At 33.0% G+C, this 62500-nt stretch overlaps 1 pseudogene; it reads left to right on the top strand.

The window, feature by feature from the left end:
* Positions 1 to 33733: 33733 nt before the first annotated feature.
* LOC136840455 (KRAB-A domain-containing protein 2-like) lies at positions 33734 to 43281 on the top strand (annotated as a pseudogene).
* The last annotated feature ends 19219 nt before the right edge of the window (positions 43282 to 62500 follow it).

Here is a 62500-nt window from a genome sequence, read left to right as displayed (position 1 = left end):
GCGAAGGATTTGTTACCTATCTAGCAAGAACAGTTATTCAATGAAAAAATCTTTCCAGCTCTCTCTCTCTCACTCTCTCTCTCTCTCTCTCTCTCTCTCTCTCTCTCTCTCTCTCTCTGTATTTCATAAGTTCCATAATATGCATTCAAAAGTGGCCTCAGTGTTGCAGAAAATAAAAGTTTTGGTTTTTTTTCTTGAACTATCGCATGAGGGCAACTGTAAAGAAATATTCTTCGGTAAAAGAACAATAGGGAGTGGCAGGATATAAACAGCGTTGCTTCATACACGGAATATTTAAAAATGCGGATATAAAACTGTGGACTGGGATGATGTCAGTTTTGCGAGAAAATTGCAGTGTGTAAAGAAGCAAAATGAACGAAGGTAAACCAAGGGAGGGGAGAAATGGATGAAAAATAGTGAGCAAAAAAAAGGAAGAGGGACGTTGTTTACATCCCAGGACATACGGTGTTGAAATATGACTTTGCTGAGCCTCATTTCTGTTTGTTCCTTGTCCAGTGAATTATGACTCGAAAAGATCAGTTCTTGCGAATGACATTTTCAAAACAAATCTAAGAAATTCTTCCTATTCATTCCATTTATATCTATATGTTAACATTTTTTTACTCCCAAATAAAGTCCATAATCCATTCCATATTGAATATTCAATTACAGATTGTCTCTAGCAACAGTTTCGGAATTCTCTCCATACTTCCGTACCTCTGACTAATATCTCCAGAATTGTAAGACAAATCCATGGTTCCATATTCTCAGTGCAACGATTACCTTTCCCTTCGTTTTTTACCACATGGCTGCCGCCTATTCAAGTAACGGCCTGAATCGTTTGCCTAAGTTCACAGAACTAACAACGAACTATACGTATTTGATGTGGTAAATGGGTAATCGAAACTCAGTCACCTATTAATTACAGTAGAAATATTCTTTTCCAATATTCAGAGAGGGAAAACGTAGATATCTAAGTTTCTATGTTAATTCAACAACCACTGATAATCAATTACCTATATTTAAAATTACAGGCACCTTTATAACGTTCTAAAACGCCTATATTCACCCGAGTGTTGTTGACGTCTCTTTACCTGCAAGAGAGGCCATTTTTTCTCTCCAGAACGTTTATTTCCGAGTGGATATGAAATTTTAGAAGGTTTTCAAAGCTTTGCATCTGTGTAAATATCAAAATAAAAATTTTGCAATATATAGTTTACCATACCGAATTGTTGTTTCATTATTACTATTATTTTAACTAATAATATAAAGTTTTTTGCACAAACCATTATGTAAAACCGATACATTATTATCCTGTCTGTTACAATTTTATTCCCGGTGATATGGAAATTTGTTCCCTTGAGTATATTCAAAAGAAAGCTCTATGAATAACAAATCATAGATTCGTCAATGACCCTAAGAGTTGAATTCTACAAAAAAAAAAAAAAAAAAAAAAAAAACACAATAATATCTTACTAATGTCACAGGAGGAAACAATTCTTCATTACTGTGGGGAAGTAGAGTGAAAATATTTGGTCCTCTTTGACGTAAGCAGGTGACCCACTTTGCTCTCTCTCTCTCTCTCGGTATCAGAGAGCTGCCGCCAGACAGTTTTCTTTTGTAAAAGCGCACATTCTATACATAAAGGATCTGTACCATTTACTCAACGTATGTCAATGTTTGTAATTCTTCAACAAAATATTCTGACGAAAAATGTACACGAGTGCTGACTTTTATCTGCTTCGAAGAGGCCATTTTTATTTCTGCAGAATGTTTATTTCCGAGTGGATATGGAATCTTAGAGGATTTTAGAACTCTCCCGTCTGTGTAAATATCAAATAAATTATTTGCACTATACAGTTCACCTTAACGAATTATAATTCCATTATTTACCTTAACTAACAATATGAAAATTTTCACTAACGATATAAAAATGATGCAGTATTATCACGTCTGTTACAGTTTCATTCGCTGAGATAGAAAAAACCGTTTCCTTGAGAACATTCAAAAGAAAGCTCTACTTATATCAAATCAGCGATTCGCCAATGCCTCAAGACTCAACACTTCTTCGAAATGATACAGTATAATATTTCACTACTGTGAGTGAGTGGAAATATTTGATCCTCTATGACAAAAGCAGCTGACTCACTTTGATCTCTCTCTCTCTCTCTCTCTCTCTCTCTCTCTCTCTCTCTCTCTCTCTGTCTGTAAGAGAGAGCTGATGCTGTGCCTTTATACACGATGTAAGTGATTTGTACCATGTCTTTAGCGTTGCTTTATCATAGCTAGAGAAGTGTAAACCTATTTTGCAATTCTTTTCATGTTACCATGGATCAATGCAACGCCAGAACGTTTCGACAATGAATGAAATTCATGTCCAAGCTTCTATGTCCGCTCTCTCGTTTCTGTTGACGTCGCCCCCTTTTAAATCACTAGGTCTGATTTTTTCCTTATCATCATATTTATTCAAGTGGTTTTGTCTGAAATACTTTCGTGATAAGCAGATATTTTTCATTTCATTTCTTCTGCCAAGTATTACCGGAATAATGCGACGTCGTCAGAGTTTACAACATGGCACATATATATATATATATATATATATATATATATATATATATATATATATATATATATATATATATATATATATATATATATATATATATATATATATATATATATATATATATATATATATATATGACATATTATAAACTATAAGATGACATTTTGTAAACTCTCAAGATATATATTATTCCGATATATATATATATATATATATATATATATATATATATATATATATATATATATATATACATATATATATATATATATCTATATATATATATATATATATATATATATATATATATATATATATATATATATATATATATATATATATATATATATATATATATATATATATATATATATATATATATATATATATATATATATATAAAAGAGGGCGATGTCAACAGAAACACAAGAGCGGACATAGAGGCTTGGACATAAATTTCATTCATTGGCGAAATGTACTGGCGTTGCACTGATCCATGCTAACATGGAAAGAATTGCAAAATCGGTTTACGCTTCCTAGCTATGATAAAGCAACGCTGGAGCTGGGAATGTGTGTACGTGAGTATGATTTTGAAAGTTTGCGATATGCCTATATAGGAGAGCGACCGATAACCAACAGTTTCGAGAAACACATTCATTCGAATACGAGAGAAACACTAACCTAATTAGTACATATCATTTAGCCATGTTTATTCCAACTATCAGACCAGGATCGAAGAAAATTAATTCAAAAGGCTTCGCATATGAATTCCAGACTTATTGACACTGGCCTCAAGCAATAATCATCTATAAGGATCTTTACTGCTTGGGGTCAATAGCGACAAGGCAATTTTTAGACGTCGATAGAATATACTAGTAAGCAGATGTCATATTTCAAGAAATGTATTGGCACTATTCTTGGTTATTTTTTTTATTTTGCTTCATAAAGTTAATTCGATCAGTTGCGATAAGAACTAGTTGCTTCGAGTAATGCCTTCATTTTCTGATGGAAGGGGACCTTTTATTATCGTACATTTTCTTAGCCTCAATTATTCTGTAAAATTATTGTTACTATAATACCTCTCTCTCTCTCTCTCTCTCTCTCTCTCTCTCTCTCTCTCTCTCTCTCTCTCTCTCTCTCTCACACATACACACGGAAGCGCGCACACACGCAAGTTCTCACTCGGTTACTTTTGAGCGACGTTATGTTTCTCGTATTTATCAGCTTTATTCAATGACAGGGAGTTTGTTTTAGGCGTCTAACGATTTCTTGTTTTTACTTCGTCCATATTATTATTATTATTATTATTATTATTATTATTATTATTATTATTATTATTATTATTATTTTATAGTATCCGTGAAGTGTGAAAATGAATACATCCAGTTATGAACAATTTCAACCCCCACCCCATACCACACAAACACGCGCACAAACAAACACACACACGCGTGGACATACACACCCGTGAAGTGTGAAAGAATACCTCCAGTTATGACAATTTCCACCCTCCCCTCCCACATACCCACACACACACACACACACACACACACACACACACACACACACACACATATATATATATACATATATATATATATATATATATATATATATATATATATATATATATATATATATATATATATTCATACATACATATGTGTGTGAGATTTTGTCACATGCACCGTAACATTTTTACATTCACAAATATATACAGGTACAAAATCATTTAACATCCATTCCACTATACTTTTCGTGAATAACATACACCCAATGGGGAATTATATTTAATAAGTCGGATGCCTCTAGGGGATTCAATTGCCCACTGGTTTGGAAACGACGACATACCATTGAGTCATCAAGAGAGCTACACGTTGATACGTTATATATATATATATATATATATATATATATATATATATATATATATATATATATATATATATATATATATATATATATATAGATAGAGAGAGAGAGATATATATATATATATAGAGAGAGAGAGAGAGAGAGAGAGAGAGAGAGAGAGAGAGAGAGAACGAGATACATTTTGGGACCTCGTGCCGGAATATAGCATGAAGTTCAGCATCACAGATTCAGCACAAAATCCTCCAGTATCTGACATTTTCCTTTTGTACAAAAAAAAAAAAAAAAAAAAAAAAAAAGACATCTTCAATCATTCCATGCAAAGTTAAAGCATCGTCTCGAGGGAGAAGATTTACTGAGATTCGTTTTATCTTTTCTCCAGAAAGACAATGTTCTGGTCGACGAAATAATATTGTAAGTTCCCCCAAAATGTTATAACCAGAATTAAATTGTCTCATGTTTTAGAAATTATCAGGGTAATTGAATCTAAAAATAAAATTATAAAACTATGCATAAAACATCCATCATTCTTATAACTGTCCTGTTGTTGAAAAGTACTTCCTCCAACAACACTAGTACTTAAGTAACAACTCAGCTTAATGGACCTCAACTGAGCTATCGTATTATAATTGTTTTTCGCTATGCGGCCACTTTAGATGTGAATTAATTTAGATTATCTCTAAAACTGAAAAACAAGTGGAAAGTACAGGGTGTTTTAGGTCAGGAACTATGTGGAATTGCTTCTGGTTGTAAGATTTCTGGAAAATATTCAAGTGTAGGCTAGAACATACACAGGGTCTTTGTTGCTTAACGAACTTGGTTACTAATCTGAAAGGCCAGACCCCAAATGTCTGCTAATTATAGCTGAATAACCAACATCTGAGTCATAATATAAACCGAACTTTGTGTTCCAACGAATTTTTTCTCTAATATGCCCCCGCCCCATACCCCGCATTCTTAATGGAACGTGTTTCTCAGACACAACATCTTGACCTTTCGATTGAAAGATAGCTGTCATGACATATTACTTTCTATCAGTCTCCTTCGACTTGGAGTCGAAAACAACGTTCTCAGCGATACAGCAAAATTAACGGAAAATATCCTCACTTGTGTGGTTTTCTCTTTATTAACCACATTTTTGGCCTTTTGATAATTAGAACACTGAATTTTAAACATCCTAGGTCATGTCAGTTCTGCAATCTTTCAATGTATGTACGCTTTCATACATAAATATTCTGGTTAATTCATATTTACTAGTTAATTCACGTTTACATTTTTTATTCCATCTCTGGCGCAGGGATAATACAGGATTTGCTTAACATGGGAGGGGATGAATAGATTTAAAAAAGCGTAGAAACCTTTAAATATATTCATATAAAACCATCAAAATCATTCACTGGCTATCAGTACTACAAAACTGAATTTCTTTATCTTATTTTTTTTTTACTTTTCACATAGGCCCACTGGCGAAGATTTCTTGAAAGAATTAGACTAGGACTATAATCTTATACATTTACCCATAATTCTAACAGCTTACAGTCACAGATGCTTGTCAGTAAATATTTTTCGCCAAAAGTCATTAATCAACGTGTACAAACAGTTGGCCCTTGCTCACCGCGCCATTCTTCGCGGATATCAAATGGGAAATTGAAACCTAGTAATTAGTGGCAAAAGAGAAAGCAACTTATAATGTATTTAGTCTTGATCTTAATAAATAATTTTATTCGCTTTATATCCTGCACAGAGACTAGAACGGGAAAATGGAGAAAGTAACGATTAATGAAGTGAGAGAGGAGAGAGAGAGAGAGAGAGAGAGAGAGAGAGAGAGAGAGAGAGAGAGAGAGAGGGGTTGCGTAGACGAAACGTGGCTTGATGGCCTAGCCTTTTAGTCAATTAGGCATCTCATATTCAATTTCTTTCCGGAGAGCATAATTAACAATTTTAGGAGTTCTCGACTGCAGTACGAAATTAGCCCCTTCTGCTGTTACCTGTGGAGTCTGTCATTCCTCTCGAGGAACTGCTAAGTAAATTGCGCAGCTCAGAAAATCTTAGATTGCTTATTACCTCCTCTGAGGCTACGTGATGCCTAATGCGTTTCGAATTGCAGCGTTAGCTGGTGTGTTTTAATCTTTTTGTTTTCCTCTTCTTTTGGATTTGGTATGACTTGGAAACTTGCCTTTGCCTTACAATGAATTTATTTTATAAACACAGGTAAAAGACATGACAGGACTGGTAACTTGCAATATTTTTTGCGTTATTTATTATGCTGTTTAAACAAAAAGTTTCATATTGTAAGTAGCATTGATGTTTATTAGAGCAAACTCCTTTTCTGGCCGTGGTAACGTGGTTTTTTACCTAATGAACAGCTTTGCAGAAATATTTACAAACAAATAACCTGGCTGTATCTAAATGTATGGAGAATTATTTATAATTATGGAATATCATCTTATGAATATATTTGAAAATGACAAGGTAACACACTCAAGATTTTCCTAATATATCGACAAAAGAATGGAGAAAAGATTCAGGTGTTTATGCGGATTCTAGGGAAAAAAGCTCATGTTTCCTGTTCTTTTCAACAACAAATATTGAATATATAATATATATATATATATATATATATATATATATATATATATATATATATATATATATATATATATATATATATATATATATATATATATATATATATATATATATATATATATATATATATATATATATATATATATATATATATATATATATATATATATATATATATATATATATATATATATATATATATATATATATATATATATATATATATATATATATATATATATATATATCTATAGAATATATATTGATTATATATATACCGCGGTAAGAGTTGGATATATATATATATGATTATATCACGGTGATGTGATAAATAGTATAATATATATATATATATATATATAAAACACCTTTATTCGATGAGTTGATGGGATAAGAATTCACTTATATACCTCTCTTGAGCCAGGACCATTATCAAATAAAAGTCAGTAAATGAGATCAACTAAAATACCCCTTCAATAACATAAAATATATTACTGCAATGAACTGATTAAAGGAAGGACAACTGAGTAAAATTGATAGATAAAATTTAGATTCATCAAAAATCATTCTGAAATGGCAAATATATTTCATTTCACTCGGACCATTAAAATAATAAATATCCAATGGTGTTAATATCATTTATATATTTAGATTCATCAAAAATCATTCTGAAATGGCAAAGCATTTCACTCGCTGATAATCTGTTAAGATCATTTATATATTTGATTCATTATGACACATAACATTATATATATATATATATATATATATATATATATATATATATATATATATATATATATATATATATAAAGCTATTTTCTTCAGATGCCATAATGCATAAAATATATTAATTATCTTAACGCCACAAAGTTATCTTCAATGCTGCGAGTGAATCCTATTATGCCATTTTCAGAATGATTTTTAGTTAATTTAAACTTTGTCAGTTTATTGAGTAGCTAATATCAGTTCATTGGAGGCCTTTACGTACTTTATTTCAAAGGAAATACTTTTTGTCAAAAACATCTATTTGTTTTTTATAAACACACGTGAGCGCCTGTCACTTTGATAAACTATTTGTTATTCATGATAAATTTAGATGTGATTTTTCATTGCGAACACCATATTGTAATCTTACTCAATAAACAAGTGAAACTTTTTAATATATTTCCCCCATGCTTTCATAAAAATGTGCTTTACTTTCCATTTTCAAACCAGAATATTATGATTGTCATAGACCGAAATGATATGTTAATCCTAGTAATTGTATTTGGTCACTAGGCATAATGATTAGCTTTAAAACGCTGATATAAAGCTCTTAGTACTGACATTGTCCCCGGAAAAAACATAAAATACAAGGAGAACCACTTTCCAAACTGCTACTGTTCAGTGTTGTTCCGAATAACACTGTTTTATGGGCAATGCCAGGTTATTCAACTGTAATCCAACAGTTATGACACTGCTTCATACAGCTGAATAATGTTGACTTTCCCACCTTTAATTTTGCCAATACAAGTATTTTACAGGTATGTGATCTGAAAGGTAAAACCCATTAACCTGAAAATGTCCCCACTGGATGCAAACGTTACAATAAATTCGAAGGCATTTGGATGCCAAAAGAGCTTCCAGTGGAATAACGTGGCCAATGCCATTATCACGAAATGCTTGTGACCCACCATAAAAAAAGTGATATCGTTGGTCGAAGGCGACAAGTTTTATTGAAAATACAGTTGATAACCACTTTGGAAGGTATTTGCAGTATCGGATGTTTATTTAATGGAGGTTATTTTAGATTTTGCAAAAGTTTTCTTAAATACTAGTATCGGCAAACTGTCCGGTAAGGACGCTAACAAACAAATTCAGGAATCTATTAACACCAAATGACAATCTACTGCTCTTAATAATATATTGAGCCCTGGAAGTGAGGAGAAACCATTTATAAAGATGGGAATAGGTTCTTCAGCCTCTCGATATAATATGTGTAAAATTCGAAGGATAACTGTGATGTAACCACCCCCAAAAAAGGAGCACATAACCACCCCCGAAAAAGGAGCACATACATCTATACCTGTTTACACATACACACACACACACGTATCAATAAAGGGAAGAGGACACACACACATGTACAAGCGGTCTTTATTCCAGCGTTTCGTAATTGTCCATTTAATGAAGTTATTTTTGGGACAGTTAAAACATTTGGTTTTGTACTGGACCCTTTTCCATAATGAAGTTGCGTTTTTAATTGACTTTTTTAATAATAACTGTTTTCCCGCAAAGCTGGTGTGCAGGAAATTATATCAACTACGCAACAAATGTTTCAGTACAAAACCAAAAGTTTTAACTGTCCCAAAAATGAAGTTTTATGCATGCTTTCCATTTACTCATGACCTCAAATTTCATAAAAAGTTCACACAAATTATTCAGGAACATTTTTATGCCATTGACATTAATTTAATTCGTAAGAACCCTTTCACCATCGGTTCACTAATTAAAACTAAAGAGCGATCGTCACCTTATATTTCCTCTGGTGTTGTTTATAAGTATATATACTTGCCCTGAATGTCAAACAGGGACCTACGTGGGATCCACCAGCAGACTCCTTAAGGTGCGTATCGATTCTCTTCGTGGCGTAAGCTTCCGTACTGGTAGCAGAATTTCAAACCCTGAACATTCCAATACCAGAAATCACTCCAAAGTTTGTAAAACACACATCGATAATTAAGACTTCTCCATTTTGGGCCATACCACCAACCATCAAGACCTTGTTATTCTAAAATCACTTTTTTTAAACAACTTGTTCCATCGTTAAACACTCATACGTCCTCCCCCTCTCTGCATTTATCCCGACTTGTGTTGTTTCTATTTATGTTTACGTTTAGGTTAACGCTGTCACTCCTCTGTAGGTCGGCCGTTTAATCTTTTGTTCTATAACTCTGTTCACTGCTTTTTTAATTTTTAGTTTATTGTATATTCTGTTACCTTTCATTTTAATGTAAAGATTTTTTAAAATTGTGTTCATTCCCTTAATTTTAATGTATATATTTCTTAAATTTGGTAAGAATAATTTTAACCTTTTTAAATTCTTAATTTTTAGTTTTTACAATTTTACAAGGAATTTTGTTTCATTTTAACATCCCTGATGATGTAATTAAATGGATAATTAGGAAACGTTGGAATAAAGACAGCTTGTACATCTGTGTGTGTCCTCTACCCATTAATGATGATAATTAATATGGACTGACTCCTGACTCCTAACAATAAGCTATATATATATATATATATATATATATATATATATATATATATATATATATATATATATATATATATATATATATATATATATATATATATATATATATATATATATATATATATATATAAATATATATACATACACAGTATATATATATATATATATTATATATATATATATATATATATATATATAACAGTTGTATATTCTTGGCCTCAAAGTTTTGGTTCCTTGCAGAAATTGTTATTCTTGACCTTGCAGAAATTGTTACGACCGCGACCAATCAATGCTAATGACACGTCCGTAAAACATGGCATAATGCATTACACTAATTCTTGCTTGAAGTATTAGAAAAGATTATTATGTCCCGTGATTCGAATGAAATATTAAAACCGCTGCAATATTACTAGAGACTTGCTTTTGCTTTTGTTAAGTAAAAGTGAAACCATTTGATTTCAAGGGGTTTATTATTATTATTATTATTATTATTATTATTATTATTATTATTATTATTATTATTATTATTATTATTCCACTGACAAAAATGGCAGTATGTGTGACATTGACCTTACATTACATACAAACCGCTATTATTTTGAACAAAGGATGTCTCAAGAGGGTCTTACACAGATATCATTATTGGCCCTATGAGAGCTGATAGTCAGCTCAGTGGTCTGGTTAAACCGTTTTAATAATAATAATAATAATAATAATAATAATAATAATAATAATAATAATAATAATAATAATAATAATAATAATTATTATTATTATTATTATTATTATTATTATTATTATTATTATTATTATTATTATTATTATTATTATTATTATTATTATTAAAGTGAAGGTTCACGGAATGTAAATCTTATATATAAAAGGAAAGTAAATAGTGAATGAAGTGAGGATCGGCTGTTAAAAATAAATATTAAGTCTCCACGTTTTTATGCTAAAATTTACCTATGTTTACCTACTACTTATTTCATGGTGTTTACAAGTACGTGTTGGGCAATTCTCATTAATTTGAACATGGGCAGTTTCACGAAATATATCATTCTTTAGGATATAAACCGAATACCTCAAAAATTGCCACTAATTACAAAAAATGCAAAAGCTATTTTGCAGCAATATTAAGTATTTGCAAAAAGGAACTTCGGGCGGAACAGCAAAATAATTGATCACAGACAGAAGCCAGGAAGTGTTACGAAGCTGAGATGATTCTTACGACGACAAAACGTCAACATAAAGGCACCGCAGTGATGTATTTAATTTTCTTTTATTCTATTTTCCTTGCCTAGATAAAGGCAACACGATACGGAATGTAAGTGACGATACGTTTGTTGCAAGTTACGATGATAATAATAATGTATGAACAGTTTGCAAAAAATGTGATGTCCACAATAGGACATCCACAATACAGCGAATCGGGGAGCTTTTAATATAACAAAACATATTGCTAGAGAGAGAGAGAGAGAGAGAGAGAGAGAGAGAGAGAGAGAGAGAGATCAAAGCGACAATTCGTCTTCATTAAAGCTGATACTTCTTTAGCGTTATTTCACTGAACAAACTCTTAAACAAGTTTTCTTCGCCTTAATGCAGATCTTTATACCTGTCTGTACTGTGCGTGCGTTTATATATAAAAGTGAATATTACTGAGATTCGTACACGAGCGCATACTCAGGTACAAGCATTTTGAAGATTTAAACGCAGTTGAAAAAGCAAACCCAACATTTTTCAGTCATGAAGCAAATTTACAAGTACATATTTATGTGAAGCACTATAAAACACTGAAAGATGAGCAATGAATTTAATTATTTGTCTACCTGTAAGCTTGTTTACCTGTTTATTTACGAATGAGAGTCCAATATTCTCCCATAATTCTGCAACGACCATGTTTGTAGATTTTTATGTTACTGAGCACGCTGTATGCGTGTGTATGCTTTTATAAGCGTTCGTGTACCAACGTTTATTTAACTGAATTCTTCATCTATTTCCTTCCTATTTAAATTCAAATGATAAAAAAGGCTGGATATTAAATTCATACTAAGTGTATAACAGAAAACTTGTTATTTTGCAACGGCAAAAATTCTGCGTAAAATAAGATATACTAATGCTTTCGAATGGATATTTTTCATTATACTTTAATCTGAACTTCAGCACATTTCAGGAGTTTCTAGCTTACGTTTATTATAACTATCTGCAATCACTATTTATCAAAAAAAAAAACTTTTCATGATAGATATATGACATGAAGTTATTAGTATCTTGAAGTGTCGTGTACTGATTGTTATGAATATGCAGTGAATAATATATTTCAGTTACAATAATCATCAAAGTAAGTAATAAAGTGTGTGTTTATTATATATATATATATATATATATATATATATATATATATATATATATATATATATATATATATATATATATATATATATTGTGTGTGTGTGTGTGTGTGTGTGTGTTGTGTATTTCAAAATACTTTACAGATAAAGATTTCGAGTCAGCATTATATATTATACAGTTACAGATACTTGATGTCATGTGTTAATATTACTTTCTGCGTATGACAGATATAAACAAAATATAAAATACCTACTTTTATTTAATATTAAAGTACAGACGCTATTTTGGGATATTGGGAGATATCCTTGAAAGGACGAGACAATTTTCCAAAGAAACTTTACGATTACCAATCTAATGAATTTCCAAGAAATAAATTATTTTGAAGTTATGCTTATTAGGAATTCAGTTTTCCGACTGACACTATTTATCCTGGCCACTGTTTGTGTTCATATATGAACATGATTGCGGGATTCAGTGAAGGTTTATCATTCTCTCTCTCTCTCTCTCTCTCTCTCTCTCTCTCTCTCTCTCTCTCTCTCTCTCTCTCTCTGAGTGCTTTTGATTGAGCGAAATCTGTCCTTGAAACATGTGAAAATAATTCGTTTAATTATCACTGGCTATGATTAGTGTAGAGGCATGTTCATTCTTTACACAAAATGATCTTTTTTGCCTCCCAGGAAAGTCAATCGTAAGATAAGAGAAGATAGCGGGGTAGAGTTATATCAGTCTTTTCCCACAAAAGCATTTCCCTTTCAAGAGGAAAGAGCACTGCCTCTTCTTCATCCAAACGCTTTTCTTAGAGCGTGTCACTGATGAGAGGGAGATTTGACAGAGGATAGTCTTAAACAGTTGCAGTGAGAGGTCCTATAACGTTCAGAAACTGCAGAAAGGAAAATGCCAACCCTATGCATACAAACATATGTATAATCACACACACACACATACACACACACATATATATATAATATATATATATATATATATATATATATATATATATATATATATATATATATATATATATATATATATATATATATATATATATATATATATATATATATATATATATATATATATATATATATATATACATACTGTATATATATATATAGAGCCTCGATGGCTCGGTCGGTAGAGCAGCAGCCTTGGACTTCATAAGAAGTCTGTGTCACGGGTTCAAATCCGCAGCCAACCGGTCAGAGGGGCGGACACTTTGCTATCCGTGTAGACACCCCGGGATTATGTACATAATCAACGGATAGGTTTGCTGAAAGCAAATGGGTGTTACAGACTAATACACACACAAACAAAGCCACTCCAACATCTTCTAAAAAACATAACAGACGCCTCACACGTCTCGAACTGTCGGCCTAACCGCTCACATCTCCTTGCTGCTGGGAGAAAGGGAGCTGGGGATTTGGCACGATACATATAAACTTGTGCTACCGGGGTCTAAGTGATGTCAGGCAGGGCAGCCGATCGAGGCTACGGCCTACCCTAACGCCAAATCAAAGTCCTTCAAAGGAACACATCGTGCTTACCCCATGATATGAAAAATGGCAAAAAAGCACGTTAAACGAAGAAGAAGATACTGTATATATATATATATATATATATATATATATATATATATATATATATATATATATATATATATATATATATATAAATATATAAATATATATATATATATGTCTATCTTTAACCTTTAATAAAATCAAAACTACTGAGGCTAGAGGGCTGCAATTTTCTATGTTTGATGACTGGAGAGTGGATGACCAACATACCAATTTACAGCCCTAGCCTCAGTAGTTTTTAAGATCTGAGGGCGGATAGAAATAGTGCGGACAGAAAAAAAACTGCGGACCGTCAGGAAAACCCGGCACAGTAGCTTTCTTTTACAGAAAACTAAAAAGGTCTTTAAATAAAATGCTTTCATTTTATTTTTTTTTATAAAATCCTTCAAAGGACTAGAATATGAAAAGTAATCAGCGATCCACCAAAGATCAGCAGGACTGTTACGATTTCAAAAGAATGATCTGAAATGGAATAAATGATATCTTCAGGGGTAGGAAGTGTCAGGACAAAAATTTGAATCTCTGAAGAAGTTACTTTGGTCTCTCTCTCTCTCTCTCTCTCTCTCTCTCTCTCTCTCTCTCTCTCTCTCTCTCAATGTTTCTAAACGTATATATATATATATATATATATATATATATATATATATATATATATATATATATATATATATATATATATATATATATATATATATATATATATATATATATATATATATATATATATATATATATATACACTTTACGAACCATTAAGAGAGAGAGAGAGAGAGAGAGAGAGAGAGAGAGAGAGAGAGAGAGAGAGAGAGAGAGACCAAAGTAACTTCTTCAGAGATTCAGATTTTCGTCCTGACACTTCCTATCCCTGAAGATATCATTTATTCCTTTTCAGATCATTCTTTTGAAATTGTAACAATTCTGCTGATCTTTGGTGGATCGCTGATTACTCTTCATATTCTAGTCCCTTGAAGGATGTTATTGACACAGCAAAAAAAATAAAAAAAATAAAATGAAAGCATTTTATTTAAAGACCTTTTTAGTTTTCTGTAAAAGAAAGCTACTGTGCCGGCTGTTCCTGACGGTCCGCAGTTTTTTCTGTCCGCACTACTTCTATCCGCCCTCAGATCTTAAAAACTACTGAGGCTAGGGCTGCAAGTTGGTAAATTGATCATCCACCCCCAGTCATCAAACATACAAAATTGCATCCTCTAGCCTCAGTAGTTTTGATTTTATTTAAGGTTAAAGTTAGATGGATATCGTGCGTCTGGCAACGATATAGGACATGCCACCACCGGGCCGTGGTTAAAGTTTCGTGGGCCGCGGCTTATACAGCATTATACCGAGACCACCGAAAGATAGATCCATTTTCGGTGGCCTTGGCTATACGCTGTACAGAAAACTTGATTCCGCCGAAGAAACTTCGGCGCATCTCTCTTATTTATTATAGGAAATACTTTCGTTCCCTCTTCGATGCGAAGAAATTCTCTACTGTTTATCAATCCATTGACTCATATTTACCTTAAATGTGCTTTTACCTACTATTTATATTTGTTTGCCAGTATGGGGAAACTACATGTCAAAATAGCGTATTTTTTTTTTTTTTTTTGCACATGCATATTCAGATCAGTTCATTGTAAGAATAAAAAAATTGTAAAAGAAACAAAGAAATTTTGGTGCCTTTCCCACCTAAAGGCTTTTGCCCTCTACCCACCCTTTCTGTGACATACCACAACTGCAACTACCTAGTACGAAAATCACTGTCCATCTGGGAGGCATGATGAACTTTTATGTATCCTCTTGTGGAGTATAGGGCACACGTTTTTGTGAAGTGCATATACATACATACACAAACACACGTGTGTATATATATATATATATATATATATATATATATATATATATATATATATATATATATATATATATATATATATATATATATATATATATATATATATATATATATATATATATATATATATATATATATATATATATATATATATATAAATATATAAATATATATATATATATATATATATATATATATATATATATATATATATATATATATATATATATATATATATATATATATATATATATATATATATATATATTTCCCCATGAAGCTATAGATGTTACTGGTACGATGAAGTTAGTTTCTTTAGCAAATATGACAAAACACAAATAAAAACAAGTTCATCTTTCAACTAAAGCAATCTGGAAGAGGACTACAGTAGTGTTATCATTTTGAAAAATTCATTAGAAAGTCCCCACGCTGCGAAAAACACTTATTTGTTTTTTTCATAAAAAAAAATTATACAAATGAGAAATATAAACAATTTTTTTTATTTGATACAGCAAGATTTGTTTAGACATTTGTTAAACGAACAATCAGCCAATTAGCCTTAGGCACGCACTTTTATTTTAAGGGCCCGGAGAGAAATGTTTATTTTATTTTAGATAGACTCTGCAAACATAACGAAAAATAAAATATAACGAGAGCTTTGAATAAATATGTTATTCCGTATGTTCTAATATACCGTATATATATATATATATATATATATATATATATATATATATATATATATATATATATATATATATATATATATATATATATATATATATATTTATATTACGTGAAAAGAATGAATTAATTTTTACAAAGTATGAGTCGTTAGAATAAAGAAAGTTATTAAATATATTCCTACCTAGTAACTGATTTTCACCAACAACCTTACTGGTTAGTCCTAACATACGGCTGAATTCTCCCTTGAATACGTCAATTAAATGTATCTTCCCGTGACAGTATGTCATGCATCATTAAAAACAGTTGATTTTAAGGTAAAATACCTTAAAATCTTTATGTAATAAGTATATTTCATTTACTGTATCGTGGATAATTATAAGAACATGGTTAACAGAGAGAAAGAAAGCGTAACAACTTGAAATTAGCCAACCCCACCAAAAAAAAAAAAACAGAATTCACAAAGATGAGGTTATGAAATCTCAGAGCAGAGAAGGGAATTCCCACAAAAGATTCTGTAATGTGTTGGCTTCCACATACTGTCTGGAATTCGAAAATATATTTTAGATCTGGTAATTATAGCTTAAAATGAGACGATTTAAAAAGTCCTAAAAGTCTATCAGAAAACTAGCCTTAAAATTGTATTGGCAATAAGAGAAGTAAAATAATAATAATAATAATAATAATAATAATAATAATAATAATAATAATAATAATAATAATAATAATATTAATATTATTATTATTATTATTATTATTATTATTATTATTATTATTATTATTATTCAGAAGATAATCCCTATTTGTATGGAACAAGCTTATAGAGGCCACTGACTTGAAGTTGAGTGGTGTTCATTTGAAAGAAATTACAGACGATAATAGAAAATACATAAGTACAAAGTGAATTGTTTTAGAGTAGTAATGCATTGCTTTTTCTCTTGAACTTTTGGGTTCCAATTGCAAACATCCGCAACGAGAATAGTCTGCATGCATCACATTCAAAAAGAAACTCGGTTACATTTCAAGTAGGAAAATATATAATAAGGAAACCCTTTTATCTACAAATAAATTTGATGTAACCAGTATCATTATTGATCTGTAACAGGAATATTACAGAAACAAATTTTGCTGTGGATCATTTAGTGCTCTGAAAAAGGGCAAAATTCATTCTTGAATGAATTTTGTCTTATTTTTAAGACTGAAAATTATTTCCACCTCAATAACTATAATTACAATGAGAATTGTTAATGAATAAATAATATCTCTGTAATATAATGTTCTGGTTTCACCGACGCCCTCTTTATGAATATTTTAAGACTGAATTAAAGAGCATATTTTACTGCAATAAACTCATATTTTGATATTATACTTAACTGAACTACAGCTGTATTCTCTAATAAAATTTAAGTCATTTTATCATTATGCTAAATATTTGTTCTTATCCTGCTAATACCATTACCAAATTTGTAATGACTATTACGTAACGCGTTGTTACCAACAAAATATTTTAATATTATAAGACTTCGTCAAATTATGTAACAAGTAATTATGGAATAATTATCCTAATAGTATCAGACTTTCATCTAGGTATCTAGTTATCGACTCATAATTGATTCAGTACTGAAATAGTATCAGAGCTTCAGGCAATTATGTAACAACTTATGGAAAAATGAACACTATATTACCACAACTTCAAATAGAGTATTTCACCTTGAAAAGGTTAAAGAAGCAGGAATTGTGAAAAGAAAATAATCAAGGAATAATGAACACCATATTCCCATAGCTTCAAAAAGGATATTTCACCCTAAAAACTTAAGGAGGCAGGAGTTGTGAAAAACAAATATTCAGTACATAAAAGCAATTACCTATTTCCATGACTTGTTTTATGAAAATGATTATTTAATTTTGTAAGCTGCACGGAGGTATTGATAAAACCAGTACATTTTCAATTAATATAATACCCTGTCATCAATAATAAATAAGGATTTTTCAAGTATTATCGCATTTAACTGAGCGCTAAGAAGGTGGGAATGCAACTCTCAACCTTATTCAAAAAATTATTCTCTTAGTTTCATGCAGGAGTTAGCCATGAGAGAGAGAGAGAGAGAGAGAGAGAGAGAGAGAGAGAGAGAGAGAGAGAGAGAGAGAGAGAGAGTCATTAAACACAGAATCCTAAAACAGGGTCTTTTCGAATGTTGGTACAATTATAAAAGACAAAATAAGAAAGAAAATAACAGCATATAAAGTAAATCAATTGTTCGTTAGTTCTGAAACTTGTACAGAATTGCAAAAAAAGAAAAAAAAATTCTAAATTGAACTTTTTTCATCCTCATGAATAATCAAACCAGGGATCCTTTGTGCGTCCTCCCATGGCTAACAAACACTTCATTTCGAAGGCAGTGTTAGAATATTCTAACAAAATTCTTTCAACAATGTGGATTTTTGCAGTGCAGGGGAGATCAAAAGGATAAAGCCTATTTTTTAAATCATATTAGATAAATATGTAACTAAATATCTGTTTCAGTAAGTAACATGAATTCATATGCACAGTTTATACGAGAAAGAGGAAATTAATATAATAACAGTTTTAGTTTCAGGTACTGTACACACATATATAGGGTTTCTATATTTACATATACAGAGCTTCCTATATTTAGTGAAGTGCTATTTACATCAAGCTCATCAATTGCTCATCAGAAGCTGGATCGAACAAAAATGAGGATGGTGAGGTGGATTTTGGCGATCTCACTACACAAGATATTGGAAAAGAGGTCGAAAGTTCCGGAGTGGAAATGATTAGACGTATTAGTCGTGCGGTAATGACGAGTGCGGGAGAAGGCGGGGGGGGGCCCAGGTCGAACCTGCTGGAGGTGGAAGGTGGCAAGAAACGCAAAGGATTTTATGGCATGATAAAGCGAGGGAAAATTTGAAGGAGACACTTATATGCAATAAGCTATCAGCCTAGTTAGAGACAGAAGTAATATAAATGAAAAAAAATCAGTAAAACAAAAAGTCAATCTAGAGAAAATTAAACACATAGGCAAAATTTCAGAAAGGAATTGAGGCATTACCTCATTTTTAATGGAAGTGAATCATTAAATTACAGATTCGATTTGACATTCGGATTTAGTTAGGATATCATAGAAAGAAACATGCCCATTTAAAAAAAAAAAAAAAATTTTAAGTTATAAATTCATAAAACAAGATGAGGGAAATGCAATTATTTCTCGTAAACCAGCTGATCTCTGCCTCATTTAGGAGATTATTAAGAATCTGAAAACTCCCAGTCTTTTATAAGTTGCTGTACGCCTTAAGCCTACCGTTCCGTGACCAACGCTTCGAATGCGCTGGCCCTAAATTTGCGTTTCGTGACGTCGCTTTATTCAGGCAAATGGAGTCGCGTTTAAGATGTCAGCTGGGGACGTCCATAATGCTCGCCATAGAACACGCTAGCCTGGAGGGCTGTCTTAAAAATGCAGAGAGTAATTTCCCTGTTTTTAAATCGTTATACACAAAGATGACTAAAGGGGACGGTGTAGATTAGATTGAATTGTAGTGTTAATTAAAACAAAATTATTTGAATGCATATTACTAGATATATTAGGAAATATGAGATATTTCTTTGTCAGTTGAGCACTTGATATTTGCGGCAGTTCTGAATCTCTGCGCTTTAATATAAGATTAAAGGATGCAATGCTTGAAAAAAATAATGAATACGCAGTTTAGCAACATACATTTTATATTCCTTTCGAATGCAATTAACGTTTTAACTTATAAAAAGGCCAAACATTACGACAGAATTCCAGTGATTAATGTCAAAATGAACTGAATGCATCTTATCAAAATAAAATTGTATACGTTCACGCATGTATCCATGGCAATCTTTGACGTATTCAAAAAGCTTCCAGTTTTAGAGGGAAGAGTTGAAAAGATATGAACCGAATGGTCGGCCAATTTGTCAAAGTTCCAACCCAATAACCATGTACCTTAATTTTCTCAAGATTAGTTCGTTATTACCTTCATTTACGGATTTACGTCTTCTCTTTATTAACTTGCTGCCTTATTTCCTTGAGGATTTAATGTAAGACTGACCATTACCCAATAATATTATTGTATCCATAAATCTCAACATGCCTGTCAAACCCACTGATGGAATTGAGTTTCATTTGTAGACACTAGATGACTTGAGCAGCATTCTTTGAAAGATTAATTTGTGGGGAAATATGTTTACGAATACTTCCTTTCATAAAGCTCTCATATGTCAGAGATGTTCACCCGCATTGTAGTTCCCAATTTCTTAAAACTTTACTATTAAAAGTCATATTTCAAGTTGATACAATATATTTAAAAATATATATAAGCATGTCTACTACTGTAGTCTGGTAATCTGGCAGTGCACTGCGAAGATAAATAGGCCCATATTTCACCAGTGATCAGGAATACAAAAGAATTGGTATTCGAAATATATGGTTGCAACTGTACACACTGTTTTTATGGGCCTTTTTATCTTTACACTATAAGTTCTTGTTTTATTTTTTTGTATTGTATGTATGTATGTAAGTGTTTTAAATATTTATTGTCTGTATATATGTATGTATGCATCATGATGTGATTGTTATGTATGTAAGAGACATATGCTATATTGACACAACCTGAGATGTTTGTATATACATACTGTTTTCTCTGATTCTTCTCTCTCTCTCTCTCTCTCTCTCTCTCTCTCTCTCTCTCTCTCTCTCTCTCTCTCTATATATATATATATATATATATATATATATATATATATATATATATATATATATATATATATATATATATATATATATATATATATATTTATATATATATATATATATATATATAAGAGGCCCCCTCTATAAACTAAAATTGATATATATTTACAAAAGTTTCTCTCTGAGTATTTAATATTTTGTGTGGCCTCCATCTGCCTGTATAAATATTTCCAAACTAAAAACGCTGAGACTAAAACTCCATTTCCTGAGCACTTTGGTCACCTCTTTAAAGTCGTCGAGGCCTACCATCATAAAAATTACTTCAACCATAAGTATTAAAATTCACTTGACATTTTCTTATTAGATTCTTCATACAACACTCAGTTTTGTAATAATGCAATTAATTCACTGAATGATCCAGAACCGTTTGGCTGTGAAACAGAATTCAGACATTTCTCATGATGCAATGTACTTTCAAGCCCAAGGATGTCATTTTTATGAAATGAAAATGAAGAATTCATCTGATACAGAAACATGGATAATTCATCCAATAAATTAATAAATTAACCACAAAACCATAACTAACTAACTCTGTTGCTGACTCACTCACTGGCTCGATACTGAAGAAAGCGAATTTTTGTAACTGTAAAGAAAATACTTTCCCTAGTTTAGTGCACTGTCCATTTGACTTTTCAAACAGCAGTTTATATTCTCTCCACCAAGACAATCGTCAAGAAAATGGAAATAGAAACTTAAAAATTAGACTGGAGATGGCTAAGACATTGTTCTGTGGAGGGGTTGAATCACCCGGTATATATATATATATATATATATATATATATATATATATATATATGAAAAGATCGATTATACTCTTTAGATTCTTCATAACAGTTCCAAATAAATATTGAGTTTAAATTCCTTTATAGGACATTTGACTTTTAAACAGGGGTTTATATCCATCGTTAAGAGAGAGAGAGACAGAGAGAGAGAAAAAGTGGAGTCTGAGAGACGTTTCCCTCCAATGACTAAGAAATGTCTGTCATCGTGAAAAAGATCGATTTCAGTTTCAGTTCCAAATAAATATCTGAGTTTATTTCCTTTAAAGGACTGATTTTTAGTTTATATCCATCTTTCATAGAAGAGAGAGAGAGAGAGAGAGAGAGAGAGAGAGAGAGAGGGAGAGAGAGAGAGAGAGAGAGAGAGTTTGTTAACTGGATTCAAGGTAAAAACAAGGCAGAGGCAATTGGATCGGCAATAAAGGTGTCTGTCGACGAACATTCAAAGAACCGATTTTTTTCTCTTAACCATATAAACGAAGAGGGGCTTTCACCTGCGTCAGATTTCATCAAGGGCTTGGGAAGTAAAAACGCGCAGTTTTTGAGGAGAGAGAGAGAGAGAGAGAGAGAGAGAGAGAGAGAGAGAGAGAGAGAGGTGCTTAGCGTTAATACACGTAATGCGGTCTTTCACGTCGTTACAGCAGTGGGTGAATTTGTAAAAGAGTGGAAAAGTTCCATGCAGGTTATTAAAGATCACCTACAAACGCTCTTCAAAACAAACGAACAAGGTCTGTAATAAAGAAATCTGGTGTCGCCACATAGGCCTAGCTAAGTTAATTTTTCTTAATTAAAGCTTTTTCCTTCTAATGGACAAAAACCAACTTCTTCATTTCTTGCCTGGGAGTGATAGAAGGGAAATGCTAATCTCCTTCCTTTCTAGTTTTTGGCCATATTAGCCAACCTGTCATTTACATAACGAAACTATGATATAAGTATTGATAATTTCACAAACTTAGGAATATGTTTTAAAAAATCCATCTGTGGACTTATAAATTTTCCATAAATTGCGTATGTGTGATTGTGTCTGTGCATGTGAGCTCGTTGGCGTGAGTTCATGGTACTATTCTTATGCAAAATTCTAGTATATTATTTGATCTTTCAGGAGATACAGAAAATCATTTGAGAAGATACAACGAAGATTATCTATTTAGATTTCTGTATTTTAAAAACTATTTTTGATATATGTACACGAGCATTTCGTCATACACTAACAGAACAGAGAGAGAGAGAGAGAGAGAGAGAGAGAGAGAGAGAGAGAGAGAGAGAGAGAGAGAGAGCAATTAATATGAGGTCCTCACCTGATCAAGATCATTTATTCCGAATGAGTCGGAACCTCTCAGGTGAATTTGGTTTCGCCGATTGCTTTCGATAATGGCCACGACGATTTTGTGTGGAAATCAACGACCGCTTTTCTAATATATATTTTTTCGATTCTCCCTTTGTTTGATATCCGTTCTCATTATTCATTCACTGGCTGCTAATTATTTTTTTTTAACATTGATTATTTGACAATGGCGATTTCATGCAATAAGGAAGGAACGTTGACTGTTTTCAAAACCGTGAATTTAGATTCTACGGACCATTATTTGTTTGACTATGTGGGATCTTTTTCCCTTTTTATATAAAAATTTTATTTTTTTGGTTATATTTGAAACTCCAGTCACTCTAATATCACCTGTATATTCTTATTATATATAAAAAAAAAATACATTACCAACACCAGAGAAGAATATCCTACCAGCATTTGTTCTAGTAATTCTTCAAATATCGACTGCATCCTCTACATTTACCTCAAAACAATTTTCAGGAAATCAGTTGATTCACGCCGTAATGCCCCTTAGTTCTTAATTCCTTCTTGCTTTCTCGGCGCCCAGTTACCTAAGTATTATCTAACTATGAACTCCAAGTCGATGATGGTTTGTCAAGGAAGTGATTTACTGGAACTGACAAAACTTTCTGATACAAGTTAAAATCAATTCTAATATTCTCTGTTCGCCGACACGCGTTGGTTGGTAACATTATTCGAGATCTCTCGGAATGCGTTCCATAAATCACATCTGTAAATATTCAGACCAGAGTATTGAATATCGGGCCGAAATCGGGGAAGGAGGTCTCGTCCTTGAATCGAGTTTGCATCATCACCTGGCCATGTCTCAGAGCCAATGACCAGATAACATATATTTTGTCCTCGAAGAGGCTCAAAGGCAAATCTCCTGGGGAGAGATGATAGATGATGATTTTCTGTTTCATCCACTATTGCTTTCGCAATATGTCAGTTTGATGGCAATTTCAAAATGCGACTATCTTTTGCTTGCAATGATAATGTTTTTTATAAATCCATTCCTATAGGTTTAGGACATCTAAACCTGTGGGTTATTATTGTGGTTTATTTCCAGATCATAATTTCAGCCTAGGGAGATTGAGCAAAGTCATTTATTTCTGAGACCATACATACACACACGCACATACACACATGTATATATGTATATATATACATGTATGTATATGTATATGTATATATATATATATATGTATGTATGTATGTATATATATATATATATATATATATATATATATATTTGTATGTTAATATATACACACATCTTCATTATAAACACTAAAGCAAAACATCGTTTCTTTATACCACGATATTTATCAATCTTGTCTCATCTGGCTAAAAATACAAATTAATTTTGTAAAATGTTAGTTTATTACAAATAAAATATGAAAAAGTAAAACATCAGTACAAAAGTAAACCTTTTGTTAAAAAGAGAGAACTAGAATATTTCACTGAAAATCCTTATTCCTTTCAACTGTGTCGAAAAAACAGTAAACATTGGTGGGGTGACGTTTAGTATGATCAGGGGCGTGGACAATTTATTTCTGTTCAAAGAGGAACAATTTTATCGTAAATCAAGAACAGGGAGGTGGTGTTCCAACATAAATCAAAATCATTAAAAATTACTTCTTAGTTTTATTGGTTTCTAATATTTGAATTTTCAGGAAAACTTGCACCCAGTGCGAAAGCTAACTTAAAATGTGCGTCATCTTTTAAGAAGTTGGCGTAATTCCCACATACGTCTGATAATGGGATTGACATAAATAAATAAAAAAAGGACTGCAACAAGGGGCATATTTTTGTGTTGTTCATACCACCAATGTTCTTATTTTTCTAAACATCAGTTGTCAATTGTTTGATAAAAAAAGATGGGTAGGAAAGAGGTGTCATGCGTGAATGGAAAACTTATATATAATGTTTTAATGTTTTGATTAAAAATTCTAAATGTTTTCCAATGATTTCAAATATATTTAAAAATTGATGATATAGATGCATTATATATATATATATATATATATATGAATATATATAATAATAATATATATTGTGTGTGAATAATGATTAGTCATAACAAGAGTTTGATTAATAGACAAACACATATAATATTGATTTTTGTACCATTTATTTATCAAAGTGGACTACTGTACACGAAATGAATTTTATAAACATCGAGAAACATTATGTGAATAAATCTGAGCTTAACGTGAATGAGAATCTACTACTGAATAACTTGTTCTCGTGGTGTAATAATTTATTTCCGTTTGCAAATTTTATGTAAATAACGTCAACATAATTAATGATTGAAAAGCACCTGCATAGTTTTTTTTAATAAACAAAAATAACCTGGATATATGTTTTTCTGGGCTGAAATCTAACTAAACCATGAATAATGTGTTTTAATGATAATGATACAGAATCTAATAGATAATTTTGTGCAAAATTTTTTACTAAAAAAATGGCTCTAAACATCCGTAAGTTTCTGTCATTTCAAAAAACAAACGTTCCCAAATAATTGATAAAAAAACAAATAAACATGTCATGGAGTATATTAATAATAACCATAATAAACCAGTGAATAATGCCTATTAAAGATAATGATGAATTGAACGCAAAACATTCAACTTATTTGCAGAAAATAACATTGTCACACATAATTAATAAACATCAGTAAAATAAACATAACGTATGTTAATAATTCTAATAAACTGTTAATGATGATAGATAATGTGATTAATGCAAACAAGTAACAAACATTCCAAAAAAATTAATATTTTCACATATATAGTTAATAAATATCAATAAACTGGAGTATGTTAATAATTCTGATAAAACTGTGAATAATAGTTAATGATAATGATAACTGGTTATTTATAAAACAAAGAGTAAAAAGTATTCCATAAAATTAATGCCATTCACAGTCAATAATTAACAAACATCAAAAAAGGATAATATGTTAATAATTCTAATAAACCACTGTGAATAATGAATGATAATGATAATGTGATTAATGCAAACAAGTAACAAACATTCCAAAAAATTAATATTGTCACATGTATAGTTAATAAAAATCAATAAACATAAGGTATGTGAATAATTCTAACAAACCAGTGAATAATGGTTAATGATAATGATAATGATTATTAATGCAAACAAGTAACAAACATTAAAAAAAAAACTTAATACTTAATAATTCAACATGGAGTATGCTAACAATAATCCCAACAAACTTGTGAATACTGGTTTTTGATGAAGTCAATAATAATTAATGCATAAAAATAATTATCAATGGGAAAAACATATGGAAGTGACAAATAATGGCAAAATAATGGTTTTACTCACCAAAATTGAAAAGACTACGTCAAAATTTGCGTTTGCATTACGCCGAGATTACACATACGAAAACTTGGCAATGAGACACAGGCCCAGTCGTTTTTGGGGAGTGTGGCAGTCTTCTGTTCCTTTTGTTCTTGTTCCAAGTGTTAGACATCTGTTCCAGGTGGCCTCCCATCAACAAGAACTTTCATGAGCCACTCACAGGTGTTGCAGACATCCTTCTTCCCAGGGAAAAACTGATGTTATAATGGCGTCTGAAAATCTTGTGATTTTAACTTCACTATGACGACATCGGAATGGCTGATGACCATCCAGTCAAGCTATTTTTGAGGGTGAGACTTCAGATATTAGCGGTTCGAGATGTAGTCACTGTTGTATTGGCGGGAACATACTGGCAGAAACTGTATACGTTCATGGATTGCCTCTAGAACAAACACTGTTATCTCAGTAGTGTTGGGTTGTGGCCCCCAAGCCCTGTGTTGTTTCTTTCTCAGAAAACTTTCCCATAGGAACTTGGGTATTCACAGCGGTTATTGTATGGGCAGAGAGGAAGGCAGCCTTGCAGATTGTTATTTCCTTGCCCTTGATGGTAACAGGGCACCTCAATATCTACTTCATCTTAAGCCTTAGATCATTTCCTCTTGGTGGATTTCCCACGAATATTTCTTTGTAAGTATGGTCTCTTCAAGTTGTAGTTCCCACTGAAGTCAAATTAATCGCCTCATCCGTCTTTGAAAAACACTCTCTTGCAAATGCAAGTGGACTGACTTTCTTGGTTGGAACAGTTTTCTTAGTACCAGTCTTCTTAGCAAAGTTTTGGTAGGATACTCCAAGTTTTTTTTTTTGTAGCAACATTAGCAGCGTTTTTTTTAGGTTCAATAACCCTTTTTCTTCCCTTTTTCCTGTTGTACAGGGTGCTCTGCCTCCTGCACATGAAGTTCAACAGATGATGGTCCACCTCAGATGGTGTCATTGGCACTGATACTGAATTCAGAATTAATGGGGTGAAACACTTGCCAACACTCATGGACCTGGCAGTGGCTTATGGGAATGGATCATTACATTGTGTGTCACTATCAGTGTTGAAGAGATGCATCCCACTCGTTATCTTAAGTATCACAATTAACCTTACCTTTACCCTTTTCCTTTCCTTTCTTCCTTTCAATATCACTCCTTTCCACTTTACCATCCCCTGTTATGGCACTGCCTTGCGCTTTGACACCAATATCACTAAGATCTATTACTGGAAAAGGCTTACCATCGTCGTTGTCATTATCCCTTCAGCACCTACAGCCGAATTTTCATGAATCAAACTATCAGTACCATGTTAAGTCGAAACATCATCCAAAAATACCTTCGCGATCGCCATGAAAGCCACCGATACAAAGAGAGATATTTTGCTTATTGCTCTTTTTCACAGTATCCGGGGAAGGCCCGGCCATCTCGCACATTTCATAGAAAGTGCGTTGTCCAAGCTTATAATATAGCGAATATTATCACTCGGTGATTAATAATACCGGCAATAATGACAATACAATCATTTATTTGCTGAGCATTCCGAACGAGATCAGCTCAAACGGGAACAATAACAAAAGCGCTGATTGGCTGTCCGAGTAAATAACTTTCTCGTGTAATAAAAATTCCTTACAACAGCCCTCCCGAAACATGGCGCATTGTCTCACTCGTTAGGCTGACAACGCTTTGCATTAAAAGCGATTTTCGACATTACTGAAGGCTGATCGCAGCATTGCTCTATATGTTAAATTCTTGTCAAACGTTTATAGATGTTCCTGTACTAAACCGAATTTCGCTGGAAGTGGCTCTTAATAGCAATTAATGTGAAGATTTGGCAGAGACCCACAGGCGAAATACACACACACACACACACACACACACACACACACACATATATATATATATATATATATATATATATATATATATATATATATATATATATATATATATATATATATATATATATATATATATATATATATATATATATATATATATATATATATATATATATATATACACACACACATGCGTGCGTATATATATATATATATATATATATATATATATATATATATATATATATATATATATATATATATATATATATATATATATATATATATATATATATATATATATATATATATATATATATATATATATATATATATATATATATATATATATATATATCACAACATCAGATCATCAACGAAATTTCCGTTTTACGGATATTACACTGCAAATATCTAGTCTTTGGCCTGATGTAATTTTATTCTAAACCTGGATTCATTCATTACGGTTGTATTTCAGTCATATAGTTAAATCAGTTTATGTACCAATTCAAAAAAACATCAAGCAAGACTTCAGAGCGCCGATAGATGGCGCTGCTGCTACCCTGGTTTTTTATGACGCCACGGGCTAGAACTAGAAGGGGTGCGATAAGTCATTCCTGTCGAGGTTACAGTTATAACATCAATTGGAGTTTCATCCCCTACGGCCGGCGGTTGCGCGTGTGTGAGTGTTTTTAGACTTGTGACAAACGGCATGAAAAACGCCGATATGTTTCCGTGGTGTCCATGCTCTTCCCTTGAGGAATTAAGGTAAATACTTCGTATTTCACTTATTGATACAGCCTATGGCCAGGCTATTACACTGAGCCACCAGCACTGTGCAGCCATAGTTTAAAATCTAGTGTTGTCAGTTGTCACGATTGGTAAATTTCTATTTATTTCACAGTATGGCCCTGCAGATATTAGATTATAATGATAATTAAAAGAGATTATAGCATACAAAGTCAATCTCGATGTTTTGCAAAGGCAATTCATTTGCATTGGCCAAACAGTGTTTTACGTTTCTATATCGGGGTTTTCTGATGATTCGTCGTTGTGAAATCTTACGTGGATCACCGTAACATAACCAAAATGACGGAACAAATCAAGTATTTCTGACCAGTTCTTTTCAATGCATGCGAATTTAGTACATTTCCTTGCCAAACAGGTCACTAGACCTCTGTGCAGTGACGACTGGCTAGCACCTGATACTTTGAAGATGCAATATGAAGCTGATCAATAGAGAACATTTGGTAATTTTAGGAAGAGCTCCGTAAGGTGATAGGCTACTGTTTATTAATGACATTCTTTTTCCTAAACAATATAAAAACGGTGTATATTATGCAGTACAAGTGTGATAACTTGAAAAATTTCCTGAAATAATGTGAGAAATTTGCTCTTTTATATATAATTTTACGCAGAAAAGCTCCGCGGGTCGCCATGTTTAGCTAGATCTTGATGTTTAGTGCCAGGCCTCGGCGATTAACGCAAAAAAATACATTATGAAAAGACGGTAAATTTCTCAAGTTATCTCACCCTTACTGCACCATGTACACCATTTTCCATATTGTTTAGTTAACATCTCCGTGTGTGTGTGCGTGTGTGTGAGTGCGTGCGTGCAAGCGTGAGCGAGAGTTAAAAAGTTAAGTATACCTTAGTTTTACCAGACCACCAGAGAGAGAGAGAGAGAGAGAGAGAGAGAGAGAGAGAGAGAGAGAGAGAGAGAGAGAGAGAGAGATAATTGACTCTAATGTCTTTTAAATATACTATATACATCATTCTTCTGAAATCGTTCAGATCAGTTTATATATTTTCTCTGATTTTGCAACACCTAATTTATGTAGCCTACCCGTGATATTTTATAGCACAGTCATCAGTTTGCATTTCATTCTGGTTAGAGGAAAGTGAATACCATGTAGAAAGTGGCAATCCTGTTTAAATATCAAGGGAAAAATAGTAGTGATTTTGATGTACTAAAAACTATAAATACTCGACGCATCAGATATATTTATAAAGAAAATAATAGCCAAACCAGGATATGTCAAAATTTCCGATTTAGAAGCCAGAGCGGTATCTGGCATCGTTATCAATCAATATCTCAGAATGCCAGAATTTCATTAGTACAGCACTTAAGATTGTGTTGTTTGTAATCATCGTTGTTTGTAATCATATCGCCTTAGCTGTAGACAGAGCATCCATATTCGCTGAAACATACTGTAGAGTTGTCAATATCAGATTGAGTAGCTATTTACATTGCTTCATTCAACCGTACACTACTGGCAATTTCTCACAATGCCCCTACCTCTTGGTGTTATGTAAACCAGACCCTTCAGTGTTGGTAGTTTGTAGTTTACTAACTGGGATCTCTCTCTCTCTCTCTCTCTCTCTCTCTCTCTCTCTCTCTCTCTCTCTCTGGTTGCTATGAGTGTACTGCTCCGGTTCCTTTTACGTGTACATTACGCGTTTTTCTGTCAGAGATGCCTGTGTCATACAAGAGTACTTAGGCCTATACCCTACAAGCACGTTTACATGCACAAACATCCCACACTCTTATATGCTGTCGTGGACACGAAGATTCTCTCTCTCTCTTTCTCTCTCTCTAGTTAAGCAGTGGACGCCTAATATTCTCGTTCCTTTTACGTGTACATTCATTGTTATCCTGTTAAAGTTAAAAGATGGCTATGTCTTACAGGAATATATAGGCTATGCTGTGCACACAAACACAAATACAAATATCCACACACGCTTATGTGCTGTCTTGGATACTGTGAAGATCTCTCTCTCTCTCTCTCTCTCTCTCTCTCTCTCTCTCTCTCTCTCTCTCTCTCTCTCTCTCTCTCTCCGTCCGAGATATTTTATTTCTGAATCCTGCTTGCCTATCCATGTTTTTATAGGTCTACTTGTTAACCATTGCATGTCAACGATTATGGCTCCTTAAATGTGTGCAGCATAATTGCTACAGTGTGTTAAAGATGCCTTTGTCTTACAAGAAAATATCTGAATACATACGTACACCTTCATCCCAAGCAAGGTTGTACGTAGTACGAACACCTCTGGGTCTGTAGCGATAGCGCATATGCTCTTGATTCGTGTTGCGAAATATTATCAAAGAGAGTGGTAATTAATGTGTCACGCTACCAAGTGAATTCCACTATTAGTTTTTATTTCCATTTTACATTCATATTAACATATTTACTTTACATTTGTACGCGAGAGTTTGAAATGATAAGTATATGCAAAATATTTGATATAATGAACGATATCATCTGGCGTTCGAAGTCTTCCGGGTCACTGACCTCTTTTCGTCTGTTTTGCCGCTTTGTCTTTCTTTTGCAATGCCAACATCACCTCTCTCTCTCTCTCTCTCTCTCTCTCTCTCTCTCTCTCCACGACAGATGATGTACAGTTTTCATGGGGCGAAGTGCACTAGACATAATTTCAAAAAGTCACAGATGCTTTGATGGCGGTTTTTGGGGCGGAAATGTTCAGATGTAATGAGCATTCAAAATGGAGCAAATGGAAATGGTCAAATTACTGGAGCTGACCAAAGACTGATTTAACTGTGTATAATAGACCGGTTATGAAGTCATTAGTGACGATGGGTGGATGGAGGATTTTAATTTCCATTCTGTATTTGTTTATTTTATTTTGAGATTAGGGTTCATGACCCGTTTCTTGCTTATTCCTATTTTGACCAGTGTCAAGTTAAATTTGATAAATAAATTATATTCTTGGTAGCCTAGGGTTTACTTTAGTTACCTCAGTCAGAGAGAGAGAGAGAGAGAGAGAGAGAGAGAGAGAGAGAGAGAGAGAGAGAGAATGGGAAGTTCTCTTTTTCTTTTCCCCACAGATAGGCAGTTGATGCCAACCACGATTTCAGGTGAGTTTCGTCTTCCAGAAGACGTAACGTACTTAGTCCAGGGGTGTTTGCATGCATGAAAGGGCCAGAAAATTTCCTTCTTGATTTAGTTAGGGGGTCCACGGAGACACCCTTTTAGCGAGGGTAGACGTTCAGAAACCCGGCAGTTACCGTGTTATTCAGGGTTTATGTTGAATTTGATGAAATCAAAAGCACTCCTTTTTTTACGTGTATTGATTACATAAATTGCAATAACTCAGTAATGAAATGGTCTATAGAGTTAGTTCACCTCTCAAAATAAAGCTTAAAGAGTGATCTATTGAATGGAAACAAGCATTTAAAATTTTAGGAAAACTAATTTTTTTTTCTTTTACTAGTGAAGGATGTCTAACTGTTGTACCAAAGAGAAAATAAATGGCATCACAGTCGCCATCCTCTAGTGGTTCTTGCGATCCAAAGAAATGCATAACCTGCCAAAAATCTGATGATAAATGTGAAACTACCAGCACAGAGAATGGCATGACACGTATCATTGAAGCAGCGGAAGTGAGAAGGGATGTAGTTTTTGAAAGGCTGAGGCAAGCGGACAAAGGCGAATTCTTATACCATGTTACTTATGAATATTATAAACAGTATACCCTCAAGCAAACACTGGAGAAACTCATGCAGTTAAGCAAAGTCTCCACAGATATTGCTGCTCATTCCCCAGAGGATAGGTCACCGTCTGTTCAACAAAGGAGTACACATTCTATGGTGGATTCTCGGGACCCCGCATCTCTGGGAGATGCTATAACTTGACTTATATTACCAAGTGCTGTAATGAAGCGCGGGGTAGTGATCAAACTCATTTTGAGTACACAAACAGGGATGTGAAACTGTACCAAATCCACATGTTAGGTGGGTGTCTCATTTTTTTGTCCCAACTGGTTCAAAAGAACTTTCCATTATTTCAAGGCAAGAGCAGTTGAGAAAGAGCCAGAGAGAAGTGAAAGGTCGTTAGATAGGGAAACAATAAGAAAGTGTGGTACCATGTTAAGAAAGTGTGTCCTTAACAAAGACTTTGAGCTGAATGACAGTTTTTGTGATGCCAATGAACTGGAGAAAGCATATTCTGACATGATAATTTCCAGTGACGTTGCAGACTTTTCTCAGGTCTATTTGATATTGATATTTTACACAGTGACAACGTTGTTGATGGTGAGCCTGAAATTTATGAAGAGAGTTACAATGGGTCTTCCTAGATGAAAAAAGTCCTATCTGTGAATCAAGTCATCTTCTATATCATAAATAATAGTAAAAAGCAAATCCCTTTGCACATGTTGAACTCTGAATCTATTTACAATGTGTGTAGGTCAATAAGTTTGGATTGGCAATTAGGTATGATGAGCTACTCCGCTATCATTCTCATATGGCATCATTTGTTACAGAAGCAAGTCAGGGTAAGGTCCCACTTTCAAGTTATTTCAACCAATCAAGCTTTACTTTGGGGCCTTTGATAGTTTTGATCATGAGGAAGCAACACTATCTGGCATAGGAGGAAGTCATGACACTATTATGATTCTCATGCTGGACGAACTTCAGGGAGTGACTCTGAATTGTAAGCCTAAGATATCGTAAACATGTGTCACCCAAACAGAGAGACAATTCACACAAGAGTTAGGTTGTCAGGCTTTGTTTCCTTACACGAATACTGCTAAAAGCCCAAGCCTTCCAACAACCTATGTAGGTCGTTCCAGAAGAACTGTACAAAATAGACAAATCACATGCAAAAAGTGTCTGTAGGAAGGACATAGCTTGGAGTATTAATAGAATGGGTCTCTCATGCATGGCAGAATGTGTTAAAGAAACAACTATGGACCAAACAATGACCACTTGGAGTGCCTTTAAATCTTTTATTACTGATGAGAATGTGTGTCAGGAGGTTGTAGGTTTCCTACCAGTCCCTCCCCTACCTTGTTACGGAATATGGCGCAGTTTACACAGCATTAAAAAACTTCCAGAATATTTTGAGCCAACTAGACCAAACACATTTGCCTCTGGTATGTGATGAGGGGGGCGGTGCATCACATTGCCCATGAAATCATAATGAACAAACCATTTGAATTTGATAACATGGTGTTATGTTTGAGCTTCTTTCATATGATTAAGGCAGTCATGGGTGCAATAGGAAAGTTCATTAATGGCAGTGGAGCAGAAACGGTATTGGTAGAGTCTAAAGTATTTGGCTAAAATGTGGTAAGATCAGTTCTTGATGGATCACATTATACAAGGTCATTGAAGGGTTTGTTCATGCTCTCTGAGTGCATTGAAAGGCTACAGTGGGCAGAGTTCTTCAAAATGGAAGGGATTGAGAAGTACAGGGTTGAGCTTGAGCATCTAAAACTGTTAAAAAACTCTGTAGCAGAAAAGAAGAGGGAGTATAGCAAGGTTCATTTGGAGGCATTTATGTCAAACTCAGAAGTCATGGTCGAAGATTTCGATAAATTTAGATGTCAGAGTAGTGCAGCATCAGGGATTTTTGCTTTCTGGGACCACTTACTCAGAATGATGGCTGTTCTAAAGAACTTGGTTAGGGCACACCGTGGGGGAGACTGGAAACGTCAACTTTGAAAACTGAACCAGTTGGGACAAAAAATGAGACATCCCCATCAAACATGTGGATTAGGTATATTTTCACATCCCTGTCTGTGTGCTCAAAATGGGTTTGATCATTACCCGCGCTTCATTACAACACGTGGTAATATAAGTCAGGTTATAACATCTCCCCGAATTCAGGCCTCGTTCTAAATCTTTCATAAAATTTTTAAAGATATCATACTTCTGCTGGTCAGTTGGCGTTGACGATGATTCAGTTGCTGCTTTTTCTCCTTTCCTGATGTGGTTAAGAATGAATACATTGGCTGTGACAGTAAAGATTTGCTCCAAATATGGCATCTGCATCTTACAAGTCGGAAGTTCGGGTAAACATCATCCTGAAGTATCATGGCTGCCTTAAGGAATCATTCAGCTCGTCCTTTTTCAGAAATCCTCCATTTATTATATACATTGTTGTGTTTTGAATTTCCACAAATGACACATTTTGTAAAAAAAAAAAAAAAAAAAAAAAAAAGCTTGTTAATATCAGCTAGCAGAGATGCGGTGTCCCGAGAACCCACCATAGAACGTGTACTCCTCTGGGGAATGAGCACAATATCTGTGTAGACTTTGCTTAACTGCTTGAGTTTATCCAGTGTTTTCTTGAGGGTATACTGTTTACAACATTCATTGGTAACATGGTATAAGAAATCGCTTTTGTCCACTTGCTTCAGCCTTTCAAAAACTACGTCCCTTCTCACTTCCGCTGCTTCTATGATACGTATCATGCCATTCTCTGTGCTGGTAGTTTCACATTTATCATCAGATTTTTGGCAGGTTATGCATTTCTTTGGATCGCAAGAACCACTAGAGGATGGCGACTGTGATGCCATTAATTTTCTCTTTGGTACAACAGAGTTAGACATCCTTCACTAGTAAAAAGAAAAAAAATTATGTTTCCCAAAATTTTAAATGAACAATAAATGAACAGAGACCATGGAATAAACTGGACTGATAAATTTTTTTTTTTATCCTTATTGCCATCCCTAAGAATACAAATTATGGCATATATCTCTTATGCCTCAGTATGTTGACCTGGTATATATTCCTTTTATTGACTGATATACAAGGTCAAAATAAGTAAACAAGTTTTCCAACTAATTTTAAAAACTTGCATATGTTGTACCTAACCAGAATGTAAAAGCATTAAATATTCGATCCATTAGCCTATTTTTCGCAAATATTTAAATATGAAAAGGCATAGATTTTAGTTTCTCATAAGAAAAGGTCATACTTTGACCTCTTGTGACCTTGGGTATCGACCAATCTTATTATGCTTGTATCCATTCAATAGACCATTCTTTAAGCTTTATTTTGAGAGGTGAACTAACTCTGTAGACCATTTCATTACTGAGTTATTGCAGTTTATGTAATCAATACACGTAAAAACAAAAGGAGTGATTTTGATTTCATCAAATTCAACATAAACCCTGAATAACACGGTAATTGCCGGGTTTCTGGACGTCTATCTTCGCTAAAAGGGTGTCCCCGTGGACCCTCTAACTAAATCAAGCAGGAAATTTTCTGGCTCTTTCATGAATGCAAACACCCCTTGACCCCTTGACTAAATAGAGCTTCAATGACATGGAGTGGCGACCTCCCTGCCGAGCGTGTGACCTCGGGCAGCCATATTGAAAGGTCTTGGTCCAGCTCACAGTAGAGACGAAACACTACGGTAACTTTGCTTTTTTATCCTCTTGTTTGATTATTATAAGAATATGTTATTTTTTTATAAATAAATTTACCATCACTGTAAAATATATTTGGAGATATTTCCATTCTGAGGTATATTGCAGTTGAAGTACAGAACTTTGCATTCTAATCTGTATAATCTCAAATATTTATTATTATTATTATTATTATTATTATTATTATTATTATTATTATTATTATTATTATTATTATTTGACCCAATTTCACAGGGAAAAATTACCTTACGAAAACAGGTTGGTCTAAGCACTCCAACCATTGTGGTGAAGTCTAAGCATCTGTTCTTGGATCTAAGCAATGCCTAGCATAAATGGTTCCTGTAAATTACAGGACTTCTTTGCATACAGTCACTAAACACTAACTAAACGGTAATGTACAGTCATTAAACACTAACACTCACTATACACTTACACTCACTATACACTTACACTCACTAAACACTCAGTATACACACACTCGCTAAACACAAACACTTACTACACTCACACTCAATAACACTAAACACTCACTGAATACTCAACACTCACTAGGCACCCACTATACACTAAATGCTCACTAAACACTCATAAAACACTAAACACTAACTAATCATTCCCTAAATACTCACTATGCCCTAAACACTAACTATTCATTCCCTAAATCCTCACTATGCCCTAAACACTTACTCACTAAACATTCACTAAAACATTCAGTAAACACTTACTCATTAAACATTCAGGACGTAAAAATAAAATTCACAATTGCACTAAGTACCTGTTCAACTTGCATGGTTACCAGATCTTTCAAGATGGCCACAAGGCTCTGCAGCACTGCCCTGGTGGAAGACCACCGAACTGCGAGCTACTGGTATGCAAATAATGTCTCCAGATATTTACCCTCTATGTGTACATTATGTGTTATTCTGTGTTAAAGATGCCTGTATCTCACAAGTGTATATAGGCCTATACTGTATATGCACGTACATTCTTTAGTGATAGGAAATAGGCAATTTACACACTTTAAAAGTAATAATATCAAAGAGACAGAGCAGTAGACTAATTTATGTGTGACGCTATGAGGTGCTTCTTCATTATTGGCTCTTCTTATCCATTTTACATTCATTTTTACATGGAGACTTTGCTCGAGAGTTGTAAATGGAAGTCTTATGCAACTCACTGTAAAAATTCATGGGATACTTCGTAATCCAATAAACATTATGTTAAATCATTTGATATGATGAGTGTTTCTGTGGCAGTTTTTAGTTTTCTATGAAAGAAAACTATTGAGATGCTTTGTCAGTCTGTCCGGACTTTTTCTGTCCGCCCTCAGCTCTTAAAAACTACAGTAGCTAGAGGGCTGTAAATTGATATGTTGATCATCCACCCTCCAATCATCGAGCATACCAAATTGCAGCCCTCTAGCCTCAGTAGTTTTTATTTTATTTAAGGTTAAATTTAGTCATGATCGTGCATCTGCCACCGCTATAGGTACCAACAACACAAGTCACAACCGGGCCGTGGCTGAAAGTTTCATACAGCATTATACGCTGTACAGAAAACTCGATTGCGCCGAAGAAATTTCGGCGCATTTTGTACTTGTTAATCTGACGGTTGACTGACTTCTTCCTTTATTCCTTCCTCCGTCATTCACCCACATATTTATTCGTCAACATTCATCAATTCCAGAGTGTCGTTGTCATCGCCTCGTCGTCTTTAATTTATAAATATTTTTCACTGCTGAATGTAACGAAGAATTTATTTTGAGTTAATTTATATTCTAATTTAATACTTATTCCTCATAGATTTCATCCAGGTTCATGTTACGTGTTGAGTTTGGTTGTTGCAAGACAAAATAAATTTTTATAAGATCATTTTTATTTTTGGAATAACCGACAAACGGCCTTAACTGTCTTTAAATCACTTATCAAAAAATACGTTATTATCTTTTGTATAATTTTTATAAATTTGTGTAAATGCATTTCAGGACTGTCATTCTTTCATTTATTTCTGGTTTCGTTTTGATTCCATGGTTACATTTCCGTGCTCCCTGTCATATTCATTTAGTTTAGTAGATATTTCTTGTTAATACTGCTGACTTTCCTGCATTTCTTTTTTAAATGAAGTATGGTAAAAGTCGTTCTTTTATATGCCATTTAATAATATAGGACAGTGAACTTCAATTTCATTATTTAGCGAGATGACATTATTAGTTTCCATATGCTACTGGAACCAGTATACTCAGCCCGCCCTTCATTAATTCCAGGCATTCAACGGAAGGCAACTGGAAGACGCGACTTTCAAGAGGAAAGTGTTTGACAACCGGGAGTTTCACCGGTAAGTCATTCCTCTCTCATGCAGGATTATGTTTTGGTTTTCGTTGCCTGATTTCATTATTGCGATGTGGGCTTTCCTTATTGGTGAAGTGACGCAAGGCATACCAAGAAATGCGTGCAATCAGTGGTCTTCTTGACCAAACATCCTCTGACTTAACTTCTTGACTGAACGCCTTTCAGCCCGTTTTGCTGGAGTCTCGCTTCTTTTGTAATGCCATTTTCTCTCTCTCTCTCTCTCTCTCTCTCTCTCTCTCTCTCTCTCTCTCTCTCTCTCTGAGTCAGAGGTCTTTACATCTTGAATCATATTTATCTATTCATACGTCTGTAGGTCTATTTACTAACCAGTGTAAGCCTACCATTCTTGTTCCTTATACGTGTTACTTCTTTGTTATTCTGTGTCCAAGAGCTTCGTCTTACAGAAGTAAATAAAAATCTATAGAATTAAAATTTGCCATTCTTCGGTAACATCTTCCAACCTGTCTAGTAATTGAACATCTTCCAGTTGGACACCTAAAGCAATTTCTTCCGTTCCTTTTAATCCTACAGATTATTGCTTCCATCTTGAGAGATTCTTCCTACGTCTTTATTCCCTCACATGTCTCTAATCAACGTATTTTATCACTTTCCCTCTTCCTTTCAGGGTTAGTGTCTGTTATCTTCACAGTTCTGTTTTTCTGTGTGCCTCTGTGTGTGTTTGTGCATGTGTGTGTGTGTGTGCGTGCGTGCGTGCGTGCGTACGTGCATATCTTTATGGCTAAGTACGTCAGTAAGTAAATCACAAATCTCATTTTTTTTATCTTCCTCCAAAGGTCAAAATTATTATAGTTAAAACCATTTTCTTACAATAAGATTCGAGAATTTTTATGTTCGGTTATTATTCATCCTCCCTAATATTGCCACTTTCTGTCTGTGGGGAAGAATAGGCTAAAATTAATTTCCGAGAATTTATTCAAAATGAAGTGATAAAAGTTTATTTTAATGTTTAGTTGTTAAAAAAAAAGACCTAGAATCACTGATAAAACTGGCTTTTGAATGGAAGGCACTGGTAAAAGCGTTAAAAGAAAGAAAATAGATATTTTCATGTGTTCTCGTTAACGCAAACACCCTTTATGTATAAACAAACAACATTGAGAATTGTTTGACGATTTCAAGAGAAGGACGAATACACAAATAACGGTATGATTGTAGGCGGCGGACATTCAGATGTCCCTTGCAAGCAGGAGCTTACTTTGCAATAAATTTCAACACCAACTGGCATCCAGTAAGCGCTTCCGGGCTGCAGGCGACGTGACCCACATTTAATTAATTATTTTCCCTCCCAGCAAACCACTAATGAATTACGCTCAAGTGTTAAATATGCGCCGGTTAGCATTTTGTAAAACAGGGCCCTCTTTAGTGTTTTAATATATATATATATATATATATATATATATATATATATATATATATATATATATATATATATATATATATATATATATATATATATATATATATATATATATATATATATGTATATATATATATATATATATATATATGTATATATATATATATATATATATATATATATATATATATATATATATATATATATATATATATATATATATATATATATATATATATATATATATATATATATATATATATATATATATATATATATATATATATACATACATATGTGTATATATATATATATATATATATATATATATATATATATATATATATATATATATATATATATATATATATATATATATATATATATATATATATATATATATATATATATATATATATATATATATATATATATATATATATATATATATATATATATATTACGCTCATTATTGAAAATTGCCGATTATTGAAAATCGGCAATAGAAATGCCTATTATTGAGAATGAGCAAGCGATTTGCCGATTATATAAAATGAGCAATTTTTCTTGCCTAGTATTTAAAATCAGCAGGGTTTCAAAACTCGGCAAGACCATTTTGCCGAATATTGATAAATCGACTACTATACCATCTGTAATTAATGACACTATTTTTAACTTTTAATGTTTTATCCTATTCTAATCTCTTTTGTTAATGGCAGTTTGGCCATTTATAAGTAAGTTTTAGTATCCTAATTCCTTGTTACTATCACCAACAATTGTTATCAACTTGTAAATAGGAGTGAAGGTGTGAAGCGAAACATACGGTACTCATGATAATTCTCTCGACAAATACGTAGATTAGTTACGGAATTCTTTTCATTCTTTACAACAGTTCTTGGCGAATATCGAATAATCCTCATGGCTTCAGCGATGGAAGTAAAAGAAAATTTCGAGGCAAGGTTACGGACCATCGTTGAAGGAAAAAGGGAAGAACACAAGACTGTTCTCGCTTGAAAAAGTGAAAGATATTATATCAAGGTTATCAAAGGATCTAGAAAGTGATGCTATCACCACTATTGATTATAACTATCGTTCAAGATATGAGATTCTTAAGGTTGGTGAAACGGAATGTTTGATAAAGAAAAGAACAGATGGGGAAGAACATTATAAATACGTAGCAGCGTTTGAGGAAGTGTATGGTGCAATAGAAAAGGCACGTAAAGATGTTGGTCATGGTGGCGAGAAGAAAACTTTATTTGAAGTTAAAAGAAATGGTCTAACATAACTATGGAATATTGTAACCTGTTTATTAACTTTTGTGTAGAGTGTCATTTAAAAAAGAGTCAGGAAGCAACCAAAAGGGCTTGTCGTGAAACCAATTAGAAGCCACTCATTTTATCGAGGTGCCAAATTGATCTAATAAATTTTCAGTCACATCCTGACGGGGATTATAAATACATCCTAACTTACGTTAATCATTTTACCAAATTTTGTGTGTTAAGCCCCTTAAATCTAAAAAGAGCAGAAGAGGTAGCTCAGACACTTCTACCTGTGTTTTTAACATTCAGTGCTCCCGCAGTACTGCAAAGTGACAACGGTAGGAATTTGTGAATTCTGTGATATCCGAATTATCAACACTTTGGCCACAATTGCAGCTAGTGACAGGTGGGCCAAGGCGTCCCCAAAGCCAAGGAGCAGTGGAGCGACTCAATGGTGTAATCCAGGATAAATTGAAGATATGGATGCGAGAGAATAATTCCAAGAAATGGAGTATTGGCTTAAAATTTGTTCAGTGGCAAGTAAATATCTCGAAGCATGAGACAACGAAACATACACCATTTAAGGCCACCTTTGGAGAAGAACCGTCAGTTGGTCTTTCTTCAACAAATCTTCCTGAATCAGTTTTGGATGGCATATGCTACGAAGAAGATCTTGACAAGGTAAATATTAAATAATCTATTAAAAGATAAACTGATAATGCACTTTGAAACTGAATTTTTCATACACTATTCTAATGGAGTGCACTTAATCTTCTTCCTTCTCATTTCTCCAAAAATCATAAGTTGAAAGACCTAATTTACTGTGTTAACAAGTCTTTACATATTTTGTAATTTTCCATTTCCTAAAGCTTCAGGTTTTAGAAAGCATAGTAATACTAAAATTCTTTAAGTCATATGCCTAGTTACAATCAGAAAAGTATGATATGAGCTAACGACCTATTATTTTCAGTTCTTCAGCGAGGACGGTAATTATGGTGAAAGGGAAGACGATGAAAGTAGGAAAACAGAACAGCAACTTGAAGATGAAGAGGTTCCAGAGCAACCTGAAAGTGAAAAGGGTTTGAAGTGTATTGAAGAAAGGGTTAATGCCATCGAAGCTATACGGGAAAATGTCGACATTAGTCAGGCTCAATCCGCATCGAAGATGATCCGTAGGGGTATGAGGATGCAGGAATCACTGCAGGTAGAAGACAACGCTACTCTAAGAATTCCAGACGTTGATCGGGGTCCTTCAGACCCTAAAACTTACTAGTAGTTGTGCTGTCCAAGGAAAATGACATGTATCGTTTAGGGTGCAAAGAAGGCACCTTAAATTCTTAACTTTACTAGAGCTGATTTAGATAAAATTGGTGAAAAACTACTTAAAGTGGCTGATGTACCAGACATCCACGTTACTCTCAGAGCTGCGGTAACTCGATCCACTGGTGGCCAAGGTTACCAGAAATGTAACTGCAAATTAGATTGTATTTCTCTAAGATGTAGCTGTAGTAGAAAGAAATTGAAGTGTAACTCTAGGTGCCATCCTAGCAACAGCTGTAAGAATGTTTAGTTTTTATTTTGTTTCTTTATATGAAATAGATATAGATTAGTTAATTTTTTATCCTCGGTGAATTATTTGCCAATTATTTGGTGAAGGTTGATAAGTCAGTATTCTAATAATATTGTTATGTTACAAAAATAGATTGTATTATCTGTGTTTTCAGTGTTTATTTGAATTTCCAAATTAATTACTTATGAAGAATAAAACGGATATTATAATAGAATTAAAAAATAGATGATGGCTGTTATAAAATGAGTGTATTACAGTAAACATTCTTGAACTGTTATTAAACTAGAGAGTCATTATGGGCTACATTAGTTTGCTTAGAGCTTAGAATGGACCTTCCAGCTGTCAAAATTGAATACTGGTTGTTTGAAACACTTAAGTTACAATATTTTCAATATTCGGCAACGTTATCAATATTCAGCAAAAACGTGTTGCCTAATATATAAAATGAGCAATATTTTGCCCATTATTGAAAATTTTCAATACTCATGTATATATATATATATATATATATATATATATATATATATATATATATATATATATATATATATATATATATATATATATATATATAACGCAGTAATGTGATTGATAATATCTTGAAGTTAGATATGAATGGAATGAGGGAGGTTTAGTAATAGCCGTAAAGATTCTGGATTAGCTAAAAGTATGTAACGCCTCATTCTGTTAAAATTATAAGTTATTTTTGAACAACGAGGATAAGGCCAAGCGTAAAGAACAGTTATACTGACAGTGTATAATTATATCTGATTTATATTACTGTATATCTTGAAGTAACCTCAGAATATAATATCAACATATTAGTGTCAGTTAGCTGAAGTTTTCAAACACTATATCAGGTAGCATTCACACAAAATTATTTAATTGTAATTTTGTCAGGTTCGGTTTTCCTTAACAAAGCTTCCTATCTCACGATATTCATAGACTATTTCATACAAATGAAAAGTCTGAAATGACTGTGACGACTGAATCTCCCGTCCCGCTCCACTTACTTTCTTTATTACAAAATATAACACACCGATTGCATTTCACGCCACTCATCAAAATTTAAATCAATTTATTCAGTCAAGGTATGAGAATAAAATCACATATCATAGAACTCTCATAATGAACAGAACAGTTGTCCAGAGAGTAATAAATGAATGCTCATTTCAGATGATGATAATATACGCATTTCAGATAGTAATACATTTTCAGGAAACCTGTTTCATCACGTTGCTGGCGAAAGCTTGGAGACTGTGTCGGGTTTTTTCACGCCTTTCAAATTCAACGCTGCAACTTAGGGACATGAATAAAAAAAAATGCAGATAGTTCCAGCAACGTTGCAGACAGAATGCAAAATTTGTAACCACAATATTCACCGTGATGATCAAAATTACCCATTTGGGCTTTTGGTTGTTTTTTTTATACGGGGATAACCGGAATTTCCTTTGAAAGCAACCATTTGATTACCGAACAAAAATTATTTAATGACAATGTTCTCCTTAACACCACGGAAAGTATGGTCATATTATTAATATGAGTAAATATATAAAAAGAGTCAGTAATTTAGAATAACTTCGTCTTGTGGTTCATGCAGTAGATCGTTTTAAAGAGATTGGCTCCACCAGTTGAGCTCCTCGTGTATGAATTAGAAATATAAGTAAATAAATTATATATATATATATATATATATATATATATATATATATATATATATATATATATATATATATATATATATATATATATATATATATATATATATATTAAGTATGTAATATAGAGGCTTTTGATTACTGTGTTTTTTACAACAATTGTAGTGTCACTTTTGGTAAATTTGATTTAGCCGACTGTTTCCATAATATAACATACTAAGCGGTAACAAGGCTTTCCCCAATGTATTGCTTACCTTCATCTTATGGTTACGGCATAGCTACCTGAATAATAAGGGCCCTCCATCCAGGAATTTCTAGGCCTTCCATCATATTGTTCCTCCCAGTCTCTGCCCTTTTATACGCTCATGCACCACTATGTCATCCTCCATCCTTCATTCTCTCCACATGACCAGAATCATCCCTCTCCTCCCCAATAATTGATTTACCTTTTCTTCATTTTCATGTATTTTGCTTTCACTTTTGGAATTATATATATATATATATATATATATATATATATATATATATATATATATATATATATATATATATATATATATATATATATATATATATATATATATATATATATATATATTTATGTATATATATATATATATATATATATATATATATATATATATATATATATATATATATATATATATATATATATATATATATATATATATATATATATATATATATATATATATATATATATATATATATATATAAAGTTCTTGTCGGAGGGGTGGATAGATCTGTCACCTGGCACGCTGTTGGTCCAGCGTTCGACTCTCCTACTGGCTGATGAAGAATTAGAGGAATTTATTTCCGGTGATAGAAATTCATTTCTCATCATAATGTGGTTCGGATCCCACAATAAGCTGTAGGTCCCGTTCCTAGGTAACCAGTTGGTTCTTAGCTATGTAAAATAAATGTAATCCTTCGGGCCAGCCCTAGGAGAGCTGTTAATCAGCTCAGTTGTCTAGTTAAATTAAGATATACTGAACTTTTAATTTTGCTGCTTAGTTTATGATATTAGCTATTTGGGTATATTCTGTTTTTTTATAGCTGGAACTACAACTTCAGTAGCATTTATATGCAATCTTTTCTCTTAAGCATTTTTATTATAATTTTTAATGGACACAATATTATCTAAGTGCAGTTTTATCAGTTTAGTAAAAGTTAAACATTATTTCATAAGATGTAGATTTAAAATTGAACCAAATAACAGTTCGTATGAGTGAATATATATGGGGAAATATGTTTCGTTTTAGATTTACTGTGTATATTCAGTCATAGTGTGATGAAGCGAAAGAAATGCTACAGAGTGGTACTTTGGACGGTGACATAGATGCAAATCACTGCAGTCAGCAGATGTTTCAATTGCTTCAGCTGTTTTGGCTCGGTGAACACGCAAAATTGAAGCTGGTATGTGAGGCAGCCGACCGAGTTGGTATGCAAGTACGTAAGTTCGTGCGTTAGGAAAATGGAGATTGTGTGTCCAATTGTGCCAAAAGTTAGGTCTGATTGATTATTATCTAGCCAAGAGCGATATCGTCCAGGCGTGGCTTTGTGTGCTCTGATACCGGCACTTAAGGTAAATCCAGACTTCTCTTTTTTCTGTGTGGACTCTGAACTAGTGAATTTACCATATCCAAGACACTTATGAATTTGTGGGGAGAATTGGACATAGGCATTTATGTCACTTTAATATTATATTTTATTGTGTTCTGATTTGACAATTATTAACCTTGCATTTTAGATTTTCATTATTATGTCATATGTTTGTGTACTGTATTTGTGGGAGATTACGGTTTGTTTAATTCTCAACAGAAGTCTGTGGTGATGTCTGTGGGGATACTGTGGATGCTGTGGTGATAAAAAGAACACTGCAATCTTTGCAGTTAGTGGTTGTTTTTCAATGTGGTTGACTTTAAGACTAGACGTATAATGTCTAAGATGGAATGTGGGGAGTTTTGAGTGAAAAGGCGTTCAGCCAGAGTAAGGTTAAATCTTGAATTAGACTATTTTGACTTGGTAATTCATTTATTATGCATTTTAATTTTCTTTTTGTTAATTCATTACTTGTTGGGTTTTGTTTGATAATAATTCTATTTATGTAGGAAAGATTGTGTTTCCTTAGAGTATCCATTTTTGAGGATTATGTTCAGAGAGAGAGAGATATGTGTGCTGAGAGAGAGAGAGAGATGTGCGGGTTGAGTCCGAGAGAGATAGGGTTGCTAGTTACCACGTTTTCTGAAGATAGACTGCAAAACACGTTACGTAGCATTTCGAAAGAAATGTTTAATCTGTAGGTGTAACAAATATTTTCTTCCACTTGCGAACATTACTGTCCAAGAAACCCAAACGAGAGCGCGAATCAACACAAAATTATTATTATTATTAATAATAATATTATTATTATTATTATTATTATTACTATTATTATTATTATTATTATTATTATTCAGAAGGTACAATACACGCTGTTCTTATGGAACAAGCCTGATGGGGTCAATGAACAGACAGTTACGCTTCCAAAGAATATGGCGTTCATTTGAAAGAAATTACAGAAGGTAATAGGAAATATAGGGAAAAGAGAAAAATACATAAGTATAAGGTGTATTATGATAGGGTAGGAAAGTATTACTTCTTCTCTTCCTCAGTCCAACGAAAACTGTTATCCAGCTTTGATTCAGAGTCAGTTACAGATATGTGCATGTTTAATTTCCCTTTGAGTAACCAACAATTGAGGGAGTTACGATAGACTTTGAAGTTGAGGAATACAACTGGAGAATTGGCAGTTCTTGTGAATTTGTAGATATTCGTTTCTTTTTTCTTTACGGAAAAAAATCTTTGGAGAGGGGGCAATGTTCTTGCCACTTTTATTTATTTGTTTATCTTTTAACATATATTACTTGGGGTCATGCAGCCTATGAATTTTATGTATGTATATAATATATATATATATATATATATATATATATATATATATATATATATATATATATATATATATATATATGTGTGTGTGTGTGTGTGTGTGTGTGTGTGTGTGTGTGTGTGTATGTGACTGAAATATTTTCTGTTAAAACAGAATTCCATCAAATATAAGGGACCCCATAGAAGCGCCAAAATGTGAAAAATAAATGCTATATTTCAGAGACCAAACTGTCTCTCTCCTCAGGCAAATAGTGAATGAGAAAAAGTTACAGAAAAGCAGTATTTATGCCAGAAGATACATAGACTTAACGGCGGACCAATGGATCGTCTGGTATAAATATCGCCTTTCTGTAACTTTTTCTCATTCACTATTTGTCTGAGGAGAGGGACTGTTTGAATTCTGAAATATTTATTTTCCATATTTTGGTATTTCTATGGGCTCCTTATATTCTGTATATATATATATATATATATATATATATATATATATATATATATATATATATATATATATATATATATATATATATATGTAAATAAATATGTAATAAAAGGTGAGGAGACGAATACTTAACCATGAAATCCTTATAAAAAGTACTACAAAAACAGCATAATGAGAAGGAAATACAAAATGTTTAAATTGTACGAATGGAGCAGAAATTTGTCGGTTCTAACCTATTCCACTACGAAAATGTTAAAAGTGAGAAGGTTATAAAAAACAAAAAAAAGCTAAATGGGACAAAACCAGGTGGGGCAGGTAAGCCGTTAATGATATGCGTTAATGATGTCCTCAGGCTACAGAGCGAGCACGCGACAAAGACAGCAGCATAACAATAGTTTTAATTATAACCTCATATTAAAAAAGTGTTCCTCTTTAACTCCTTGAGCACTACAAGAATGAATACCCTTATAATCTACATTCAATTATTCACTGAATATCTTCACGGCATTATCTTGCTCTTATTACACGTGGATATGAAAAGAATATGATGGCAATAAATAAACTTTTTGGTCATAATTAAACTTGGATACGAGAAGAATACGTCTCTGGACACTGGCTAAGTTCTCTCTAATCTAATGAGTTATTGGGCAAAACCAAATCGTGTCTTGCGGTATTTTTTCTTTTTTGGCAAAGTATGAATCTCTCAGAGATTATGTATTAATATCACTAGCCAGTCCTGTTTGAGTCGCAAGCAATAGGTCATGGAACTTTAATTTTACTCATTTGATCACCTTAATTCAAAACGGTATTTGTTCATTATGAAATAAACAAACCCTCTTGAGAACACAAAATATTACCTTTTTTATTTCCTCTTAAAGATATCATTAACGGTGATGGTACCACAAAATGGTTTTGTCTTTTTGATATCTCAACACAAGTGATCTTAATTGCTTGTAATTAATTGTAGATTAAAATATCTCCTTTCTTTGAAGAACCAACAGCCTTTGATTCCCCAATGGATGCGCAAGTCTCTTCACTAAATGCAAAGGAAAATCTTTAGTATTTATGATAATGTAAGTTAGATTTCCTTTTATTAGACTCCTTATAAGGAGAATTATATCGATTGACGTTTCCAGATTAAGACCTCATCGCTTATCAGTCAATATAGAATACAAAGATTAACTCCTCCTGACATTAACATTCTATAACATTACTTTACTGGTCCAAATTTTATAGGTTTTATTTTAAATCACACATACACACACCCAGAGACACACACACACACACACACACACACACACACACACACACACACATATATATATATATATATATATATATATATATATATATATATATATATATATATATATATATATATATATATATATATATATATATATATATATATATATATATATATATTTCACAAATCTAGCCCAAGGTTGGTCTGTCTATCCCTAAACACAATCTAAACTCATCTGGCTACTTGGCTAAACTCATAAAAAGAAGTAAACAGGAAATTAGAATGGTTTTCAAAAGAAATGCAAGCCTTCACTAATTAGGTTTTATTACAAGGGATCAGAAGGATATTGCAAAGGGAGCTCCTCACTAGCTCGTTGGCACTGATATTACATTAGTCACAAAACAAATAGTGCCAATATCAAAAGGCTTTACGATCTGTGGTGAAATGTCTTTACTATAGAATTAATTCTAATCTGAAATATAATCACAGTGGTGGAACCGCTGAAGATAAATAAATATACAGAATTCTACCACGTAAGCATATAAGTCTTCAGGAATTACTTTTGAAGTGTTTTTCCACGTCTGGAATTCAGAAATTGGCACCATGGGCAAACAGGTAGACACACAGCATCAAACGCTATGCTGCAAGACAAATTTGCTGTCACTTTGATGCAAAGAAAACATTTTCACTGTCATGTTTTTTTTTTAAGTATATCTTAGTTTAACCAGACCACTGAGCTGGTTAACAGCTCTTCTAGGGCTGGCCCGAAGGATTAGATTTATTTTACGTGGCTAAGAACCAACTGGTTACCTAGCAACGGGACCTACAGCTTATTGTGGAATCCTAACCGCATTATGACGAGAAATGAATTTCTATCACCAGAAATAAATTCCTCTAATTCTTCATTGGCCGCTCGGAGAGTCGAATGCTGGGCCAACAGCTTGCTGGCCGAATGCTCTACCCACCCTCCAACGAAGAGCTTTCACTGACATGTAGGGAGTGCTGAAGGCTGAGAGGAAACAGTATGCATAGCAAATGCTACCAGATGCTTACGTTACTTGAAATGAAACATTAACACTTCACTTATTATCCCAGAACTCCAAGGGGCAGAAATATCAGAAGGAATGAAAATTGTAGTGGAGGAATGGGCGTCTTAACAACTCCAAATCCAGACCATGCCTTTTTTCCCCTAAGATGCGTTGTCTTGATGTGTAGGCCAGACTTTGCAATAGGACAAGGGGCTTCGGTGGGACTGTGTTCACAACAAAGTTTGACAGGGCCAGAAAGGGAGAGGGCGATCGGAGACCGACCCGGCAAGGTCTCTACTCTGATTCTGGCTGGTAATGAACTCCTTGTATGACCCCTGGTCAGGTCCTTATATAGTCTCTGGTCCTGCCTTCAGTCTCTGCCCCGTGTGTGGCGTTTGTCCGCTAACTCCCAGCTCCCATGTATTTGGCGGCATCAACAGGAGCGGTGCCAGAATAATGAGATGAACGACAGTACCCAGGAGAAATTAAAGGTTGACAAAGGTGGGATTAAAGTTTACAGAGGATGGACAGAGTCTTTTCGTGAAGGTGCCGAGGATTTAGCAGGTGCTAATGTCAGGGGTGTTTTGATCCCTTCCTGTTCCTTGGTTGTGGGTGGTCGTGAAGTTGACTCACCATCTGTACTGTATGTTCTTTATTCTTTTAATGTTAATTTTAAAATAAGTGGAGCTTCACATGCTCTTGCAAATAGCAATTACACATTACAGTATATATATATATATATATATATATATATATATATATATATATATATATATATATATATATATATATATATATATATATATATATATATATATATATATATACACACAGATGATCACATGAAGTTTGCCTTCATTAATCCACATAAATTTGTTGTACACTCTCACGTGAGCCATGAAAACACAATAGGCATTAGGTAAGTCCGTGTCCATGTGTAATAGAGCAGGAGCTAATTCTTGTATGGGGCCAAATAAAGGAGTTCGTTCAACTGGTACTACATACAAGTTTTGATACTATGGATGGTTAGTATAGACCCTCTAGAGCACCACTAGGTAATCATACACTCAAATTTTGGTTTCACTTTGTTTGCTATGGTCTATTCTATAAGGGAAATGATGCGACCCAAAGCTTGTTAATATTTTAGAGTTAGGGGAAGCTTACCTGGTAAAATGGCAACTTTTTCTTAACCGATTAGTAATATTTCATGTCTTTTTACAGTGCATGAATGCATTTGACATGTTGCCAGATTTTTTCCGTTTTGACACATCCTTTTACCAAATTAGAGGTCAAATCTCATGCGAGAACGACAAATTGACATTTCATAGGTACACATTCTGTTACAATTATGATTGCTGCACTGAAAGAACATTGGAATTCATTTAGTTTACTATAGTTTGTAGCTAAAGTAAGCAAAAAGAACAGATAAAAACATAGAATATAACTAGTACTAAAATCAATCAATTCACATTACACAGAAAGACATGGAAAGCCTCATCAGACAGTATTTGATATCATTGGAATGAAAGTCATGTATGATATGTAATACAATTTAGTAAATATTACGTCAGAGCTGATGATAGATCCATTCAATGTAGATAACACAAGTGAAGATATTGTACCTCTAACCAGTTTTACTACAGGTACGGCGATGCCTGCAGATGATGCTGCTCAACTTTTGAAAGCCTATGAATTGGGAAAATTACAGATGGCCACCTATGTTGAGCAAAGGCTCAACACCGAGAAGAAATTTTGGGATCCCTTACCCAATCTAAAAGCAAAACCTTTGCTAAATTGTCCAAAAGGGCAAAGGTTGAAACAGCAAAAGAAAAGCTTGTTTCCATCAATGCAAACAGAAACTTGTTTGGTTTACTTGTTATTGCAGCCAAATCTAGAGATATTAACTCGAGAGAGGTAATATCATACGAATTCATTCACTTCCTTTCTCACCTGCTCATATGGATGGTACTTTGAGGAAGACAACCAAGTCTGATTTGCTTGCTGAGCCAGAGAAACCTGTCTGTGATGAGATACAATCACAATTACCTGCCCCAACCAATGGAATGACTGTTTCCCATCTTACTGATGCCATGGCAATTACCTGCCCCAACCAATGGAATCACTACTACCCATCTTACTGATGCCATGGCAATTATTCAAATGCTAAAATCTGGTGGTGGATCCACATTTGGTGAACTCGATTATAAACTATACAAGTTCATTACTGCATCACTTGGTACACTGCAATGCAAGAGAATTGATGTTGTGTTTGAGAGATACTTGGATTTGTCAATAAAGACCTGTGGAAGGAATAAGTGTGGAACATCTGAAGCACAAGAGGTACAGATCAGAAGTTCAGCTACACCAATACCAAAACAGTGGCAAAAGTTTGTAATAAATAAAAAAATTAGTCAACTTAAGTGCTTTCCTTGTTTCTTCATGGCAGCAAATAGGTGAAGAAAGGTTAACTAGGGGAAGAGCTTGTCCTCGGAGGTGGTTTTGCTGAGCCAAACCAAACATTGAGAGCAAAAATTGGTGTGTCTGTGCACATAGAAGAATTGCGTTCTGACTATGAAGAAGCAGACACAAGACTCCTTCCTCATGCCAAGCTTGCTGCTCTAGATCACAGAAGGACTGTGATTCAGTCTCCTAACACTGATGTCGCAGTGCTCTGTGCATCACATTTCAGAGATCTTAGTGTTGAACAAGTGTGGTTCTGCACTGGTGTGAAGGACAAAATGAGGCACATCCCTGTACATAAGATTGCTTCGGAGCTTAACGAATAAGTATGTACTGTACTACCTCCATTCCATGCTCTAACAGATGTGATTCCGCAAGTTCCTTATTAAATGTTGGGAAGAGGAAATCCATGCAAGTGCTTACAGGAAGCACACAGCAACAGACACTCCTGGCTGAATTGGGAAAGAAGATACCTCCTAGTGATACAACCTTGAAAGCTTGTGAGTCCTTTACCTGTCAACTCTACAAAACCAATGACGGGGCTAGTACATCAGCCGATGAAGTACGATACCAGCTTTTCTGCCCTAAACAAAAAAATGAAGGACTCCCCCCCAACTTCTGATACTTTAATGCAGCACATTAAACGCACTAGTTATCAAGCATACATTTGGAGGAAAGCGCTCGAAGCCAAGCAGGTTATACCTTCTCCAAACAATAACGGATGGAAAATTTAAGATGACATGCTTCAACCAGTTTTGATGACGGTGGACCCAGCACCCCATGCCCTCCTTGAGCTGTCATTTTGCCGTTGCAAGAAATCAGCATGCAGACATGCAGATTGCTCATGCAAAATTTATAGTCTTGGGTGTACTGAAGGTTGTCTTGTGTTCCAATTTACATAGTTGTGAACGTTCACAGCCAACACTCTATACATCTGATGATGTGTCTGATGAAAATCTATAAAAGGTTTATAGTTCCCAGAAATCTCAAAACGTTCCTAATTAAAATTATTCTTTATCTTAATCATATTTCTTCCACTTATGTAGGAGACAAAATCCGTCTTAGACTGTTCTTTGTTCCTACAGTATTAAACTGGACTAGATTAAGTTTTCAAAATAAGCCTACGCGTTTACTTGATTTTTAACTATTTCGTGATCTTTTAAATAATTTTGAGCAGCATATCTTACAAGTAATCTCATTGAATTACTTTGATGTTGTAAAACCCAAAAGTGCACGATAAAAATTCAAATTGCAACATGTGTAGGCTTACATTTCATCCTTTAATTAATGGGTCACCAAAGTGCCATTGTAACTATATATAGAAAATACTAATAGTTGTATGACCTTTGGACCTAAAGTCATGTTCTAATTTATTTTTTTCTGTGTGTTTGTGTGTGTGTATCAAACATTTGATACACACATTTTTAAAAGTATACCTGATCGCTAAAGTTATTGAAATTAAGATAGCTATTTTATCATGAACTACCTTGTAGTGTTTGAAAATGTTAAGACGAGTTTACTTGAAGCGATTTTGAGCAACATGCCTTACAAGGAACTTGATTGAATTACTGTGTTGTTGTAAAACTCAAACGTGTGCTAAAAGAATTGAAATTGCAACATGCATAGGCTAACAAAATTTATCCATATTATTTAACTGTGTGATTGTATATTAATATGCTGGTAGCCATGTGACCTGTAGACCTAAAGGAATGTTCCGGTTTTTGTGTGTGTGTCAGATATTTAAAAGTAGGTTTTTCTAAGAATGATTGATTATTAAACATAATTGTTCACATTAGAAAGTTTTTTCTTATAAAATTAATTGTGGTTTCTGAAAAATGTTATGACTTTTGACCTTGGTCACATTAGGGCACTTGCAGAAAGTAATTACTTTATCATAATTGGTCAGAGAGAGTTATGCTCTGTGGTCATTTACAAGATATAGCGAAGAAATTCTCTGTTAAGCTTCCTCTACCAATAAATTTGGACCATTTTTATGACTTTGCAGTGTTTATATAACATCGCATAGTAAACAAGTGATACCACAATTTGAATGTAATAACTACCGGTGATGTTCAAGAAGGTTTGTACTAACTATCTGTGGTATCAAACTTTGTATGTAGTTCCAGTTGAACAAAACCGTTTTTCTCAACCCCGTGCTCTTGCTGTAAAAGTTCAGGTCGTTTGAAAATGAAATAACATTTTTAGAGCCGTTATCTCTATAGATGGGAACGCATAAATAATTTCCTGACAGTTTTATTCCCAGAATCACTTTATTAACATCAAAGTGTTCATCGTTACAGGACATAGCTGTAGAGGCAAATAACGTTTACACTGTGAAAATAATCACAGGAGGCAAACATGATCATGCACATACAGACACACACACATGTTTGTTTGCATATATATATATATATATATATATATATATATATATATATATATATATATATATATATATATATATATATATATATATATATATATATATATATATATATATATATATATATATATATATATATATGTATATGTATATGTATATATATATATATATATATATATATATATATATATATATATATATATATATATATATATATATATATAAAAAAAATCCACACTGAGGTCTTTGCATTTCATTACATATGGGTCACTGTCAAATGTCTGTGCCTTCGCCCTTTTCACCTACCGTTCCATTACACTCTTAAGTATTAACCTCAACGAAGAGCTGATCTTTCCGCTTTTATAATAATCTCAGGCTACAATCAGAAGGGCCCGGTCCATCTCCCCAGGCCAGTTCTCTCATTTGCTCTGTTTGCTTTGCACGCACACAAAGCTCATTCATTCCCTCTCTCTTCCTTCCTTTGGGAATTCCAGGAATTGTTTTCGAGCGACCAGGGATTCTGCTGTAATTCTTACTTATCGTAATTTCATTTTAAAACTCGCCCTTCTAACTGTGTGTGTTTGCGATTGCGTTTATACATATGTAAATATATACATCATACACACATACATTCGTATGTATATATATATATATATATATATATATATATATATATATATATATATATATATATATATATATATATATATATATATATATATATATATATATATATATATATATATATATATATATGTATATATATATATATATATATATATATATATATATATATATATATATATATATATATATATATATATATATATATATATATATATATATATATATATATATATATATATATATATATATATATATATATATATATATATATATATATGTATATATATATATATATATATATATATATATATATATATATATATATATATATATATATATATATATATATATATATATATATATATATATATATATATATATATATATATATATATATATATATATATATATATATATATATATATATATATATATATGTGTGTGTGTATGTGTATGTATGTATGTATGTATGTATGTATGTATGTATGTATGTATGTATATATATATATATATATATATATATATATATATATATATATATATATATATATATATGTGTGTGTGTGTGTGTGTGTGTGTGTGTGTGTGTGTGTGTGTGTGTGTGTATATATCCTACTTAGATATCATCAGACATTTGGATCTGCATAGTTGATGACGGTACCTACGTTGCATTTTATTCCCGGTCTCATTCTCTCGATTGGGAAATACTTTATTAATTTTTCAGGAAGATAATTCCTTATGAATTAAATCGGAATGTTTCTCTGTCTTATAAATCTTGAGTAAATTCGGTACAGCAACATCAAATCCTAAGTAGTTGTTTCGTAATTAAAGATATATACTGAAACATCTACTTTTTCTCATTGGAGAGTTGTTTCAGTTTTATCTCAATACCAATTCCTTGCGATGAAAACGTTAAAATTTCTCTCCATCAAAGTTCAAAATACACCAACTTAAACTCTTTGACCTTTGTAAACGAGACTCTTCCCAGTGTACCATTTTTTAGGAATCATCGGCCAATAATTACATGGAAATCCCCTTACAGACAGTGGAGTTCAAGGTGCGAGTCTATAGTAAATCATAGTAGATAGCACAAGACAGCGGGAAGATATAAATTAAGAATACACGTGCCAACTTATTTTTGTTTTTTTCGTGCTTAGTGTTAAGAGAAAAGCGCATACCATTCGACCATAAATTTGCTTCAGAGTAATGTCCACTTCGGAAATATACTATCAGGGTAGAAGACAAAGAATGCAATTCGTTATACTAACAATATGCCAAGTATGTGTGTAATTCATGACTTTAGTACTACAAATGGATCCAACCAATTTTCAGTTTTCAAAGAAAAGTTCTGACATACTCGTCCATGATAAGTAGTTTATGCGACTGAAAATGCTTGCACCCAAACAACCACACACCTCACACCCAAACATGTGGGCAAGATTAAGAAAGAACAAACAGTGATTGTGTTTGGGGTAGCTGAGTGATGTAGAGGCGGGATAAGGACACTGCTAGTCTTAACAGAATAACTTTGGGCACGGACGAAAAAGTGCAAATCTGTTAGAGTGCTGTATGGAAGGAAGTGTACTTGGTCCAAGAATGGAAACCAGCGAGCGAGGAGAACAGGAATTTTTATTTAGAGAAAGTGAACACATTACTGACTGGCTTTAAAGAACGGAGATTGGATGATCCTGTTGGCTAGGAGCAGAATAACTCATCTGCGAGAGTCTGCCTGACTGACGAAGGCGCTGATTGGCTAGCGCCAGGTTCCGGGAGTTCTGTTCGTAGGGCGTGCCGCCTGAAGTAGCAGGAGGGTGAAGGGTTACCCAAGGGGCGCGCCTTGCCGTTTTCCTGACGGTGGTAAGAAGAATGATCTCTTGGGTCACATTCAGCGATGGTTTTCATCGGAGGTTGGCGTAGTCCTTTTATCGAAGGCGGCGATGGTCGGTGTTGCCGTCCAGGATTTTTGTTCGCCTTACGATCTACTGGCGTTGGGGGCCACTGCTGTGTTCCCTCACGTAGTGCTGGTGTGCCTCCCCTTCGTGTAGATCAACGGCGATCCTTTTGGCGAGGCGAGTCGTAGTCGTACCAATGTACGAATGACAACATTTTACGGAAGAATGAACATTTTGTGACCTAGTTTGTAACAGGAGGCTATTATTATTATCATTATTATTATTATTATTATTGGCATCATCTGTTAAATTTTACAATTATTTTATAAATAAGTCTCATTATTAGACCGTATTTTGAAACTCTTCGTTAAAAATAATTGCTTATATTCGGGTATTTGGGCCTAGACTTGATTAGATTTCCTAAATTTTCGTCGTCCCTCTTTGCCCGAGATCATCAAAGACATGTTTTCCTTGCCGTCTCTCTTGGGAGCCAATTTATTTTACGATGAGCGGATATACTTTGGAAAACAACTTAATAAAGGATTATTCTCTGGGTATTTTGTTAAATCCTTCATGGTTACCAAAACAACCTTCATTGCTTTCCAGCAAAAGTCTGCAGCTTTTCATTCAGATTGTTATGGAAAGACGAACCAACAAGTCTTGAAGATTAATTTCGAAATACTCCATTCTTTCCTCTCAGTCCATTGTAGTTAACGCTGCTTTTCATTAGCACGGTTTAAAACAATATAAATATAATTTCAAGAATCAATTATAATAATTATCATTCTCGTGACACTTCCCCCACCTTTATAGAAACTAATGAAGGCGTAATCTTTCTATTAATAATGGTGAGGTTATGATAATTACCATTGTTTGCAATGCATTTTTAATAACCTTTCACCGCTTCCGAATCTTTCTACCATACTAGGACGGACGTTGTGCGTCCAATTTATTTTTAATCACAACCTGACCTTAGGAAGAAATCCACAGGATTTTTCGGTCATATTTAGACCTTTTGGGATTCAGTTACGCTGAATGTAATGCCCCCTTTCCCCCCTTATCAAGACGACTGAACTGGTGCCTGTCTGCTTTTCCAAAAAAAAATTTTATTTCTCTCTGAAGTAGGAAGTCGTTTTCTCTTTTAGTCTCTACTTTCGGTTTTGAGAAGTACATCTTCCATTGAGGCAATTTCATATCTCAATTTTATTAATTAATCAGGAAGAGCTCTTAGATAAAAAGGATAACCTTTTGTTTAGGAACATTGCTCTAAAATCAGCTTCAGCACACCACAGGCTCAAATTATTTTGTTTTGAATCAATAAAAATCTCATCACGGAAAAGACATGCTATAAATAGAGAGAGAGAGAGAGAGAGAGAGAGAGAGAGAGAGAGAGAGAGAGAGAGAGAGAGAGACTTTTGCTGTAATTAATTGTATAGTTTTTTAATGTTATATGTTTAAGTGATAAGCAATGCTCAAGAAAGGAATCAAATGTTAAGCTTTTTCTGTTGACGGTGGCAGTGAGAAGAAAGCTATATATTTTGTGTAGCGTCACAGTATATTCCTCGATAGCAGGACGCATATTTACCATTTCTGTATTAATTTAATCTTTTTCCTTTTGGATATACTTTCAAGTCTGTGCACAAAATAAGACTTAATTATCTCAAGTTCTGTCAGTGGACGAATTGATATTTCAAGGAAAGATAGTCGGCGATAACGCAGGTTACATTACTGAATTTTAACATGTAATTCCTAAGAGAATAGAGTTCTTATTTCGCCAGTGAAAACAATATTACAATGAATAATAATGAAAATGCCATTGATGAAAAAAATTATCCTCAAATCATCATAAGTAGCCTTAATCTTCCTAACATTATTATTTAGTCATATATATATATATATATATATATATATATATATATATATATATATATATATATATATATATATATATATATATATATATATATATATATATAATGTTAGCAAGATTAAGGCTAATTATGACGATTTGATAGTTATTTTTTCATCAGTGTCTTTTCATTATTATTCGTTGTCATGTTGTTTTCGTTGGCGAAATAAGAACTCTATTCTCTTAGGTATTATATATGTATTTGTATGTATATATATATATATATATATATATATATATATATACATATATATATATATATACGTATGTATGTATGTGTGTATTTATGTATGTATGTATGTATGCATGTATGTATGTATGTATATATATATATATATATATATATATATATATATATATATATATATATATATATATATATATATATATATATATATATATATATATATGTAGAAACCATTCACTTTAGAAAGGGCAGGCACTGAATATTACTTTATATTTGCCTGTCAACATGGAGGAAAATGACTAGCATGCAAACGTAAAGCTGTTTCTGAACAAGAGCATCGATTCCCTGTTAACCAAAGACATTTTAGGCGTCTCTTGCTCAAGTAAACTCACCAAAGTCGTATTATCAATATGCTTTGATATCCCTCATGAACAGGTGACGAAACAGCAGGGCTAATCTTGATGTATACAGAGGAAGGATAACCAAAGTTCTGCATTGCAGCCATATCAAGTTCATCTCTCTCTATCATAAATCGAATTCTTTACACAAAAAAGTCACGAAGGAGGATTTCAAGGCTCTTCTTTGATGACAAGAAAGATAACTATGATATCAGAACGTATTTATCATGTTTTGAGGCGACAACTATTTTGCAGCACGAATAGATCGATAGATAAATACCGAGAGAGAGAGAGAGAGAGAGAGAGAGAGAGAGAGAGAGAGAGAGAGAGAGAGAGAGAGAGAGAGAGAGAGAGAGAGATAGAGATTACATACATAAGCTGCAGAAAGATAAGGATGTTCATAGTGTAAACTTTCAATCTTGGACATCAAAAACTATTTTGTTATATATATATATATATATATATATATATATATATATATATATATATATATATATATATATATATATATATATATATATATATATATATATATATATATATATATATATATATATATATATATATATATATATATATATATAATATACATATATATATATATATATATATATATTATATATATATATATATATATATATATATATATATATATATATATATATATATATATATATATATATATATATATATATATATATATATATATATATGTATGTATATATATATTATATATTCATATATATATATATATATATATATATATATATATATATATATATATATATATATATATATATATATATATATATATATATATATATATATATATATATATATATATAAGAGATAGAGAGAGAGAGAGAGAGAGAGAGAGAGAGAGAGAGAGAGAGAGAGAGAGAGAGAGAGAGAGATTACATATAAATAGAAGGGTTACCCCAGGGGCGCGCCTTGCCGTTCTCCTGACGGTGGTAAGGAGAAGAATGATCTCCCATCACATTCAGCGATGGTTTTCATCGGAGGTTGGCGTAGTACTTATATCAAAGGCGGCGATGGTCGTTGTTGCCGTCCAGGATTTTTGTTCGCCTTACGATCTACTGGCGTTGGGGGCCACTGCTGTGTTCCCTCACGTAGTGCTGGTGTGCCTCCCCTTCGTGTAGATTAACGGCGATCCTCTTGGCGAGGCGAGTCGTAGTCGTACCAATGTACGAATGACAGCATTTTACGGAAGAATGAACATTTTGTGACCTAGTTTGTAACAAGAGATTATTATTATTATTATTATTATTATTATTATTATTATTATTATTATTATTATTATTTATTGACATCATCTGTTAAATTTTACAATTATTTTATAAATAAGTCTCATTATTAGACCGTATTTTGAAACTCTTCGTTAAAAATAATTGCTTATATTCGGATATTTGGGCCTAGACTTGATTAGATTTCCTAAATTTTCGTCGTCCCTCTTTGCCCGAGATCATCAAAGACATGTTTTCCTTGCCGTCTCTCTTGGGAGCCAATTTATTTTACGATGAGCGGATATACTTTGGAAAACAACTTAATAAAGGATTATTCTCTGGGTATTTTGTTAAATCCTTCATGGTTACCAAAACAACCTTCATTGCTTTCCAGGAAAAGTCTGCAGCTTTTCATTCAGATTGTTATGGAAAGACGAACCAACAAGTCTTGAAGATTAATTTCGAAATACTCCATTCTTTCCTCTCAGTCCATTGT

The sequence above is a fragment of the Macrobrachium rosenbergii genome, chromosome 7 (assembly GCF_040412425.1).
Source record: "Macrobrachium rosenbergii isolate ZJJX-2024 chromosome 7, ASM4041242v1, whole genome shotgun sequence".
NCBI lineage: Eukaryota > Metazoa > Arthropoda > Malacostraca > Decapoda > Palaemonidae > Macrobrachium > Macrobrachium rosenbergii.
Note: the sequence above shows the minus strand (reverse complement) of the source record. Positions and strands in the feature narration are given on the sequence as shown.